General features: G+C 45.0%; 2 protein-coding genes across 30 annotated transcripts; one reads left to right on the forward strand and one right to left on the reverse strand.

The window, feature by feature from the left end:
* Positions 1-8692: 8692 nt before the first annotated feature.
* On the reverse strand, positions 8693-19611 carry IRF2BP2 (interferon regulatory factor 2 binding protein 2). 5 transcript variants are annotated; one of them, XR_016038723.1, is made up of 4 exons: positions 18472-19611; positions 16158-17823; positions 10691-10802; positions 8693-9011 (listed from the first exon to the last, which is right to left on the reverse strand). XR_016038723.1 is itself a non-coding variant. In XM_055425786.2 (2 exons), exons 1-2 carry the CDS (start codon positions 19475-19477, stop codon positions 17108-17110), a joined length of 1770 nt encoding a protein of 589 aa, XP_055281761.2. In that variant the 5' UTR covers positions 19478-19611; the 3' UTR covers positions 14232-17107. The 5 variants fall into 5 exon arrangements, 1 of the variants encoding a protein (XP_055281761.2); XR_016038722.1 differs by having other exon boundaries at positions 16930-17823; positions 18424-19611; XR_016038720.1 differs by having other exon boundaries at positions 18424-19611.
* A 1021-nt stretch (positions 19612-20632) lies between these two features.
* On the forward strand, positions 20633-35350 carry LOC129555865 (uncharacterized). Of its 25 annotated transcripts, none has more exons than XM_088841849.1 (6): positions 20633-24737; positions 25102-31301; positions 31389-31489; positions 31687-31786; positions 32277-32426; positions 34605-35350. In XM_088841849.1, exon 1 carries the CDS (start codon positions 20702-20704, stop codon positions 21161-21163), a length of 462 nt encoding a protein of 153 aa, XP_088697975.1. In that variant the 5' UTR covers positions 20633-20701; the 3' UTR covers positions 21164-24737; positions 25102-31301; positions 31389-31489; positions 31687-31786; positions 32277-32426; positions 34605-35350. The 25 variants fall into 25 exon arrangements, with proteins under 25 accessions (XP_088697975.1, XP_088697989.1, XP_088697985.1 ...); XM_088841863.1 differs by lacking the exon at positions 32277-32426 and having other exon boundaries at positions 25102-25184; positions 26707-26784; positions 27037-31301; positions 31389-31786; XM_088841859.1 differs by lacking the exon at positions 32277-32426 and having other exon boundaries at positions 25102-25184; positions 26710-26784; positions 27037-31301; positions 31389-31786.
* Positions 35351-71252: the final 35902 nt, after the last annotated feature.

The following is a 71252-nucleotide window of genomic DNA, read 5'->3' on the forward strand; positions in this document are numbered from 1 at the left end:
TTTTATTTAGCATAGCAATCACCCCAATTGACTTATAAAAGCAAAATTGCCTAATCAATGGACTAGAAATACAGTCACTGTGAATATAAATTCTTTCCTCTCCTAATGATCCCAGGCTAATCACTGCAGTTCTTCTGGCTCGTTTTCCTGATTAAACCAGGAGAATAAAGACAACAGGAACGTGTGACTCCGGCATTCGCAAGCTAAGCCATGAAGCACGAGAAGAAACCAGTGGGTGAAAGGGAGCTAGTGAGACTTGTGTAATCCATTCTGCAGTACACACCTTACCTAACATTTGCTATATTAATAGCCGCCCCCCAACCGCCAAAGTGTTACTCTTAAATATTGGGAAAACAGTGGTGGGGATTTAGAGTTAGCAGATCTAAATTTAAGGAGAGGCTTCTCTTAGTAACTATATACAGTAAGTACCCTACATATGAATGAATTCCATTCCGAGAGTGTGTTCATAAATCCAATTTGTTTGTAAGTCAACAAAGTTAGCCTAGGTACCCAACTAACACAATTAGTATAGTACTGTACTGTAATAGGTTTATAATACTTTTCACACAAATAATATATAAAAAAACCAACACAAAAAGTAAAGAAAACATTTTTAATCTGACAGTATAGTCCCTTGAAAAGTATAATAATATAGTACAGCAGCTGGCATACAGAGGCTGGCACTCACCGGCATCTTTGGAATTTTGCAACTTGAAGGTCCTGGTGGCTCAGTCTGTAAAGAATCCACCTGCAGTGCAGGAGACTTGAGTTCGATCCCTGGGTCAGAAAGATCCCCTGGAGTTCTGGCAACCCACGCTAGTACTCTTGCCTGGAGAATCCCATGAGATTGTGGAGTCGGACATGATTGAGCAACTAAACCATGCAGGGGACTTACTGTAACTTGAAGCAATTCTCTGGACTTCTCTGCCTCAGTTTTCTGTTCTGAGGGTTTCCAATGTTTTTGTTTTCTGGGCCATTATGAGAAGCCAGTGACATGAGAGAAGCCAAAGCCTTTGTCAGTCATAAGGTATTGTATTGGTATTCAGCAGAATAATTTTTTTTTCTTGCTCAGTTTAGAACGATGTGCCTGTTTACATGACAGCATCCTTGTTTAAATTCAGTGGTGTTTGGCCCCAATGCCTCTCTCTCTAACTGTATTCAGGCAATAGAAAAACTCTGCTGATTTTCCTCCTATAATCCCAGGTCCAGCGTGATGGTCTCTTCAACACAATGTTGATGCGTGTTGGCTCAGACAGTGGAAGATCCTCACTGTTCAGTGGTTGATAGGAAGGCTGAGGGTCCATGGTCGAGCTGAGCTGACCAGAGTGCACTCCCCCACCCCAGAATGGAAACAACTCTGTGCAAAGAACCTGAGCTTTTCAGCAAAGTGAAGCATCCCCCACCTGTGACATCCTGGGTGACAGGCCAGTACAAGTCACTGCAGCAGCAGCACATACAGAGGAAGGGGCAGAAGAGACGTTTACAGCTTGTTAAGATGTAAGTCCTGATACTTCACTTACCTTCCCCCCCTCTTTTTCTTTCTTTCTTTTTTTCATCAAAATCAGAATCTTTCTTTATGATTTCTGTTTTTGCCCAAAGTAGAATCTTTTAAAAAAATTGTATTGGCATATAGTTGATTTACAATGTTGTGTTACTGTCAGGTATACAGCAAAGCAAATCAGTTTTATATACATATACAATATATACATGGTTCAGTCCTGGGTCGGGAAGATCCCGTGGAGGAGGGCATGGCAACCTACTCCGGTATTTTTGCCTGGAGAATCCCATGGACAAAGGAGCCTGGAAGGCTGCAGTCCTCTGTGTCACACAGAGCTGGACACGACTGAAGCAACTTAGCACGCACGCATGCACATGTAATATATATATATGGGCTTCCCAGGTGGCGCTAGTGGTAAAGAACCCATCTGCCAGTGCAGGGAGACATAAGAGACACGGGTTCAACTCCTGGGTCAGGAAGATCCCCTGGAGGAGGGCATGGCAACCCACTCCAGTATTCTTGCCTGGAGAATCCTCATGGACAGAGAAGCCTAGTGGTCTACAGTCCATAGGGTTGCAAAGAGTTGGACACGACTGAAGTGAATTAGCATACATACATCATATATATATATAAGATTGGGGGCGGGAGGAGAAGGGGACGACAGAGAATGAGATGGCTGGATGGCATCACCGACTCTGTGGACATGAGTTTGAGTGAGCTCCGGGAGTTGGTGATGGACAGGGAGGCCTGGCATGCTGTGATTCATGGGGTCGCAAGGAGTCGGACATGACTGAGCGACTGAACTGAACTGAACTGATATATATTCCTGCAGAATGTTTATTATTTTTCCTCTTTTGCCAAAACTTAAAAAAAAATTAAAAAATTCCAGATGGGACTCTCAGAAACAATCCCCTCCCCAGGGTCTGCCCCCACAAGCTTTCCAGTCACCTTCCTCCTGCATGCTTTGTCCCGACAAAACCATCCCAATCAGAACAGCGTGACTCACTCCTCTTGGCGGCGTCACAGCCCTGCTCGTACAGTTGGCTGCTAGGAGCTCAGTCCTGACACTCCCTTAGCGGCAGGGAGGCAAACAGTTCAGAAACAAGGAAGTTGAAAGTGAGCACACAGCTGCCAGCCTGTTGGTCACCACCGACCCCTCCACATTGGACTCACTCTGCCCTGATATCCAAGGGAACACACCTCTCTTTCCGGGCAGCTGTCCTCTCTGCTGCCTATGACCCCACAGGCTGAGACCACTCAGCCCCAGTGGGCACAAGTCCTGTAGGCTGCAGCACTCCATGTGCCCTAGACTTGGGCATGGCAGCTGCAAGCTTCAGAGACTGATGCAGAGACCTAAGGTCATCGTCCACATCCAGACCACCCCTTGGCCACTGTGTAGCAGCTGCTTTTTTGGCTGGGATTGATCCTACCCCTGGCTCCAGGGAAGACCCCTAACTAGATGCCAGTCAGGGAAATCTCATCCCCTTGCTCTGGGATCGGTCAGGGTGTGGGCAGACCTAAGCCAATCAGAGCAGGCTATTCCCTTGGCCACATGATGTCAGGACCAAGCCAAGCAGAGACAAGCTTGGTGCTCTTTCTGCTCTGTTCTGGGAGGGATGCGCCTGCTCTCTTTCATCTTTGGTGTGAATAAGAAAGCACGTCAACAATCCTTGAAACTTGTGTGAAGCCTGCCTGAAGATAAAGTCAACACAGGGAAGGTGGAGCCAAGAGAACCAGGGAGAGATGAGGTACGAACCTGAAGTGAGTCAGACCTCAAGCTAGTCTGCTGTGGATTCTTCAGTTACAAGAGCCAGTAAGTTCCCCTTAGATTTGAATCCTGTTTGAATAGATTGTTTTTGTGACTTTGCATTTGAAAGCACCATCACTGATAGAAGCATCACAGCCTGGGGCAGCCAGAGGAGGCGAAGAAAACTCGGAAAGTGGCCGTAATGATCTCTTTACGTGTCAACTTGACTAGACCATGGCACCCAGTTATTTGGTCAAGTGAAGGGCAGTTCATCCACAGGCTCACCCAGTCCTGATGTTGCTGTGAAGGTACTTTTTGAATATGATTAGCACTGAAATCAGTAGACTATGGGTAAAGCAGATTGCTCTCCATAATGTGGGTGGGCCTCGTCCAATCAGGGGAAGGCCTTAAAAGCCAAGACTGGGGTTTCCTGAAGAAGGAGTTCTCAAGACAACAACAAAGATACTCTGTCTGAGTTTCAGCCTGCAGAGCTCAGCCACCATGGTGACTTATAAATACATTTATTATAGCTCAAGGAAAAGCAGCCAGGCAGCAGCTCCCATATGCATCATCCCACATGGGACTTTTAGCCCACGCTAAAATAAGACAGTGTACAGGCCTCCTTCACTGCACCTTCCATATTGTAGAACCAAGGGTGCTTCAAGTCTTGTCAGATCTGCCCAAAGTAGTCAGCCTCCTTAGGCATATAAACTCTGACATCTCTGTCCCTTGTGGCCTTCCAATGGGAACCAGAGGGAAGGAAGGCTCACCCACAACCCCCCTCTCCCATCAGCCTTGTAGGAAGGACTCTGCATTTCTCTGGGAACCTTTGACATCTTGGCCCTGATCATGTACCCCAAGGCACACACCTGACCATGGCAGTTCTTCAAGGCAGGGTTGAAATGTGACCCAGTGACATGTAACTGCACCAAAGCCAGGAGAACCTGCTCCTAGACAAGGCTGCATCCTGAGGATGAGCTTGAGATTTAGGGGAAAGTCTTGGATAAACACTTCATAGACAGTCAGAGAAAAGTTAATCAGTGATGTTGTCCAGAAACTAGTCTCAGTCTTGATATTTTTATAAATTAAGCGTAAGGGGAAGTAAGTTCCTGAATTCATGACTAAGGTAAATCTTCTATGGGTAGAGGGATCCCAAGTTAGGTAAAAGTCAGCATTTTTATGCTACTTTGGAGCTTACAGCACATGTTTGCGTACATAATGCTACGTTAATTAATTTAGGATAAAACTGGCCTTAACCCTTGCTGCTAGAGAGAACCAGAATCAGAACTGAAGCATCTATAGATGTCTCCAAGCCACCCTCTCTCTGGCCCCTGAAATACAGTGGCCTTCCTTTCCTTTCTCCCTCAGAGCCAAGGATGGATGGGACCAGTAGAAGCCAGGCAGAGGAGGGCCCTGAAGACGCAGCAGAAGCCTGATGGGCAGAGTTTGCAGGCACAAGAATGGACAAAAGGTTGGAAATCCATATTCTCATCGAGAGTGACAGGGGAGAGGTCCATGGAGTGGGGGCTTGGATAGAAAACTCTGGAGTTTGGGAGGGTTTCAATAGCCATTTAAAGAAGGACTATCAGGGACTTCCCTAGTGGCCCAGTGGATAAAAATTCACCTACCAATGCAGGGAACCTACATTCCATCCCCAGTCAGGGAAGATTCCACATGCTGATTAGCAACTAAGCCAGTATGGCATGACTACCGAAGCCTGCACGCTCTAGGGCCCATGAGCCTCAGCTGCTGAGCCTCCAAGATGCAACGACTGAAGCCCGTGCACCTGGAGCCCGCGCCACAACAAGAGAAGCCCCCATGACGAGAAGCCCGCACACCACAGTTAGAGAGCAGCCCCCGCGCTCTGCAACGAAAACCCAGCACAGCCCAAATAAAGGACAATCAGAGGGATTCCAGAGAGGACCCACGGGAAAGACCTGAGTGGTGAGGCCTCAGGTATTGGCCGAAGGATGAGGGGATGAAGTGATCACTCTCCCTGCCCTCTGATCCTCCCTGTTTTAGAAGAATTAGACAGTATGTTTATTATGTGACTATCCCAAGGAAACTTCACAAATCACTTAGCCCTCACAAGAGACTTATGAAATGGGCACTCTTTTTCTTGCCATTCTACAGATGAGGAGGCTGAGGTTTAGTGACATCTGGAAACTTGTCTGAGGACATAGCCAAGCTGGGGTGGAGCCAGGTTTGGAGTGAAGACAGTTATGCCTTTAACCACTTCGACCCGTTCTGAGTGGACTCTCTCAGCAAAAGTATTGCTGTTAGAACTGCCGCTAACCGGCTTCCAAGACCACCTGGGAGCTGTCAGGTGAGTCAGGCTGTCTTCCTCTCTCTTCCCCTGCCAGGAGGAGGTGGAAAGCCGGAGTGAGTGCAGCCAGCCCCCACTTTTGCCTTTGTTTAAACTTTTGGCCTCATCCCACAGCACATGGGACCTTAATTCCCAGACCAGGGCTTGAAACTGCAGCTTGTGTATTGGAAGCGCAGAGTCCTAACTGGGCTCAACAGTGTCTGTAGGATCCCTGTGCTTGCCCTTTGCCCCAGTCCCTGCTGGCGGGCCCTGCTCTGTGACTGGCTCCACTCAGTTTCCTCCTCGGTACAAATTTCCTGGGTAATTTCTCCTTATGTAGGCTAACCCTGTTTTCACTGTATCTTATAAACACATTTTTATGGTTCTTTTCTTATTTTTCCACACTTTCCTCATTAAGATTAGAGACTAAATGGATTCCTTTAACAACTATTTACTTCAATATGCCACTCGTCATTATGACACACTTATTATGTGCCAGACATCATAGCGTGCACCTTATATACCTGTCAATTCGTCCCCTCAACAACTCCACGAGGGAAGTAATATCCTTAACCCATTTCACAGATAATTAAATGGAGATTGGAGTCCTAAAGGTTAAAAAGAGTTGGAGCTGGAATTTTAGCTTAAGCAGTCTGTTTCCAGAGCCCATTACTTTACCATGAAGTTGATTTATGGAGAGAAAGAATAAGTGAACTGAGTGAATGAGTGAATGACTCTGACCAGCGCTGGTTCTTCTGTGACTCTTCCTCTCCAAGCTCTCATTCTTGCACACACCATCTCTTTCCCTTTACTGCTTGCAATTCAAGTCGTCCACCTAATTCCACTGAAGCCTTCAAACCCTCAGCAAACATGCAGACCAATGATGATCACTGCAGTCTGGTTCCGGGCTGACACTCAACTCAGGCAATGTTGGTCCCAGAGACCAACACTGAGTTCCTTCCAGGGCTACAAAAAGTTCATGATTACTGAAGGCTTACTTATGGACCTAAAGGTCCACATGCAGAAAAGTGTAATTCATAATACATGGACATAAATTTTTTTACAAATCCAACAATTTCACTAAAGTCAAAGTTCAATGTAGGTTTTCTTTTCTTTTTCATCATACATCATTTCTGCTGATTATCTTAAAAGAATACAATAGGTTCCATCACATCCTCACTCCCTCAGGTCTCCCCTCACCCACCTGCCACCAGCCACACAAATATCGTCTTTGCTTTTAAAGCCATACACAGACGGAGGGAGACCATTCTGGTGGATTTTAGGTAGGCTGACCCTTCAGTAAATAAATCTGAGCAGAGAATCTTTTAAGGAAAATATTTATTCCCTTTATTTGTGGTTTATAATTTTATTTCATTTTATTTTCAATAAAATGATATATCCCCCAAGGTGTTGATAACTTCACAAATCACCTGTTGCAAAGCTTTACACCCAATGGCTGTCCCAAGTACAGGACTCCTGGGATTCTGGCCTAGGAGAGAAGATGTATCTTCTAAGTGACAGCAGGGGCAGCCTCTTCTCACCAGTGTTTCAAATCTGCTGTGACCCCCTTTCATGATATAACCAGAAATCGACATTTTTAAAAAGTTATTTTTTGTGTGTGGACCATTTTTAAAGTCTCTATTGAATTCGTTATATTTTTTCTGTTTCATGTTTTGGTTTTTTGGCTTCGGGGCATGTGGAATCTTAGCTCCCCGACCAGGGATCAAACTTGCTTTGGAAAGGGAAATCTTAACCACTGGACACCAGGGGAGTTCCATTTTTAGTGGTATATACTCACTGCATCCAAGTCCCAATGCCTACCCCACATGCCCAGTGCTTTCTCATATCTGGCTGACATGAAAAATGCTAGCATAGGGATTGTCCAGTTTAATTCCTTAACCCCTTTTGAGGTAAGTACATGGTCATTTTGGGCTTCCCTGGTGGCTCAGAGGTTAAAGCGTCTGCCTCCAATGCGGGAGACCCGGGTTCGATCCCTGGGTCGGGAAGATCCCCTGGAGAAGGAAATGGTAACCCACTCCAGTATTCTTGCCTGGAGAATCCCATGGATGGAGAAGCCTGGTAGGCTACAGTCCACGGGGTCGCAAAGAGTCGGACACGACTGAGCGACGGAACGGAACGGACGGACATGGTCATTTTAAAAATTGCAAAATAGAAACACTAAACTGAACGTCAAGGTTGTATATTGTCACCTTGCTTATTTAACTTATATGCAGAGTACATCATGAGGAACACTGGGCTGGAATAAGCACAAGCTGGAATCAAGATTGCTGGGAGAAATATCAATAACCTCAGATATGCAGATGACACTACCCTTATGGCAGAAAGTGAAGAGGAACTCAAAGCCTCTTGATGAAAGTGAAAGAGGAGAGTGAAAAGGTTGGCTTGAAGCTCAACATTCAGAAAACAAAGATCATGGCATCTGGTCCCATCACTTCATGGGAAATAGATGGAAAAACAGTGGAAACAGTGTCAGACTTTATTTTTTCGGGCTCCAAAATCACTGCAGATGCTGATTGCAGCCATGACATTAAAAGACGCTTACTCCTTGGAAGGAAAGTTATGACCAACCTAGATAGCATATTAAAAAACAGAGACATTACTTTGCCAACCAAGGTCTGTCTAGTCAAGGCTATGGTTTTTCCCGTGGTCATGTATGGATGTGAGAGTTGGACTGTGAAGAAGGCTGATCGCCGAAGAATCGATGCTTTTGAAATGTGGTGTTGGAGAAGACTCTTGAGAGTCCCTTATACTGCAAGGAGATCCAACCAGTCCATTCTAAAGGAGATCAATCCTGGATGTTCATTGGAGGGACTGATGCTAAAGCTGAAGCTGCAATACTTTGGCCACCTCATGCGACGAGTTGACTCACTGGAAAAAGACTCTGATGCTGGGAAAGGTTGGGGGCGGGAGGAGAAGGGGACGACGGAGAATGAGATGGCTGGATGGTATCACCGACTCTGTGGACATGAATTTGAGTGTACTCCGGGAGTTGGTGTTGGACAGGGAGGCCTGGCGTGCTGTGATTCATGGGGTCGCGGAGAGTCGGACACGACTGAGCGACTGAACTGAACTGAACTGAACTGAAACTGAATTACCTGAAATGACCACACAAAGCCCAAGGTGTCTGGAGACTCTTTGACCTTTATTCACTGTTTTTGTGTATCTAGGATAGAACTGGACAATTCTGAGGTGTGTTTTCACAAAAACTTGAATTTGTATCTCTCAGCATAGTTTCCCCTCAAACAGCTTTGTGAAGGAGCAGAGTCGGCTGTGAGTACGGTGCTACTGTGTCAAGACAAACAGGCTCCAGCCAGAATAATTTCCTAGGAATCGAATTTCCACCGAAAAGGCTTCCAGGTTCCTCGATAAAATATATAAGGAGTGGACTGTTTTGTATGATTTCCATCTCAATCTTCTAAACTGGTTTTTGTGCCTGTTATCTAGAAAGAAAAATATGTTGATGAAGGAAGTCTTTTAGTAGGGTTGTGTCTAGGTATTCTTAAACCTGGAGCAAGAATTTTTTTTTTTTAGATTCCTGTCCATCTACAGCAATCCCTTTTAAAACAATGACCAAAAATGTTATACAACTCTTGGATCACAGTGAAGTTCCTAGGCCTCCGCTCCAAGACTAGTAATGAATGCAGTCATTTTGTTAAAAGGATGGGCTCATGCTTATTATTGTCATTTTGGAAGATACTGCTACAGAGTATTAAATTCAGTAATTAACAAAAATTAGAAGTGAATTAATTGGTGGCACCTCAAGGGCCCACTAGGAGAAAAAAATGTTTTTCTAAGGTATAAGTTTTTCTCTAAACAGACAACTCCATTTCAATGTTCAGTTGTTACAGCTTTTATCTGGCTTGGTAGTACCCACAGGAGCACACCCTGAGATTTACTTCATACATCTGTATTAACGTGCACCGTGCATCAGTGTTTTTTGCTAATACAATTGCCCCTTAAGCTTACTCCACCAGCATGGAACATTTGCCTTATTATAGCCACAGTCTTAAAAAAAAAAAAAAAAGGCAGCATCATGATTTCCAAAAAGGGAGTGACATTTGGGGCCGCTCTTGTCATGCACCATCTCCAACTTAAGACAAATCCACCCTGTACTGCTTGGCCCGCGCAAGGACCCTCGCAGGCGGCAGGCACGGCTGTTGCCGACGCGCGTTTGATCTTTTCTGGGCAGCCGAGGGCTCGCCACACCCCTGGGCTGGCTCCCGGGTCGCTTGCTCGGCCTCGCTCAGCAGGAGCCAGACCTTTTACTTTATTTGGTCCACCACGCGGTGACCGTCCAGGGAGCGCGCTGGCGGCGACGCACGGCCGCGCGCCCGCACATTCCTCCCAGGAACGCCGGCGGGGGGCGCGAGGGATCAAGCTCAGCAGGGCCGCGGCTCCCCTCTAATTATAGCCGCTGCAGCTGGCTCGCCCACGGGCCTGGCGCTCAGTGCGGGACGGGCGGCGCCTTGCGGGGCGGGCGCGCAGCCGCTGCTTCCGGGCCCAGGCCCGGCCCCGCCCCTCCACGACCACGCCCCGCCCCTCCCTGGCTCCGCCCCGGCCCCGCCCCGCCCGCCGCGGGGTCGCGCGGATCCACGTGCGCAGATAGCGGCGCGGGGAGCAGGCGCTGTGCCCGTCTGTGCTGCCCGGGAAAAAGTTCTAGAATAAATAAATACGGGTGCAGCACTGGAAACCACAGCAAGGTCTCCTCGTGGGCGAAGGCCTTACGCAGGCGGCTGGAGAGTCCGGGAGCCTCCGCCCCTTTCCTTCCCCTCGAGTAAACAGGGCTTGGCTGAACCGGCGGTTGTTTTCTTCCTTTTAAAAAACGCCATTCTGAGCAACCATAAAAAGTGAAAAAAGATCTACAGTTTGACAGTTACGACCTAGCTCCCATATTTTCAACCGGCCTCTTGATTTGTATGAAGAAAATGTTGTCCCGTGGCCCCTTTCGTGCGTGATGGTTGCCCGCTGGACCTAATTAAAGCGCTTTGAATATAGGCTTGTGTTCCCATGTCAAAATTCCACCAAAGTTCCGGATGTAAGCTCCGGAAGAGAGTCGGTTCGCTATAGAAGAATTTAGCTCTGACTGTACTTTACAACTCCTGGAAAGAAACCAACTCACCGTTAAGTCTTGTCGGTGCGTGCCCTTCATCCAGAAAACACGCACCGTACCTGCGGCATCGACACGAAGCTCCAAGGACGGTGGGGGCTATGGCCTCTCAGCTGTTCAAAGCCTAGAATGATGTGCCTCCTTAATAGGTGTTAAATAATAACAGCGACAGCCCATATGGTGCTTGTTAAGACAATAGTATTCCAAAACTTCCCTAATGACTGTGACCCTCCTGTGAAATTCTGATTTCAATTGTATGTGGGTTACAATAAATCTTTATCTTTTATCACCGAAAAAAAGCTAATCAAATTGCTGTTTGGAGGCTGGAATAACAACGTGAGTTAAGGCATGCAGCAGCCTCTACTTTGCAGATCTCTCGCGCTGTAGACAGCATGAAAAGCCCAAGGCCAAGGCTGTGTGTAAAGAAATGCTGATTTATTCAAGTCCTGGACAATCCTCACTCCTACGTTTCACTTCTCTGCACAACTCTTGCTGGTACTGTTTAATATTTTAAAATCCTACGATAAAGGAAAATAAAGCTCAGTGATTTTGAGCTTAAAAATAATTTGAGTTAAAAATAATAAAAGTAATTTGAGTTACAAAAACTCTTTCCATACATTAAAATAAATTTAGGCCCTTCGCTCCAGGGAAATGTTTCAGGATTTTTGTTTTCTTGGCGAGATAGCCACATTTACAGTGCAAAATATTCTGCTTGCACTGTCACAGGAAAACTGTTTTCTAAATGGCAGAGACATACACCACCCAAATATTTTTCTGAAAGCTAAAGTTGCTACCTGAGTAACTGCACAGCAAAACATGACTTGTGTGGGACAAGATGCCGCAGTCCCCTCATGGGCATCTGAACTTTACCAGATGGTAATGATACAAAGAATGAAATATCAATTGCTAAGTAATGAGACCTACAGATTATATAACAGTTCATTTCCCCCCAAATATAAACTATATTTAGAAATATTGAAATGTGACATATTACTCTATACAGGATGTATTATCTCAGTATCAAGGGCTTCTGTCGAATTGCTGGAGAAGGCTCTTTAGATTACACGATCTAGCTTCTAAAGTTTTATTCAAAGGATGACATCAACCAATACACTGATGCTTGCAATTCAAACTAGGAATCCTGTAGTCTAGTCTCCAGACCTTGTCTGATCTAGGATAAAAATCATCTCCTAAAAGGATTTTCAAGGATGACTTTCGTGATAAATTTTACTTGCACTGAAGAGTTCCTATACTATGGTTTTGAGTTTTAAAGGGCTATTCTACATTTTCTTTTTAAAGCAGTGTTTAAGTTTTTATTATAGTAGAAACTGTTCATACCATGCTAATAGGATTGTTCTATTAAGGAGAGTTTACTCCCATTGTTTTTCAGATTAAAAGAACAGCTTTTAGACCCAACATCCAGATGATCTGCCTACGGTATACTTTTGCCCTGAAGTACCTTTATTGTAATTTGCATGGATTGGTGCTGCTCAGCCCCACAGAGAAGTGCACAATATCCTGTGATAAAGACCAGTGAAATCTACATCTGTAGGTTTCATACTCTATAATCAAAAACATGAGTAATACTTCAACTTATTTTAAATCAAGCACTTTAAGTTGTATTGAAATGAGGAAGAACAAGTAACACTGGTGAGTTAAAACAAACTTCACCATTAAATTGAGTATAAATGATTTTGTTAATGGTAAATTGGGATAGTGTGGCTATCCCTAATTATGGTCTTATCTGAGGATTAATAAGAGAAATCCACAGATAATCCATAAATCCAGTCATTGCCTATCTTCCAACTTCTTAAGTAATTTACCAATTGATTGTGTCTTTTTGTGCCTTTTAAATGCCTGTGTGGGGTTCCTAACATTTGAGGAAAATGCATGCTATTAACAGAAACTGCAGCAAAACATCTAGACAGTTGACAATCTGAGAAGTTACACCCATAATTTTTATTGAATTGTAACCAGTTGTATTGTAATCAATACTATCGCTGTCAGAGGCCTAAGCAGTGGCACTGAAGGAGTTAAACAGCATCCCCACTCCCACCTCACCACCCCCGCACCCCCATTTCTAGAACCCCAGATGACGAAGTAGGTAAATCTGTATTCCATTCATTGGTGCCTCTGCCCTTGGTCTGTGACAGAGGAAAGGCGTGTCCTCTCACTGTTCCCTATGAAGAAAAGGCAAGCAAATAAGGGTGACTCAGTACTTCCACTGGCCTACACACAACTGAACATTTTTCTGAATGATTCCACGTATACACTTTGGAATCAGGAAGAGAAACATTCTACTCTTCACTAACCAAATAAAACGATCTATAAATCATATGCAAAACAACTTTGAGTAACGGGGCGGGGGGGGGGGGGGACTTAAAAAGTCTAAGAATTAAAAGGAGCTCCATGTTTTCCCTTCAATTTTTTTCCCAGCTTTGGGGAATAAAGACATCTGCCACATCAAGGGGTCAGATTGGTGTTTTCTTTTTTTAAACTGGAAACAATGCAATCATCAGTTTACTTTGGGAAGTGCTTCTCAAATTATAAAAATGACTTCTGCAAGCTGCACTATTTTCAGTTTCACTGAAAATAAAAATTTAGCACCTTTAAGAAGACTAATAGTTTAGCAGTTCTTTTAAGCTTATTAAATGGAACATCACATTGTGTATTATAATCTAGAAATAACTTATTAAGGATACGGTTTCTTAAAAATGCCCTTAAATAGGCTAATTAAAGTCATTAAAATGCATATATAGTCATGGACTCCCAAAGTTACTGGGCCACCTCTAACTATGCATTAACTGTTGCTGTTTAATTTAAAACATGTAGTAAGTCTGCGTGTACCTGATCTTAAAAACTGTAGTAAGTTTCACAAGTTCCTTTTGTAGAGGAGTCTGCCAAGCCATTAATCAATAAGAAGAGTAAAAGCTGCAAACACCTAGGAAATTTCTTACTATGTGATAGTAGACAGGAGTTTGTTAAAAATATCTTTATCTCAGTGCTTTCCACCTTTTATCTCCATTTATATATTTAGGTTTCAAGAGCATCAGTAAAGCTCACACATGGCTTTGGCTCGTGACTTTATTCTAAAGCTTTCCAAAAGGTAGGCTTTTTTCTTTCTCTTTTGTCTGCAGTGAGTTTTCTCTGGCCCAACATCGATGTTTTCTTCCACTGCTTTCCAGTGAGCAACTCCGTGTCTTGACAATCTTTTCAATGTCGTCACTGTCTTCTCTTTCCAATCTACTATTGCAGAATGGCTGGCTGAACTGCAAGTTGAAAAGTAAACAAGTGCTTTTCTGGCTGTACTTTGTTCAGCTCTTTTTTATCTGCTTCCCCTATCCAGTTGCCCTTTCCCCAGTCCCTAGCACTTTCTTCCGCCTTCCATCAGTTGCTTTTTTGTTCCATGTCTTTTATCTCTTGCCTTTCTCCTGCTGGTTCAGTCAAACCCCAACCCCAAACCCACACATCCTCTGGTCACATTGCCACTGGTGATTAAAACAAGAGCCCCTCTAATCTTACTTTAAACAATTAAAAAAGGCCTCAGAAAATATTCAGTGCTCCCAATTTTATTTTTATTTAATGCTAAAAGTTAAAGAAAAAAAAAGTACTGTAAATCTGACAAATGACAGAATGCAGGTGATATTTCCATAGCGTGATTTTAAAATAATGTTGATATCTGAGATTACACTCACTTTAGTTGACATGAGTTTCATCATATATAGAAAAAGTATCACCTTCAACTTAAAAAAAAAAGTAAAGGTTAAAAGGTGGCACACTTTTAAAATACTTGGTGGCCAAGGAAAGGTATCTAGTAATAAAGTTGTAAACCATGTGTACGTTCTTATAACTTTTAATGTGAGGCCACATGAAAGACAGTACATCTGTTAAATTCTATAAATTGTTAAAGCAAAAAAGGGGAAAGCTTCAACACCCCATCCCCTAATATTCTGAGTATTAAAAGCACAGCTGGAATATTAGGATTTGAAATCTGATACTGCCCATGTACAGTAAGTAGCTTTCTGACATCTTTATCCAGCTGTGGAGAGTCTCTGCACTGTCATCAGTACAACAAAGAATCAAACCCACGTCCCAGTGCTAACTTTTTAACTTCAGAGAATGCCAGAGAAACAACCCAGACCAACACTTTGCCAGCTGCAAGCCTTCTGTAAGGCCACCCAAGGGCCAGCTGGACACTTATTTTTTAATAGGAGTAAACTCAACATGCAGCCCTTTAGAGCTGTTTAAATTCTCCCTCTTGAACACCAGCGCAGAGAAACCATAGGTTGTCTTTTCCACAGCTGGAGAGACATATTCAAAACAGCAGGATGGTTCTTTATTAATCTTTTGGAAAGCTTATCTGTATAAAGATTGCAAAACATAATTGCTACCACAAATTAGGTCAAATGACTGATCAACTTGTAACGTCTATGAGGTCAAACTCCAGTTTATAGTAAAGTGCCTAGATACACATTTATACAACAGACCATGATAAGTTGAATTCTTTACAAATGTCTTTATGGGCATGTAAAATCGACTGTGTTTCTGCATGTGTGCATTTACATAAGAGAAACCAGTCTGATCTGAGTCATAGATATTCCAATTTTTTTAAAAAAAGTGTAACAACAAACTGGTTAATCATGCAAGTCTGTTTGTAATATAACAATGACCGGTAGCATGAATTTGCACAGCATTAATAATAGGTGCATTCATTAAAAACACCATGAAAAAAATACTGTATTTGGTGCAGTATCTGATTTTCAAGTGTTAATAACTCGACCATTAAAAAATATTTGAGCAATTTAAAAAAGAAAGACAAAAACACAACTGAAAAAGTTAATCCAAAGTGGGTAACAATCTGTATTTTCAAATTAAAAACTCGGTTGTGAACCATACACAGAAGTTGTAGACCTCGAAGCCATGATTCAGCCTAATTATAGGGCCAAGTTACAAACACCTGAACATAAAAGGATTTAAAGTAGTGTTCCTGTCAATGTTAAATCATAACAGCACAAAAGAAAAACCAGTATCACTGTGAGACAACTATTTCTAATAACTGATGATTTATTGGTTTAAAAAAATCATTTTACTGATGCAAAATAGTGATCAAAAGAAATTAGTTTACAAAAGGCTTTTAAAATAGTTTGAGAGGTGGGGCCTGTCTATAATGTAAAACTCTTTCTTTAATTTTCACTAGTTTATCATTTTTGTCCAGAAAAACAGTATTATTCACTTGGTATTTCAAACACATGTGAGAAAGAAATTACAGGTTTCCTCCACCCCCATCTGGGCTGTCACTGATATGCCCACGGGCAGTCCTGGCAGCACCCCACGCTGCTACTGTCATTGTACCATACTGTATTTAGCACTCACTAGAAACAGGGTGTAGGTGATCATATCAACAGCAATAGCGCTACAGGTAAATGATAAAACAAAACACAAAACGGAAACGAAACCAATCCCACAATCTCCAGTTCACCTGGACTGTAACTTCTCTTTCAATTCTTTTCGAAGGAAACGACCACAGCAACGACAGACAGAGCTCCAGGGGTTTCAAAAGATCAAGTGGCACTGCAGAGCCAGGCTCCATGCAAAGATGGCAGTGCCATCTTGTCCCCACCAACAACCGTTATCACTGTCTTGAGTCACTGGATTGTGTATTATGTAACCAACTAGCATGCAGCATTGTCATCTTACAACTGATCACATGGGCAGTGAACAGTGGTCAACTCTGCCTTAAAAAAAAAAATTCACCCCCCCCCCCAAAATAAAACCCCCACAGTCCTGAAAATCTCTCAGCAGCAACTCTCAGGCAGTCATCAATAACCTAACAACTGAACTTGAAGAACAAAATCGAGAAAGATTCACAATCGATTTCCTGTTACTCTAAAAGGGCAATGTTTGGGGGGAACTTGGTGACATTTCTCAGCCCACTTCACAACAGTGCCCCTTTTCTCATTTCCTTTCCTTCTCCACCAGTTGGCCTCTAGCCTGAGAAAGGGGCCAGCAGTAAAGAATAACAGACAGTAAGGCAATCTTACAATGTCAGAAAATGTATTTGGCTTTTTTTTTTTTCTTTTTAAAATAAGTGCATACAAATACAGCTAGAAGCGTTTCTGCTTTGCCAAGTGCTCTAAAAAAGCAGCGCAAGTCACAGCCTACATTGAACGGTAACTGTCACCAGGATAATAAAGCACAAAGATATGCTAATAACGTTAACAAAAGAAGAAAATGCTTTTTTAAGTACATACCTTTTGTCGTCAAAAAAAAAAAATAGAAACACATGTATTCAAAAAAATCAAAATTATACAGCCATGTTTATGAAGTCTACATTTCCCTTGTCTTGGATATATATATATGTGGAGATATATATACAATTCAAGCAGTTTTAGTTAAGATTAATCATTGGGTTTTTCTGAAACCGGAAAGTCACGAGTCTCTCTCTTTTTTCACTTTCACATCTCCAGCAAGGATGGTTGCAATCTCCCCTTGCATGAAGGCCCAGGGGACATTGGAGCCCACAAGAGGGCATTTTTCCCCACTGGGACAATAGACCTCTCCACTAGCTCCCTGCTGTTTGATGCTTTGTCTGGAGCAGGGGAAGCAGAACTTGTGCGAAGGAACAGAAGGGCACTGCACAAAATGGGTATCCTCCAGCCGCTCATGGCAGAGGGTGCAGCACAGTGGGGCGCTGGCGGCCAGAGAGGAGTCCGGGAGGCTGGCGGGGTGCACTGGCTCCAGTCCTCCGGCGCTGCCTGCCCCCTGGCCCCCCACCTCTCGGGGGCCCAGCCTTCTTTGGTTCATAGAGGACGGAGAGGGTGGACTGCTGCTGTTCCGTCTGGTGGTGGAGTGCACCTGGTTGGCATCTTTCGAGGCATGACTGCCCCCTGCATTGTCTGCTACTAAGATCAGGGCTGCCATGGGGGACTGGCCGTTCTGGGCCGCTTCAGGCGGTGTGGTCCGGTTGGAATGAGGTGAGGCAGTGGGTGGTGGTGGCGACACAAAAGAGGATGTAGGAGTAATGGGGATCTTGAGCCCTTCTGTGGATGTAGACAGCCACGGCTGGGCCTCTCCATTGATCTTAGGGGGCCCTACTTCACCTTCTGGCTCAGGAGAAGGCTTCCTTTTCCTTGCTGTTCTTGCAACTGGAAGAACAAAGACAGAAAAGGGGAAAAAAAGAAATAAATGAACGTGCACTATAAATGATCTTTCTTCCACTAACACGCAACACAACCCTCTGAAGAATCTATATTCTCCAAAAGCTGGTACAGAAAAAGCAAGTTTCAAGAGCACGTGCAACTTAAACCACTTAGACTGAGAAGGCTCTGAGGCAGTCTAGCAGTTAAAAAAAAAAAAATGGCACGGAAAATGGACCGGACAGCACTGCCTGTTTTTCCACAGGCCTGCATGTACCCAGGCTGCCCTGTGCACATGATAGTTAACGCCCCCACCCCGCCACCCTCAGGTTAAAAGGTGATTGGTGCCCTCATGCTCGCATCCAGGAATGTGCTGGGAAAGGAAAGCCCTGTGTCGCTGCCTATCGGTCCATCTGACTCATCTCTGTTATGCTGCTTCAGCAGAGGAACACGTTGCCACTAAGCACTGGTTCCGCCTAGAGCAGATCAGGAAGTTGGATGTTTGCTATCTCTGGGCCGGGGGAGAACGGCCAATAGGAAGAGCACCCCCTCCTCGGCTCTCAAGCCCCGCTTCGCCCCTAGACCCCCTCACTCCACAGCCGCCCCTACCTGCTTTAGACCCGTTGGCCCCGTTGGCCTCGAAACCCAACAACCTGCCTGCAGTCAGGGCCGGCTCCTTCTTAAACTTGCTCTCGAAGGGCGCCGAGTGGCCGTGCTGGTGCAGCGCCAGCAGCGTGTCTCGCACGGTCTTGGGCCGGTTGACCCAGTCCTGCTCGCCCGGCCCGCGGCCTTTGCCTGCGCCCTCGCCGCCCAGCTCGGCCGCCCCGGCCGCGGTGGACAAGCTGTCGGCCGGGCCGCGGTGCGAGGCCGCCGGCGGCTGCTTATCCTTGGCCGCCGCCTCGCGCTGCTCGTGCTCCGCGGCCGCGCTGCTCGACACGGACGCCGGCCGCTTGTGGGCGCCCATCTCGGCGGGCTGCGCCGAGCCCAGGCCGGCGGCCGCGGCCCCGGACACGGCGGCCAGCGAGGCGGCGGCACGGCCGCCCAGGCCGAGCGCGGCGGGCAGCGGTGTGGCCGAGCCGTTCATGAGCGGCACCAGGGTGGGTGGCACGGCGTGGCCGCGCCGCGGGTTCGGGCTCTGGCGGTTCAGCTCCGGCGGTTCCTCCAGCTTGGAGAAGCCGTTGGGCACCAGGATGCCGTTCACAGGCGGCGGCTGCGGCGTCGGCGGCTGCGCCAGGGCGGCGGCCGGGCGGCTGCCGCCGAAGTCGGAGCCCAGGCGCGGGGGCCGCTCGGCGGCGGCGGCGGCCGCCAGTGGGTAGCGCTCCAGGGCCTGAGGAGCGCGCGGGGTGGCCTCGGGGCCGCCGTGGCCGAGCTGCTGCTGCTGCTGCAGGAGAAGGTCCTTGGCCGAGAGCGGCGGCGGCTTGGCGGCGGCCGGGGCCGCGGCGCCGGGCGGGGAGCGGCCCTCCGGGAAGCAGCCGTGCGCCCGCTTGAGCTGCCGCGCCGTCTCGATGACGAACTCGACGCGGTCGGCGCCCTCGTAGTTGACGCAGCCGCGGCACACGGGCTCGGTGAAGTCCCAGATCATGGCCCAGGGCATGCGGGGCAGGTCACACAGGTAGCACGACTGCCGCCGGGACGCGGCGGCCACCGCCACCGCCGCGGCCATGTCCGAGGAGCCCGCGGCGCCGGAGGCGGCGGCGGCGGAGGAGGAGGGGGCGCCGCCGCTACCCGCCGGCACCACGCGCGCCCTCCTCCCCCCCCAACCGCGCGTCTCCCCCACCAGCGGCGGCGGCGGCCGCAGAGGCGGCGGCGGCGGCGGCAAAGCCCGCGAACGCTCGGCGCCCGCGCAGCGCCCCCGGTGCACGAGGGGCGGCGGGCGCGGGGCGAGGGGCTGCAGCCGCGGCAGCACGTCCCCCCGGCCGGCGCGGGCTCGGGCGGACGGCGGGGCGGCGCGGCGCGGCGGGCGCGGCGGCGGCGGCGGCGGCGGCGGGGGCTCGGCTGGAGCCGCGGCTGGCCTCCAGACCGGGGCGAAGACGGGCCGCGCGGACGCGGGGGAGCGCAGCAGGTCGCGGCGGCAGCTGGCGCGGAGTGCGGGGCGGGGGGCGGGGAGGCTGGGGGGGCGGGGGGCGGGGGGCGGCCGCCGGGGCAGGCTCAGCCCGAGCGGCGGGGCATGCCGCGCCGGGGCGGCGGCGGCGGCCGGGCGGCGCGGAGCTCGGGCGCGGCGCGGCCCCCGGGTCGCTCCGCTGCTCTCTCACAGCTCCTGGCGTCGCCGCTCTCCAGCGCCCGCGTCAGCGCCCAGCCCGCCTCAGCTCCGCCGCCGCCGTCGCTGCTGCTGCTGCCGCCGCGGCCGCTCCACTTCTACAGACTTGATTCTTCGACAGCCTCGCAAGGCGCCTGCGCGGGCCCCCTCCCCTCGCGCGCGCGCCCGCCCTCCCCCGCGCCCGCGCCCGCGCCCTCCCCCCGCCGCAGAACGGGCGCTGCCGGGAGAGCCGGCTCCTCTGCCCGCCCTGCCGGCCGCGCCGCGGCCTGTGTGTGTCCCCGACGTGAGCGCGTGGCTGGCGCAGCTTGCGTCCCTCCGCCCGCGCCGCTCCCTCGACCACTCGGGCCGAGTACTTCCCCTCCAGGTCCGTTTAAACCAAACCGTGTAAAACTCGTGTTTTGAAAAGCAGGGCCACTTTGTAACTTGGTTCTGTCCGTTTTTAAACATCTTTTAAGGAGCTTTATTTGAACTCTTCGGCAAGTGCTTTTACACTCGCCTGTGTCTTGGGGAGGACACAGGCGCCGCCGGCCCCCTGAAGTTTTACTAAAAGAGGGCGTGCTCTCAGGCTTAGGATCGAGTCCGCCCGCCGCTTCCCGCAGCCCTTCCGGGAGGGAGCGGCAGCGCGGCGCGATGCACCCCGCTCTCGCTGCCACGCGGGGGGCCCGGCCGCCGGGCGCAGGTTCGCGCGGCTGCCGCGTGACGTGGGCGCGGGGCCGCGGGCCGCGTGCGCCGCCGCCGCCGAGTGCGCACGCTCCGCGCAGACGTGACTCGGCGCCGCTGGCACTGGCGGCTCCATTGAACGAATGCACATTCCAGGGATCCGGGGTCAGCGGCCAGAGTGGCCGCGTCACCGCGCAGGCTCCGCCCCCCGCCGGCGACTCTAGGCCTCCGGGCCCGGTCCGCGGGGCCAAACTTGGACTCCAGGTGGCGCGGGGCACGGGCACGAGCGGCGGCGGGGTCCGCGCGCGCTTGGGGGTGAGCTGCTGGCTGGCCAGCGGGTCGCGCGGACCCGGCAGATCTCGGGCATTCCCGGCCCCGTGCCGCTGGCAGGGGCGACCTCGAGCCCACCACACGGCCCAAGGCTGGGCTTAGGTGGGTGCAAACCCGCCTGGCGCGAAGGCGGCATGTGGGTGCAGAGCCAGCGAGTCTCGCCGCGTTCTGCCACCGTTGGCAGCCACAGGCTGTGCCCAGACTGAATTGAGCACTTGAGTTTCACACTTTTATCGGGAGGAGGAGCTGGCGTGTGTTATGGTAAATCACTTTTGGCTGGTCGTTAGTCTTCCTGACTAATAGACGCGGGCTTAGTCACTCTCAGTTGGGACCTTTACACTTCAGCTCTGGAAGGGCGGCCTCCCGAGCTTCCTTTGTTGGAAAACAGGCCCACCTCTCTCCCTGAGACTGGAATGAGCTGGTTAAGTGTGGGAAGAACAGGGTACTAATTATATTATCTTTCCTACGACTGGATTGGTAGGTGGAGAGAGAAAAAAAAAAAATCCTGCTGACGTTTCTCTCTAGTTGTTGCTATTGAAAATGCCAGGTTGCCTCAAAGGATTAACCACAGGGAAGAGGAAAAACACCCTTAGAGAAACAGTGGAGGGAGCTGCTTAAAGCACATGAGAAAACCTGTTCGAAAATGGCACAGAAAATGTAATGCCAGACCTAAATATATTATTGCAGGCAAAGCCTGAATGTCTTGTGGGGATTTCCAGAGAAGGTGCGCCTCCATAAAGGTCTCCCCATCTGCTCCCGGATCTTGCCCTGCAATTACAATCCTAGCTGGGAGGATAGGACCCCGATCCCCAGCAACTGGTGCCAGTGGGTTTGGCCACACCTGGTCCCTGTTATCATGCACCGCTTTCAGGACCTGTTACACTCCTAGGAGACCCAGAGCCTCTCCTAGCATGTAACTTAAGCCACTAGGCGACTAACCAAAGGGAATGAGACCCAGGCTCTGTGCTGTAGAGAGATGAGCCATCTCAATACCTCCCAGGAAATGGCCTCAGTAGGCTGGGATGGAAATATTAAAAGAAAACAACTCGGGGTTACAGCCACGGCCTAATTTTACTCATTTACCTGCGAGCAGGCAGGCACTGTAATATCCTCGTGGGACAGCCTGTCGCTCTGTCCCAAAATAGAAACACTGAGCTCCAAATTCTGCCTTGAGGGGTACTAAGTCAGGGTTTTTATGGAACAGAGCTTTTCTTCTCCAAATGAAGAGCATTTCCTTTTTATTTTACACTGCCAGTTTAGTGTTGAAACCTCAAGTTGTTGTAACTTCCCTAACGAAATGCCCAGTGGAAGATGGAAAGGTTTGTTTTAGTTCTGGTTTCTCTTGCCATAAAAGGATCCGGAATGAAGGGGGTTAAGGCTGGCCGTGGATCCAGAGCAGCAATTCCTTATATTGTATCAAAAGTCTTTCATGCTGCCTGGCCTTTCATGTCTCTCCGAAGCAGCTTTATCGATGTATGCTAAGTAAACAGAGCTTTGTTTTCGTCTTCCACCCACCGCCCTCCCTCCCGGCACAGACTGGAATTGGAACCCTTCCAAAGCGGCTGCTGCAGCAGTTAGAGCCGCCTCCTCCACACACAGGAGCAGGGTTTCTAGGGTGAGGCAATGCGTCTGCAATTCGCAGAGACAAGGCAGGAATTGTAATTGTAGTTCATCATGTGATGACTTATGAAAGAGGAAGTTGGTATGTTTTAGTCACGTAGACTCTGCCCTCTTGCTTAAAAGGCTCCAGATCTTCTCAAAAGAAAACTATGATCATCTCTGCCACTCCAAGTCAAGGTTACCAGGTTGGCTGTGGTGTCCTCCTACACATTCCTATGTGGCCAGACAGGCTGATGCCGGGTGAAGTGTTGGTGGGGCAGTGGGTTGAAGCTGGCTTTTTAGCAGAATGCGGAAATGCTGCAATTTGTATTAAGAACTAAAGGAATATTCTATGGGGAGCACTCCTGCTGAGACAAGATGGAGCAACAGTCTTCCTTCCAGCTCTAATTTCTAACAACAACAAAACTGCAGATTAGAAGCAAAAGGAAAACCATTCAGTATGCCACTCTCCAAAACTGGCATAAGGGAACTGATTGAAAGGTAAACCAAACAGAGCAGTTCCAAGCAATAGCTCAGTGGGTGGAACAAATGCAACACCTGCACAGGTTTCCCCTGCATGAGCATTAAACATCTAAAATCTGAATCTGAACTCCGGAGCTCACTCCAGCTGAGATGCTCTTGTTAACACACCACAGCCCTGTACTGGCAGGTGACAGGGCAGTGTAAAGAAATGATTCTCACCAAACGACCCTGATGGAGCTCTTCCTGGAGGACACACAGCTGTGGGAGAGCGATGACCCCCTGCCCCCAGCAATGTGTGGGTGCTGACCAGGAGGTGGTATTTCTAGGGACTGCTGAGTTCATGTCACCCTGTATCCACGCATGGAATCATAGCGTTCATTCTTTAGAGTGCAGCTTCTATTAATAACATGATGTTTCAACCATACTAAAGCTTCTTAAACTCTGACCCTGGCATATTTGAAGGTAAAAAAAAAAATACTGCCATATGGTATCTGAATATTTGTGGCTACCATCCTAGGCTTCTTGTACTAGGCCAGAAGTATCCTAAGACTGGAAAAGCATGTGTGATATTCAAGGCTTTCCACTTTGAAAAAGTTATTAATACATATTTGAGCATATTTGTTTATATGACACATTCACATATACTATGGAGAGTCATGACATAAAAGAGCCTTCTGTAATAGATATGAGCACCTTCCTTCTAAGCAGTAGCATTTTATGAGACAATCCTACTGGTTTTCAAATTGCAAATTTGCTATTTTAGAAATACTTTCCCTCTGTTTGACCTCTCCCTACAGCCTATCTCTCCTGTGTGCAGAAAACGTTCAGATACTAAAGAGACTTCTGCATATGGAGCAGATGAGCTCTCTGTGGAAAGTCTAGGAAATCACAGAAACTCTCAGTCATCCACATATTACACACAGAAGCTGTTAGTCACCAGCCTGTGTGTAAACATAGGTACAGTCCCCACATACAGTAAAATTTGGGGCCTTGATGTAGATTAACTACTGACAGTGTCAGAATTTAAAGAGCTAAGTGAAAAATACAGATAAAGGAGAGATTGAGGTCACACACTCGCTCAGTCTGCAAGGAAATTTGGAGGAGAACTGGAAGGCATTCAACAGCCATTTGATGCCAGAACCCTCCTATTGACTTTTTGGAAAGAGCATGATGAAATGCACTTTTCTGGAATAATATCTGGATGTGGGTTTAACCTCTATTTAAGACATTCACTGGAATCCTTTAAAAGATACCGGGGGGAAGACACTGACAAAAGAGCAAGCCAACCTCAAAGATAATGTTTGAAAATAATAATACACTTTCTCTCATTTAGCCTGCCTACTTAAAAAGGTAACTTTCCTACATACATATTCAGGAATAAGGGGACTGAAAAAAATAGAAGATGTTACAATTCTGAAAGGTTAAGCATGATGTGATAGCTTTATGTTTATTATTGCTTTCATATGGGCATTCATAAAAGTTATTTTGAGTATAAATTTTATTCATGTCCTTTTTCAGAAGCTGAAAACCTCAGATAGTGAAAAGTGATTTTCTTGCAGTAACATTAAAGATGAGTGCCAGAACTGAAATGCAGGTATGAGTATTTTTGTCTAACAATATAGTCTAGAATGGGTGCCTCAAATGGTAAAGTATCTGCCTGCAATGCAAGAGATCTGGGTTCAATCCCTGGGTTGGGAAGATGGCACCCCACTCCAGTATTCTTGCCTGGAGAATTCCATGGACTGAGGAGCCTGGCAGGCTACAGTCCATGGGGTCACAAAGAGTCAGGTATGATTGAGCGATGAATACACATGCTTGTAGTCCAGAACATACTATATACGTTTTGCATTTAAAATAAAAAGTATGCACAGTTTACAGGCCTTGAAGAAGAATGTTAACATTTGTGAGTGTTAACAAAAAGAATGTTAAGATTTGCCTCTCTATACCCGTATTTATAGGAAACAAGATTCTAGTGTAGTTCATAGGACAGGCGATCCAAAGAAAAGTCAACAGTCACAGCAGATGGAGAGATACGGTAGAGGTGAGTCAGCTTGCCGCCTGCCGTGCCTAGTATGGAGCTCCTTAAACGATAGACCGTTTTATGCTGGTGAAACTTAGAATTTATAAACTATAGATAAAAATTGATATTGGTGTTTGGATTCAAAATTCATTTCTAGGATTTAGTTGAGCGAGGAAATGGTTTGGTTACTCACCAAACTGGAATACTGCACCTCTAACTCTTTATGCCCTATTTCCCTAAAAACAAAAAGAGAAGTCTCATGAAGTCATTTAATTCCTTGTATAGGACTACAATTCTGACTACTCTACATGCAGACAGGTAAATACAGTAGGGCTGCTGCTGCTGCTGCTAAGTCACTTCAGTCGTGTCCGACTCTGTGTGACCCCATAGACGGAAGCCCACCAGGCTCCCCCGTCCCCGGGATTCTCCAGGCAAGAACATTGGAGTGGGTCGCCATTTCCTTCTCCAATGTGTGAAAGTGAAAAGTGAAAGTGAAGTCGCTCAGTCGTGTCCGACAGTAGGGCTACAAGGCACTAAAGAGAAAAAACCATGAAGTCAGGTGTTTCATGGAATTTCATCATTATGAAGGGGCTCTCGGAAGCCAAGTGATTGTAACTTATTCAAATAAAGTTTTGTTTTTATTGTTTGTATTTCTTATGAAATGGAAGGGAGCCAGTATGAGCTAGATTGACTTTCTCTTGAGAAGATGAAAATATATCTCACAAAAGAATGCCAATCAACAAGAAAATTTGGTCTCTACCAATGGGGGTTTCTATAATCTGTTCTGGTGACTGACTTGCCCTGGTCTAATGTGTTTAGCAAACACACACAAAGTAATGTTATTTAAAGCAGTTATATATATGTGGGTGATAGCCCAGTGATATCCAGAGATGCAAATATTAACAATAAGCATTTGAAAACTTTTAACTTTTTTTTTGGGTCAGTTTTGTGTGTAAAGGAGACACAGAGAACTGACACTGACTCTGTAGAAGGAGAAAAGAAAGGGAAGTTCAAAAGCGTAATTGTGGGCTGTAATTTGTTAATTGGAGTGAATGCCAATCTGCGTTGGTACCACATCCATTCCTGGGCCCACATGGTGGTGATACCTCTTTGGCAAGAGGAGTGCAAAACTATGGAGAGAATTTAGATTCACACTCAGAACTGAAGTTCATACCGGGAAGAAGAAAACTAAATCCACGGAAGCAGATAGCCTGGGTTTGAGCCCTAGCAAAAACCACTGGTAGACAGAAAGAGAAATAGATTTCCTAGAAGTAACTGACTAAATATATCACGTTTACTAAAAAGCTTGTCATAGACAGCTAAAATGCAAATACAAATGAACTTTGATGGGCTAGTTGGCAAGCCTCCTCAGCCCTTTAAGCAAATTCCTGAGTGATAAAGTTGATTCCGAAACATACCTGGGAGCTAGCATTTATGAACATCCTAGGGGCTGTTATCTTTTAGCGTTTAAGAAGTAGCTAGATTGTGAACGTTTTTCAGACTGCTGTTATTCTTTCTTTCCATTTATCTGTATTTGCCTTAGCAGACCTGTTTGTTACCCTAAGGAGGACTGAGGCATCGGCATCTGCTCACTGAGTCGGTGAGCTGAGGCACCAGCACGGTAAGGGACTTGCCTGAGGCCAAGGGATATACAGTCGAACAACAGCTAGAATTCAGGTTTCCCAAACTGCAGTTCTTTCTTTAGCCCACTGGTGGGCTGCCTCCTATTTCTGTTTCTTTCACAGGTTCTTTTTTACATACATGTACATATCTGCATGGGAGATGTCTGTGGGACCATTGGTTCTCTTCACGCAGCTGGCCCGGGACCCGAGACAGATCACTGGAACACTCTGGGTCTGTGTTTTCTTGATAGGAAGAGGGAATTTTGAACTTGACACCATTTCTGCTCTGACCCTTCAAATGGTGGGTGAGGATAATGGAAACAAAGAGAATGTGGCAAACCCAAGCCCAACAGTCTTCTGACTCATATGGAATCACAAAACAATGCAGAAAAATGACTGTAAGTGCCTGTCCACTATCTGGGGGATTTGTGCCATCGGATAAAATTGTGAGGTTAAATGGCTACCAGATCATCATATCATCTGAGAATATGTCTGCTTGGTTTGGGCTCAGATCCCAGGCTAGGAGTGTCTAAACCACAGTCTATACTTAGTTTAAGTTAGCTAGGGGAAAAGCATCTGTATCAGCATTAATATGCCCGACTAAAGTGTCTCAAAGCTTATAGAAAATATTTCTTTCCACAAGAGAGTGATATATATGTATATATGTGGTAGGCAAAACTCAGTATACTAACCACAGGCCTTTCAGATTAGTCAGGAGGGCCACAGTTGAAGAAAAAGAGAAGGAAAAAACAAAACAAAACCTGACAACAATTCCATACACTGACCAGCATTTGGCTGAATAGGTCAGCAGGATGTGGAAACTTGTTTTGAGGTATTTTTGTATTCTCATCCAGGATCCCACTGCTTAATAGCTGTGTGGTTCTTTGCTGGCTATATACTAAATTTATAAAGGATGTTGTGAGAGTAAGTTCTAGGAATTCTGATGTTTTCGAAATTTGTTGTGCTTTTGTTAACCATAGTGAAATGTTACACTTGCGGCTTTCTATACAACCTTCATTTATTTGGTTCTGATTATGAAAAAAATTAATGAAGCTTCATCAGTTCTGTGTATTTCAGAAATCGTGGTGGGGACTTTCCTGGTGGTATAGTGGATAGGAATTCGCTTGCCAGTGCAGGGACCAAGGGCTTGATTCCTGATCTAGGAAGATCCCACGCGCCATGGAGCGGCTAAGCCCATGGACCACAGCTACGGAGCCCTGCGCACCTAGAGTCTGTGCTCCACAGCAAGAGAAGCCACCACCATGGGAAGTCCGTGCCCTGCAGCTGGAGAAAGCTGGAGAACAGCGATGGAGACCCAGTGCAACCAAAAAATTAAAAAACTGTGATGGTGGGAAGCATTTACATGTGGTGGTTGTTTCAACTGTTCTTCAAAAACGGGGGCGAAAAAAGCCAAGTTCTCTAGTTTTCATATAAAGATGACTCAATTTATTTGAAAATGAGTGTTCCAGAATCAGACTTCCAGATTCCATGAATTCAGAGGGTGGAAAAGGACAAGCAGCTCCCTTGAGCTGTAACAAGAGACATTCTTTTAAAAGCCTGGAATGCTGAATCTCTCTTACACTGAAAACATGTTAGGACATGCCTTTTTGGGATGCTATCAAGTGGTTTAGGCTCTGAATTCTACATTCTGTACTCTTGAAATTGTTTTCTGTTGGCAGACAACCTCTTGATTATTCTCATGTGATAAGTCTTCAGGCCAGCCTCTCCCATTCCAAGTAATTAAAAGACAACAACAAACTCATACTCTGTGAAGTATCCACACTTTAGCATAAAGTTGCGGGTTGTGTGAGTGCTGGGCTTATAGTGATCAATTCTATGAGCCTTGTTGTTTGTTCAGTCAGTAAGTTGTGTCCAGCTCTTTGCAAACCCATGGACTACAGCCCTCAGGCCCCCCTGTCTTTCAGTATCTCCTGAGTTTGCTCAAACTCGTTTCCATCGAGTCGGTGATACTGTCCCGCCATCTCATCCTTTGTCATCCCCTTCTCTTGCCTTCAATCTTTCCTAGCATCAGTTAAAAAATCATACACACACTACCTAGAATGCTTTATTCTCTAAAGCTCACTCCTGCGGTTTAAAAGTGTCACCATGTTAAGGAATGAAAAATTATAGCGACTGGGGAAAAGTTTTCACCTTTTATCATTTCCCTGGTAAAATTAAGCAATAATTTTCATTCCCCTCAGTTCCTTTTGGAATCAAGGCTAGCAATGGATTAAAGGGCAAATGAATGAACAAGTCTATGGTGTTTCTTTCTTCTGCCTCAGAAAGATGCAGTTTCCGCTGCTGGTAGGAGAAGCAGGTTAGATGCGAGGCAGTTCCCCCATTCCAGAGAGCCTCTGTTTTTTGGCCGTTCTGAGTCATGAATTGGAGAATTGCACTAAATTAGTGTACTGTGCAGCACGGGCCTGGTTCAGTTAAAGTAGACACTCTGACCCGCTCCAGCCCTCACTCTGACCACCAAGAGTTCATTTCCCAGGGGCATCTGTGGGTCCTGAACAAAGAGGCCCACTGAAAACCCCATCCACAGTTACCCTATCACAGGCCACGTGGTAACAGAAGTTTTCGTATTTCTTGAACACCAGCAGGATTCTTAACATGCCCCAGAACAGAGATGCATGGTCTTGGGTGATAATTTAAAAAAAAAAAAAGATGTCATCTCATTTCATTCTGTGGGAATTATTTTTTAATCGTCTGTTTTATTGGGAAATTTCCCAGAGATAATGCAGTGAGAAACTAGCCTGGAAGAAGACAGACAAGATAGGCACAACAGAGTCAGAGTTCTTTTTAAAATACTTCGTTCTGGAGACCAAGAATACAACTTGTAAATCTTTTTTATGCTTTTATTATGGTATATAAATTATGACGTTTTAGGAGAAGCCCATAAAGCCAGCAGAAGCAAGAATGTCAAGTTTCTTTTTCTGAGCTTTCCATAGGTAGTATAATTTAAATAATTCTATGGTAGAATTTCAACACCTCTGATGGAGCACGGTTGTTTACGAAGTAAGAACAGTAATCCTCATGTTAAAAGGTGGCATTGCTACCCTAGGCAGCAGATGGTGTTATTAAATACACAGGCAAAGTCTAAGGTCATAAGGAACTAACAATTAACCAGAAATACGATCTGTCACAGTCGTTTAATGGGTAACCTACCAGATATATGCCACTTGTGTTATTGTGAGTGTTGGGAGGTGTATTGTCAAGCTTCAGAGCAGTTGCACAATCCATTTAGAAATATTGTAATTATATTCTTATTTAAGCATTTTGTGAAACCAACAAACCAGAAAGAAAGTGAAAATCAGTGTGATTTCCTCATAATATTGCTTTCCCTTGCCTGCTCTGAAAAATACTGATTCAGATTGCACAATTTCATAGCAATCCCTGAATTTAATTGGTCTCCCCAAACTAGTATTATCAGGATTTTGGATTTTATACTGCTAGTGTAGGGTGTTCTAAGACCTCTTTATGTTATCTGAGACATCATTTTTGCCCCTGCACATATTGTAGTGTGAAGGTGATGTGAAAAGATTTAAACCTACACAAGTGCCAACAAGGGGATGGCTTGGAAAAAAACAGTTGTGCAGGGAAGGGGCAATGAATGGTGGGGAGGCAACGGGAAGTGTAGTCCGAGACTAACCAGCAAGTAATGAGGACACTATTAAAGTAAAGAAGTGGGGTTTCTATTGTAAATCAAATATAAATATGTCAATACAAGTAAGAGCTTTATACATAACAGCTCAGTTCCCTGTGGGTTTTTTCAAGGAGTTTTCCACAGGGAACGTGAGATCGATTTTCTTTCCAGTTAGGGCTCTTGAGGATGAGGAACTGAATCCTAAATTCACTCCAAGGAAAAAGGGCAGCAGCCAAGTCTGAATAGCAAAGACCCAGCGACTTGGTTAGAATTAGGAAAAGTGAACCTTGGCCCTTTGGCCAGAACTCCAAAGGGTATCAGAGAGTTGTAACTCCAACCATCGGATCAACCAATCTGAAAAACAACATCTGGAAAAGCAAAAACAACCCCAGTTCCCCAGGTGAATAGAAGATGAACAATGGAAAACAGGGTCCAGAGGTCACTGGCTAATCAGAGTAAATAAGTGAGTGGATTCTAGTTTTAGGATAAAAAGCTGTTCTTTCATTTTCCCACTGTTGGGTTTGATGAGGCAGTCTCAATCACAGAAGGGAAAAAAAAAGCATGCTAATACGAATGTTTTTCACATATTTCAATGTGTTTATTTACTTTTCTCCCAGTTTAAATTGAATAAGGAAAGCACAGCATCTGAAGACACAGACTGCCGAGTTGAGAGCTTTGTCTCCAAGCTCAGGTAGCTTGATTTCTCCCTGTGGCCAGGACTCCTGCTGACACTTCCAGCCGTACTCAGAAAAGCCATTGAGCTACCCTTGGGATGAGTGAATGAGAACTTTCTGGACAGCACAAGACTGGTGGAGGTCCAGCTGGAAAAACATATGGCCGCAGAGGCAGAAAGAGTGCTTCTTCTGGATTGTGAGTTGTATAAAAAATGTCTGCAGGCTCAAGGCAGCCGTTACAACCTAAGATCTTACTAAGCATAATGGATGTTCTTACTTCTAGGACTGCCTCCAATGCACCTGGACCGAAGCCAGTGCTGCATCCTCAGGCGCCCCTAGGGATTGTGTGTGCAGGACGGCACCACCTCACAGCCGCCCTCTGAGGTCAGGATTCCATGCCCGCTCCCTGCCTCCCTCCCACTCTCCCAGTCCCCTACCCTCAGTGGAGCCCAGTGGATGGCGGCCCATTGTGCCTTCTGAAAGAAAACGGTTTGCAAATCGCTGTAGACTGTCTTATAATAGGCAGGTCAGGAGGGAAAATGACTATGGTAAATTCTCGTCTTAACCACACATGACCTCAGCACGTTTCTGAGCTGCACAGTGACGCAGAATGAACTGAAGGAGGAAAACCAGGCAGTCTGGGTTCCAGACCAGGACACCACGAGGAGCTGACTTGTACAGGTAAAGGCACCGCCTTGAGGGTTACTGGTAGTGCCTCCCTGCCCAATATGATTTCCAAAACAGCGGGAGGCAATATGTGATTCTCCATGTTGATTCTCCACAGTAATTATCTCTTATTGCTAATAACCATTCATGCCTGTTACTGAGCTTTAAAAACGTTTTGTTTGGAATACTATATCCCTTCCATTCCGTTCAGTCGCTCAGTCATCTCCGACTCTTTGCAACCCCGTGGACTGTAGCCTACCAGGCTTTTCCATCCATGGGATTCTCCAGGCAAGAATACTGGAGTGGGTTACCATTTCCTTCTCCAGGGGATCTTCCCGACCCAGGGATCGAACCCGGGTCTCCCGCAATGGAGGCAGACGCTTTAACCTCTGAGCCACCAGGGAAGCCCTTACAAAGGATAAATTAGGGGCGATCATTCAAAATTATTTAGAAAAAAAAACTGTCTGAAGTTTGTAATTCGACTCTTCAACCCCATGGACTGTAGCCCACCAGGTTCTTCGGCCTATGAAATTCTCCAGGCAAGAATACTGGAGTGGGTTGCCATTCCCTTCTCCAGGGGAATCTTCCCAACCCAGGGATTGATTGCAGGCAGATTCTTTACCATCTGAACCACCAGGGAAGCCAAAAAAAAACAGTAAGTTCCTCTAGAATACTTGCATAGTATTAGGTCTTCAGCAATTTAACCTGCATATTTTAATTTTTTTGCCACACCACATAGTGGCAGTGGGATCTGTGTCCCAACCAAGGACTGAACCTACACCCCCTGCAGTGGAAGCATGAGTCTTAACCACTGGACTACAACATAACTCCCAACACATCCCTTTTAAAGATGCACAGCACAGATGGCATTGGGAAGGTAGACATGTACACCCCTTTTATCCTCAACTCTGGCCCTGATAGCATAGCCAAAGCTGATACCACAATTTTTCTTCAACAGACGATAAGGTCTCCTTTCAACTTCTCAATGGATGTCTCACCACCATTTTCCTTATGCTGTGACAGTTGTAGAAGCAGCAGTGACCATAGTCACAAAAATCAGAGCCTGATTTTCTTACCCCATCATTATGACAATTATCCTTCCAGTTTTCTCTTTGCCCAGCTACACACATTTTCAAAGCACATATATTCATTACTGGACAGAGAAAGGCCAATAGGTCAGTCACACACACTCCAAGCTGATAAAGCAAAGTCATTAACTTAGGATAAAAAGAAGCGAATTACAGCCCTTTATGCTTAGGCTGTGATTTTCCTTTTAAGAACTCAAAGCTAAACCCAAGATGACCAATGCATTTTGCATGGGTGTATATATATCTGTGTATGTATATATGTAATATATATGCATACATTATTAGTATAATACTGTATTATATATAATTATTATATATTATTAGTATATTATTAAAATATATATTAAAAATAATGTTAGGTAGTATGTTCAGCTCAGCTCAACTCAGCTCAGTCGCTCAGTCGTGTCCGACTCTCCGCGACCCCGTGAATTACAGGTAGTATGTTACTGGTTTCAAATGAACTTTCCATCCATCTGGGCCTGGGGAAAGGCTTTGAAGCCCCAGCATTTTCAAATATCCAGAGAGTGAAAACAAAGTCGTTTCTTCTCAAATATAGCTTTCCTTTTTGGGGGTCATCAGGAATGCAGAGGTGGGTATGGGCTGGAGACTAGCTAAATGATTGTTGTTGTTGTTTGACTGTGCTGCATGGCATGTGGGATCTTAGTTCCTCAACCAGAGATTGAACCCACAGCCCCTGCAGTAGAAGCAGAGTCTTAACCATTAGATCACCAGGGAAGTTCATAACAGTTTGCTCTTTCTAATGGATGCAGAGTCCCTGGTTCATCTTGGCTGTCTAGCTGTGTTTCACACAGTGCTAAAAGCTCAAAATCCCTGTGTCCAGCCACTTTAAGTCCTATGAGAGTAACTCGTACTCTGATGGGTGCCTCTCTCTCTTGCCATCTTTCTGTGTGAACACAGGCAAATTGCTCTCCTATACTTCACTTTCTTCTGAAAGTTGACATGAAAACAACAGCAAGACCAGGTGACAAATGAATTGAGATTTACTGATATGTCCAGAGACATATCAGTATGGGTAACTATCACCCAGCACTTAAGAGTACAGGACCTGGAGGAAGAGAACCGGGGCTCTCATTCCTGTTCTGCACTTTACCAGCTGTGTGATAGGTGAGTCACTTAAACTTTCTGTGCCTCAATTTCCTTACCTGTGAAATGGGTATAAAAACAGTACTTACTGCAGAGGTTGATAGAGGGATTCAATGACATGAAAAGTGTAAGGCATACAGCCTGTTCCCATTAACATTGGCTTTTGTCATCTAAAGTATTTCCAGACTAGGCTGAAGCAGGTGCTTGTTCTAAAACCAACCAGTTCTTGTACCTCCTGTAGCCAAACTTCAAGATCTTACTTGAGGAACCACCCCTGCTACTCAGCATCCCTCCACACCCGCCACTCCAGGAAGTAGTTATCACTCAAGCTGCCAATGACCTCATTCTGACCATCTCTATGAAACTCTTATCTTGAATCCTTTCTGAGTCATCCACCACTATCACTCCTTGAATTTTTTTTCTCACTTTGGCTCATAAAGTAATATCCTGGACCTGCTGAACTTAAAGAACTTAAGAAGTCCCTATGATGTGTCTTATCTGTTCTCTGCCTACACCACACTTTTCTCCAGGCTGGAGGTTTTAGTACTCAGCACACAGAAGATGCTCAGTAAACATAAAACTGCCTTGAACTGTGACGTTCAAGGACTTCCTCATTGCTGTCCTTTCATGTTGTTTTCCAGATATGGGAGCTGTTGCTGCTCTTCCTGGAATCTCTGCTACAGGGACATAAGCTCTTTAAGATTGCCTGACTTATCATCCATCCTTTTCTTCATTTGAAACTTGAAATGCGAACTATGGTGCTGGAGAAGACTCTTGAGAGTCCCTGGGACAGCAAGATCAGACCAGTCAGTCCTAAAGGAAATCAACCTTGAATATTCATTGGAAGGACTGATGTTGAAGCTGAAGCTCCAGTACATTGGCCACCTGATGCAAAGAGCAGACTCATTGAAAAAGACCCTGATGCTGGGCAAGATTGAAGGCAGGAGGAGAAGGGGACGACAGAGGATGAGATAGTTGGATGACATCATTGACTCAATGGACATGAGTTTGAGCAAACTCCGGGAGATACTGAAGGACAGGGAAGCCTGGTGTGCTGCAGTTCAGGGGGTCACAAAGAGTCAGATACAACTGAGTGACTGAACTATAACAGTAGTTAAACTGAATCTCCCAAATAAATAAGTAAATAGAACCTGTTTCAGGTTTCCAACTTGTGTATGTGTATATGTGTGTGTGTATGAGGGGCATTTTTAAAGTCTGAATTTCACTTTATTCAGAAAATATACTTAAGAATTAAGTCCCCCAAATATCAAAACCACACACAATTCATTTGAAAACAATTGCTCTTGGAATGTGTAAGATGCCTTTTCACAAGTGAATCATATTATCTGAGAGGTAGAACCCCAGGAAATGTATTTTAAAAATAAAGTTTCTGTCTCAAACACAGCAAAGTATGATAACTATTGGTTCAACCTCACCCTGAGTCCCCACAGCTGTGCAGGGCTACCTCAGTGGGGATAAAAAAAGGTCTATACCTAGGAGTGTGTGTGTGCTAAGTCACCAGTCGTGTCCGACTCTTTGTGACCCTATGGACTGTAGCCTGTCAAGCTCCTCTATCCACAGGATTCCCCTGGCAAGAATACTGGAGTGGGTTGCCGTGCTCTCCTCCAGGAGATCTTCCCAACTCAGGGATCTCACCCATGTCTCTTATGTCTCCTGCATTGGCAGGTGGGTTCTTTACCACTAGTGCCACCTGGGAAACCCGCACCTAGGAGAATCAAGGTTAGTTGAAATAATAGTTTATAACTTAAAAAGAGAGTCCAACTTCCCCTTAAATATACATATCCACACATTTTCTGAAGTCAACTGTGCATGATTTTTTTTAAAAAGAATTACCCATTACTTTGAATTATTCATACCATACCATTTTTTAAAACATCAGACTTAAATTCAAGTTTAGCTACTTAGCAACTATGGAAATTTCACCAAGTCACTTAATTTCTCTGAGTTTCAGTTTCCCCATCTCTAAAAAAAAAAAAGATGATAATATCAACCTCACAGAGGTAAGTGTGTACAAAGTGCCTACTTAACACCGTAAGTGTCTGGGTCAGAGAACAGAAAGCACTGAAATATAGTGATTACCCTGGAGGAGGGCATGGCAACCCACTCCAGTATTCTTGCCTGGAGAATCCCATGGACAGAGGAGCCTGGCAGGCTACAGTCCGTGGGGTCGCAGAGAGTCAGACTGGACTGAGGTGGCTTAGCACAGCACAGCACAGTGATTATTAATTAGTGGGTCAGCTCCCAAGTCCAGCCTTGCATTTGAAGTCAGGTGTAGGTTGAGTTTTGCTTTCACAAAACTCAAGACAAATAGCATGCACAACTTAATCAGGAAATCCCCTGCCACATACATAACTAAGAGCTAAATTATGGGACTCATCTACAAGCTCCGTGGGGGTTCAGAGGAAAGAGAGGCCGGTGATCACGTGTGGACCTGTGGCAAAGCGGATGGGCGCCTGGCCTGAGTGTTGCGAGTTGCATAGGGCCGGGACGGGAGGTGAGGGACAGCTAAGGTGGCCGTGCCTGGGGCAGGACTGCGTCCTCCCAGCCCCCAGACTACTGAATGAATGGAGTGTGTGAACAAAAGACAAAGACTGCACACCAGGGACTTCCCTGAAGGTCCAGTGGTTAAGACTCTGTGCTTCCAAAGCGGGGGTGTGGGTTCAGTCCCTGGTCAGGGAACTAAGAGTTCACGTGCTGTGATGCCAAATCAACCAGCCAACAGAAACAGCAACAACAAAAATCAAAGACCGCAAACCAGTTTGTGGGAGGAGTTCTTCATTGTTGCCTTTGATGGGTATTGATGTCAGAATGGAGAAGTCCCCCTGAGCAGGGGCTTAGAAGACAGTGAAAGCAGTGGTAAGATCAATTCAGGTAGGTTAGGAATCATTTAGTAGGAGGAAGAGGCCTGCAGAGAACTTGGCGAAGTGTCTGTGCCAGGAACTCTGATGAGAGGCCAGGAAAGCTGGGTTGGAGACGTGGGCAGCCAGGCTCAAGCAGAGGCAGCAGTGGGCATGGGACTTACAGCTCCACAAGATCGTTGGAGAATGGTATGAAAGAAGAGACGATCCCAAGCCTGGCTCTTAAATGTCTGCAAACTGGTAGTAACTCTACTACACAGGAGAACAGAGCGAGCTGACAAGCAGGGAAGATGCGCTCAGAGGGAAATGTATTGGTTAGTTTCCAGCCACTGATGATATCTGCAAGCAGAAAGGCCCAATGAGTATTTGGACATTCAAAGATTCTGAAGTCATTTACAGTGAACAAAAGCAATGAAATGGATGAGGACTGTGAGGGATCAGTGTAAATAGAAAAAACTAGAAAACTAAAGACTGTCTTGGCTAATGTATAAATTTAAAATATGAAAATACTCCAGGAATACCTATTATGAATACATGAATCTAAACAAAATCAGTTGTCATTGCCAGGGCTGTATTATGACTTTCGTGGCTCCAGAAATGCTGTGGGCATTTTTGCCTTTGTGGTCTCCTTCCTCCAATTAAAAATAAATTAAATCCTGCAACTGTAGTGGTATAAAGACAAATGTAATCTAGACTGAATTATTTTACAGCTACTGTTGTATTGTTGTTTTCTCTCTTCTGACTTTATTTTATTTTTTTCTCTTCTGATTTTCAAAGAAACTAAGATTATAGCACAGGGAACTCTGCTCAATATTCTGTAATAACCTATGTGGGGAAAGAATCTGAAAAAGAATGGATATATGTATACGTAAAACTGAATCACTTTGCTGTACGCCTGAAACTAACATAGCACTGTGAATCAACTAGTCTCTGACTTAAAATTAAAAAAAGAAATCAAGATTAAAATATTTTCATGGGTCCCTAAAAGTGTCATGAACATAAGGTTAAATTAACACTACTTGTGGCTGATTTGTAAAGATCAAACCTATTCATTCTTTTCCAAGTGTAAACTATGTTTTTCTTTCTCCCTTTACATTTTTAAAGATCCTTCAGCTCTCTACGTCTGTGTCAGAATCACTAGACCCTTCCAGAATCTCGTTGTAAATGTCCACAAGGGGTTGGTTATTTGGTGACATACGTATAATACATATAAGCGTTGAGCTCACATGTGGATTCACTCGTCTTTTTCTCTCTTGCAAAGCAGTATATTCTATAAATGGAAAAAAACGCAATATTAAAAACAAAGAAATCAATAAATGTATAATGAAAACAGAAATTTGGAACACAAAACTAGTATCTCAAAATGAACACATTGTATGTTCACAACCAGGAATTTTTCAGTTGGGTTTGCAGTAATATTTAGTCATTGATAGTGTATTTCTCTGTTGTTGTCTATATACCCCAACCTGGTTGAGTTTCTGAAAAGCCTTAACATCAGATTATGGAGCACGTGTAGATCATTAAAAAGCCTTCTATAATATTGAGAAGATAAAGTAATAAAATTAAAATGTTTAATTCCAAAATAGTAAGTTTATTTATTTGTTTATTTTTTAATATTTATTTTTTGTTTGGCTGTGCTGGGTCTCAGTTGCAGTATGTGGGATCTTGTTCCCTGCCCAGGGATCAAACCTGGGCCCCTGCATTGGGAGCACACCGGACCACCAGAGAAGTCCCCCAAAATAGTAAATTTATTTGAAGAACATTTTAGGGGCTGAAAACTTCTTGAGATATTTGTGGTGAGGCATCCTGAAACAAAATCTGTGGTACCGCTGTGTCAGCTTGGGGTTCTAGAGTATAGCATCTCATTGCTGGAAGATGACTGGTATTTGCTTACTAGCCCTTCAATGCAACTGGTGTTCTGGGCCCTACTCTTGCATGCAATGACAGAAACTGCTCCCTGCTTCCCAATGACCATCCTCTTTTCTTTCTTGGTAGTAGAGGCCTCATTTTCAGCTGGGCTCCTTGCCTTAGTCACTGATCACCAACCCATGCCTTCTTCTTGGGCACCATGTTCCAGTCTCCCTGCCAGTTATTTATAAAGCCGTGTGCTCGAGTTCTGGCCACTGGTGAGTAGAAATGGTATGTGTCACTTGTGGTTCTGACCTTCAGAAGCTTCCCTTGCCAGTTCTCCATGCTCTTCCCTGCTTCTAGAGCTTGATGCAAACATGTAAGAAGAATTTGGAAGGTAAGAGTTGAAGATGGCAGAGGCACAAGCCAGAAGAAACTTAGATCCCTCAATCACTGCCTGGGGGTGAACCACCTGCTAACAAGAGTGTCATTTTGGGCTTTCTCCTTTCTGAATGTTTGAGCCATTCATCATTTTGGGGTTGCAATAATAATCTACAAGTACCTTACTGAAGCAGACATCAGAAGCAGGAGACCCTACTTCCCAGCTCCACATACTGAGTGAAGCCAGGTTACTAAGTTCTGACCGATGAGATGTAAGCTGAATGGCTTTGCATGACTTTGCAGGAGGCTGCTTAAAGGAAGCTGATTTCAATGGGAGGGGAACATTTTGTCTTCCTTTGTTTTCCTTCTGTTGCTGTCTAGAACTCAGACACATGGCAGGAACTCCATTGGCCATCTTGTCACCTTGCAGGCAGAAATCATTCACCAAGAAAATGGAGCAGAGCGATTAGATTCCTGATGGACTTGGAGCTGCTCAGCCAGTTGTGGACCCCAACCCCTCTCACAACACTTTCATGTTAGAGAAATCTCTTTCTTGTTTAAACTGCTCTTTTATTTGAGGTCCAATGTATTAAGTTGTTTTTTTTTTTAATGGACCACGCTTTTGGTGTCAAATCTTTGCCTAACTTTAGCCCTCAAAATATTTTTCTATAAGTTTTAAGATTTATCTTTTATATTTGTTCATGATCCTTTTTGAGTCCGTTTTTGTCTAAAGTGTTGCAGTTAAGGTTGAGGTTCATTGTTTTTTTTTTTTTGGACAGCTTTTTTCTCAGTTGCTCCAGGACAATTTGTTGAAAAGTCTATCACCCCTTTATTGAACTGTTTTTGCACTGCTGTTGAAAATCATTTGGACATATTTGTGTGGATCCTCTCTGCTGGTTTACAGACCTAAGTGTCTATCTCTCCATTAATACTGCACTGATAAATAGTAGACATCAGGTAAAGTGATGTTTCACAATTTATTCTTCTTTTTCAAGGTTGTTTTAGGTATTCAAGGTCTTGGGCCTTTGTGTAAAAATTTAAGAATAAGCTTGTGTATGTTTACAAAAAACCTTACTGCAATTTTGATAGAAACTAAATTAACCCTCTAGATCAATTTAGGGAGAATTGAGGTCATTACTATATTGACTCTTTAAACCATGAGCACAATATGTCTAAGTCTTCTTTGGTTTATTCATCTCTTTTTGTAATCTTCAGCATACAGGTTCTGTACATATTTTGTTAAATTTATACCTAAGTATTTAATTTTCTTTGGAATGATTATAAAGGTGTATTGTAATTTTAATTTCCAAATCTTTATTATTAATACGTAGAAATGTGATTGGTTTTTGTATCCTGCAAATTTATGAAATTCACTTATTAGTTCTAGGAGTTTTATTGAAATGTTTCTTGGGATTTTCTACATCAACATGCATATCAACTTCAAATAACAGTTTTCTCTCTTCTTTTTCGATCTGCTCTCTATTCAAAAATAACTCAGTCAAATAGACTTTTTTCTGCTGAAACTATGATGTGAAAATAGAAAAATACTTCTTGTTTTGTTTATTTTTAATCTACACCTGTTTCTCACCTTTATTCCTGAAAGAAGGATTCAAGAGTTATAGGAACTGTTCCTGGGCAACTTTGTTTCATTTATTGCTAAGTTGGTTACTAGTGGCAAAGCACTCAGAAATTCTACAAAAGAAACTGCAAGGTGAACTCTTTTAAAGTTACTTTAAAAGCAGAGGTTAATTTTGTAGTTCTTTAGTCAGAATTTCACAGCAATTTACATCATTTTCATATAGTGTCATGGGCATCTTTTGCTTTTGCCTGCTCGACATCCATTTCTTCCTGCAATAGGAGAACCCAAGTATTCTTTTTGGAAACATCCTCCCTGACTCTCAGTCCTTGGTGGGGCTTAACCCCCTTCAGCCACAAGATGGGTGTGTGCTCCAAGTCTGACCGTTGAGAATGTTAACCAGGCTTTGTGCTTCAGGAATGAGGGTATGTTGTAAGTTAAGCTTATGGAAGCCAAGCCTGTTAGCCCCTGGAGCCGTACTAGAAGGGTTGGGAAAGAGAAACTCTCTTCTTGGGTAGTTAAATCAAGATAAGTTTAGCCTAGAGCGTCTGGTGAGAAAGATGGGAATGTGAATGAAAGCAAGAGAGGAAGGCAAAGTTGAAGCCCCGAGACATATTCCTGAAGACTGTGTGACGGTCTAGGACTGGTTACACCTGAAAGTCTACTCCTGCATTTTTCCATGGACATGAACTTTGCCCTTTATTTGAGTTGTAGTCCAGTCACTTGCAACTGAGAGTCTTGACCGTAGACTGAATTTCTTATTAAATTACTGGGATATAGAGTTTTTGTCTTGTTTTTGGTCACACAGTTGTGAGATCCCAGGTTTCTGACCGGGGGTTGAACCAGGGCCATGGCAGTGAAAGCACCTAATCCTAACCACTAGATCTCCAGGGAACTCCCAGTATATATAGAGATTTTTAAAAATCCCTTCATGAAACTTTTTCTAGTTGGTAGGAGGATGGCTATTGCTCCCCAAAGGCTCTTTTATGACCTATATTTGTTTACTTTCACCTGTATACAACCTAAAAATTTTTGAATGTACTTCTTGGGACTTCCCTGCTGGTCCACTGGCTAAGACTCCAAGCTTGCAATGCAGAGGGCCTGGGGTTTGATCCCTGGTCGGGGGAACTAGAGTCACATGCCACAGCTAAAGTTCTCATGCTGCAATTAGAGATCTTGCAATGGCTTAACTAAGACCCAGTGTAGCCAAATAAATAAATAAAAATAAATAGTAAAAAAAATAAAATGTACTTCTTGAGTTGCCAGAAAGTTCTTACACACTTGTCCTTGCAACTTATATTAAGTAGTAGGGACTGTGAGGAACATGTTTTTATAACACCCAGCAAAGTGTCACTTGATGTAAGAAACTTAGACACAACTTCCAATAGCAAGAAAAGACAGCCATTCTGCCTACAGTTTTGTGCAGAAACCTTCCTGCCTCTCCCCTTGGGGTAACCAGCCGCAGGAAAGCCTGTTTTGAAGAGCCGTCATTTTCCAGGAAGACTAGCTCCTTTTGGGACCAACACATTTTGCCTGGGGGAAGAAAGTGCTTTTCTTTTCTCATCCTTTCTGAAGTGGTTTTGTGCATGCATGCTAAATCGCTCCGGTCATCATCTGACTCTGTGACCCTACGGACCCTAGCCCGCCAGGCTTCTCTGCCCATAGGATTCTCCAACGTGAGTCCACCACAATTTCCACTTATGGTGATTCCAGCAGAACCTCACATAACATCAACAGAAAAACTCCTGGGTAAGAAAGAGCCATGCTGGAGTGAAGGAGCTCCTGTGTGTGTCACCGCCTCTGCAGAAGGGCTGCAGCGCAGATGAGAGCTGCAGAGGGCTGGCTATGTAGGGCTCTGCCAGCTGGGACTAGGATTTGCCAGCCTGCCTACAGATGCCAGGGGGCACAGCAGTACAGGCCAAGCGGGATTCTTTATGAGCGTGTGTTCATTAGGGGGAAACACTTCCAATGCCAGTGATTGAAATGGAACCTAGATGTGCACTCTGCTGCCTAAATAAAAGCTTTCACAGGTAGGCCATTCAGACTCAATTAAGAGAAGCAAAACAGGATCCATCAGGGCCATGCCCACAACCCCCGTCACCGAGAATGAGCAGTGAGTGGTCCAAATGGATGGGGGGGCGCCAAGTGACACCTAATTTACAGCAGGAGCTCAGCCCTTTTACCCTCTTTGCTGCTTCACTGGAACAAGGAGAAAAAGACATTAGGATGAAGGCTAATGTGCTGTGGACACATGCAGACGAAAGAGAGAGGGGCGCGTGACATGTCACTCACTTGAAGGTCTGCCTTAGGCTCTTCTGTCCTCTTACCCCGAACAGACATTGCACAGTGTTTTAACCATCTGTGGTCCACTCCAGAGCTCAAGACACCCAGACTTTTCTGGTTTCTTGTCGACCCCAGGCACAGGAAACTGCAGTCTGCCATTCAAAGGGAAATAACAAGTGTCTTATTACTGCCTCTGCTCAGAAAAGATATGGATGTAGCAAACTCCTGTGTTCTGGGTAGAATGGTGCCCTTTCAAAGGTATGTTGGGAACTTCCCTGTGCTCCCATACAACGGTTTTAGGCTCCATCCCTGGCCAGGGGACTAGTTCCTGCATTCCACAACTAAGACCTGGGACAGCCAAATAAATGTTTTAAAAATAAATTAATAAAAATAAATAAAATCCTTTAAAAAAAGATATGTTGAAGTTCTTAATCCCAGGCCTTGTGAAAGTCTCAGGTTCCTGGAGACACAATCAGCTAAAGGTGAGATGAGATGGAAACTGCATGGGCCTGATCCGGTGTGGCTGGTGTCTGCACGAGAAGGGAGGAGACATGAGGGGAGCACCATGTGATGTCGGAAACAGGGATTGGGGTGATGTGTCCACAAGGTAGAAAAACACCAAAGGTTGCCAGCAACACCAGAAGCTGAGAGAAGGGCATGGGGCAGGTTCTCCCCTAGAACTTTCAGAGAGAGCATAGCCCTGCTGACACCTTGATTTAGGACTTCCAGAATCCAGAACTGTGAGAATAAATTTCTGCTGCTTTGAGCACTCTGTCTGGTGGCAATTTGGTAATGGCAGCCCTAGGAACCTAATACACCTGACCAAAGAGTAAGTGCATGAAAAGCTCACCATAGATCTGTCCCAAGTTGTCATAATGAAAGATGCCACTTTCCCCAAAGGAAAGCTCCCTGAGGATTTGAGAGGCTCCCTAGATGTGGCTGCACGTGTGAGGCCCCACCCCTGAGACTGGGGGGGATTTAGGGCAGGAACAGTGTCTGTTCTCTTTTGCGTCCCTCAAGTGTGCTCCATACATGTTGAAAATATGACCAAACCAATGGGAGAATGTATGTCAGATGAGTGATTCACATTATTTCACACTATCACTTAAGTATCATCATCTTCCATTAATACGTGGGCTTCCCTGTTGACTCATATGGTAAAGAATCCACTGCAGTGCAGGAGCCCCGGGTTGTATCCCTAGGTTGGGAAGATTCCCATCTAGAAGCAAATGGCCACCCACTCCAGTATTCTTGCCTGGAGAATTCCATGGACAGAGGAGCCTGCTGGGCTCCACCATGAGGTCGCAAAGAGTCACGACCGAGCGGCTAACACTGACTGACTGACTGACTCCATTAACTGGCAGGTAGCTGGCAGGACTGAAGCGCCAATACTTGGGCCTCCTGATGCGAAGAGTGGACTCGTTGAAAAAGACCCTGATGCCGGGAAAGATTGAAAGCAGAAGGAGAACGAGGTGACAGAGGATGAGACGGTTGGATGGCATCACTCAATGGACATGAGTTTGAGCAAACTCCAGGAGATAATGAAGGACAGGGAAGACTGGGGTGGTCTCAAAGAGCTGGACGTGACTGAACAACTGAACAACAACAACAAACTCGCAGGACTTCCCCAGTGGTTCAGACTTACCTGCTAATTCAGGGGCTGTGGGCTCAATCCCTGGCTGGGGAGCTGAGATCCCGTATGCCTCAGGGTCAAAACCCAAAACATAAAATAGATACGATATAGTAACAAATTCAATAAAGTCTTAAAAACTGTCCACGTTAAAAAAAAAATCTTAAGAAAAGTATGTAACTGGCAAAGAAATCAGGTCCAGTGCCTTCATTGGGGGCATCCACTCTCAGACTCTGTAAGACATGACCTTGGGTTTCTAATTTGGTCCTTGGAGCCCCTCAGGGGCAAATGTGATCAGTCACATCTTTCTTTCAATCTGAAAATTTCCCTGATGCTGTTATTCTACTACACAGATGTGGCTACAGTTTTTAAACTTTCAGGGCAAAGTGTGTTATTCTCCATTTAAGATCATCCCACTTAAAATGATAACTCTTTTGTGCATGAGTTCATCTTAAATACCTCCTGAGGCTCTAGGGAAAGGGTACCCTCACCAGCGACAACCACTAGTGAAATAATACCAGATGTAAAATCAGCCACATGGGTCTCTTGGCGGGAAATAGAACCTGTGGGAGTTTTCATTTGCTGAAACCCTGGAACTGAGGCACCTTTTAGTGCTGAGTGTGAAAGTATTTTATAAACTGTATAGGGCTGTAAAGAAGTTAGTTATCATGCTTACTATTTTTTTCTATTTCATATCCTTGATTGAATAACAAACCCAAAGACTTAGTAAGCAACTTTTTACTTCTTTGGATTGCAATTTCTTCATCCAAATGAGGCATTTATTGTTACTATCCCAAGGCCCCAGTTAAATTCATTGTTCCCTTTGATTTTATGATTTATCAGCAGGAATATGTATATGCCTAAGTTCCTGAAATGTGTGGGAATATATTTGGTGACTTGATTGGTATATCATATTAAATTGTTTTGCATATGTTTTTCAGAAGAGATTTGGTATAATGTAGAAGACAAAGTTTTTATTTTTTTAATTTATCTTATTTTTTTTATTATTTTTTTTCCTACCACACGCCACAGCATGTGGAATCTCAGTTCCCTGACCAAGGGTTGAATTCGTGCTCCCTGCAGTGGAAGTGCCAAATCTTAACCACTGGACTACCAGGGAAGTTTGACAAGGTTTTTGAAAAAAGTAGAAAAGTAGGAAATAAGAAAGTATAATGAGAACGACTTAAGAAAATATATCCATTATAATAATTAAATCTCAACTTTCCTAAAAAGGAGAAGAGCATATTCATGATTAACATGGGTATATTTCATGCTATGGCAAAGATAATTTTTGGGAAAAAGGAAAAGCAAAAGCTGCCTTTAGATACAATTAGAAATTCTACATGCCTTTGAAATGGAAACAGCAAACAATTTTTCACTGAGTAAAAGTAAAAGCTGAAATAACCCTAACTTCAAGTTACAATTGCACAAAGCAAACACCATATTAAAAGATGACCATTATTGTGTTTCTTGGAATCAACAACTTTTTCTGTAACTAAAATGTCCTTTGTTATTTCTGAAGACTGCTAGAAGGCTGGGATGAGTGGGTAGAAGTACAGAGTCAGGAAGTAATCTACAATTTTTAATCTAATGTAATCAATGTTTCTTGCGTATATTTATTTGCTTTTGAGACAATAGGCTTTTGATTTTAGTGTGTGTCAAGCCTTGAAATCCCCTCTCTACAGAGAAATTCCTACGTAGGATGCCCTTAAAGGATCAGAGTGCCCTTAAAGCATAGGTCACTGTTCCTCAAATGTGGGCCAGGCAACACAGGCCCTAGATAATAGAAGAGTCTCTCAGATGAGGGCACCTGAGACACAGGGCAAATATGATAAGCAGGATGGATTTTAGAATCCATCTCTAAAAGATAAATATGCTTTTCTCCTTTTTAGGTAATCTGAGATTTAATTTTTATAATGGATGTATTTTGTTAAGTCTTTCTCATTATACTTCCTTATTTCCTACTTTCCTACCTTTCTAAAGATGACCAATAGGCTGGTCTGACCTAAAGGAAATGAGGCAATAAGGCAAAAACAAACTAAAAACCAAAAGCCTGTCATTTCTTTCCATAACTTCCTTTAGGTCTTAGTCCTATGTTTTAAAAAGAGTTTTAAAAAATATTTTTAAAAATATGTAACAAGAGCTGTAAAAGTGCTTATATCTCTTGCACTAGTAATTCTGCTTCTGGATATTTATCTCAATAATCATAACTGTGTAATCAGAAGTGATGGATGAATAAGCCTGATTACTGAAGCCTTACTTATAGGAAAAGTGGAAAACAAACTCAGTGTACAAAAATAAGAAAATCGTTAAATAAGTCATAGTCCAGTCATACGATGGAATGATATGTAGATGTTTGAAAGTCACATGTTTAGAAATGGTTGTTGAGAAAGGAAAATGCTCAATCTGTTGAGTGAGATAGGCAGATTCACAATCAAATATTTCACATAGTTATAATTTTAAATATATATTATGTCTCTCTATACACAAATACACATGTATATGCCTACACAGAAAAAAAAATCAGAAAGAACTACACCAAAGTGTTAATTCACAATCTCTAAGCAGCAGGATTATAAGATTACAAGTGATTTTTTCCAGTTATTTATATTTGGCAGTATTTTAAGAATTTTCTGCAACAAACCTGTATTGCTTTTAATGTCAGAAATATTAAGGTTCTGTTATTCATGTACATTCCTTTAAAATAACAAAAGTCCTCCTGCCAAATCAAAAATGTGGACACCATGTTTGGCTTTTAAGTAATGAGGTGCAGAGTTATGACTAAACACTATTTTCACACATTAATGACTCAGTCAATGAACAGATATTTACAGTGAGTCCCTTAAGTACCAGCTTGCAAGCTGGGAATTTTCAAAGATGGGAACATGAGTTGTTATATCCAATTACATAAGTTAGTTCAAGTTTCTGGCGTACATTGTCACATGCATGCATCCTCTACAAGTGGCTGTGCTTGTGTACTGTTCTGTACAGTGCTGTATAGAATACAGTAGTATCTTTATTTCAAGCCCAGGATGTGTAGTACTAAGTTGTTTCAGTTGTGTCCGACTCTGTGTGACCCCATCCATGGACTGTAGTCTGCCAGGATCCTCCATCCATGGAATTCTCCAGGCAAGAACACTGGAGTGTTCCCTTCTCCAGGGGATCTTCCCAACCCAGGGATCAAACCCAGGTCTCCTGCATCGCAGGCAGATTCTTTACCATAGGAGCCACCAGGGAATAACAAGATGTTCCTAAAGTTGGGGCAAATTTACCCAAGCAAACTGCAAGGAGACTAACTAAGCCTTGCCCAAGCATCCAAGACCCAGGCTCAGCTTCTCAGCTCAGTCTCCACAAAGCGTGGAGGCAAAGTTTCTACAGTTTCCCATCCTGATCTCACGGGTATCTTGTCTTCGGCTGCTTTGTCTCAGAAGGAAGTTGTGTTGGTCCATGAAGCTTGGCTTGTTATATAGTTGTACAGCTCGGGACTTTCTTAGCATCCTGTTTCAGCACTGACTGCTTGATAGGTTGATCAGTGGTTGCTGTATTTCTCCATATGTTAGCTTGACAGGCTGATAATTTCCAGTCAATCCCCTGTCCTTTCCCTTTCTCTCTCTCTCCTCATCTCTCTCCAGTTTACACATTTCTATTTTCCAGTTGCATTTTCTAAGTACCTCAGACTAGAGGAAGCAGGGCCTCTGGGCTCCGTCAGTCCAATCCCTGCACAGTCGACCCTTCGGGGCTTCCTTCTTCCTTACATCGTGGAGGATGGAGCCAGGGCTTGCTGCTGCGTGAAGGGTGACCTGTGTTTGAGACCCACTGACAAGGTCACGTATAGTTTGTTTACAGAGTGCCCCCACTGCAAAGGGTGGGCCTAACTGTAAACTTTTTTTTTTTTAATTTTTGGTTGCTCCACGTTACATGTGGGATCTTAGTTCCCTGACCAAGGATTGAAACTATGCCCCCTTCCTTAGGAGCATAGAGTCTTAACCATTGGATTGCCAGGGAAATCCCCTGACTGTAAACCTTTTTTACTCCCTGCTGTAGAGAGCCTCTTGGTGAACAGAGAAGCATCTAAGCAGGTGGTTTTCTGATGCAGAAGCCTCCGGGGGTGTATGTTCTTCCCACATCCTTTCCCAGGCCCTGATGTGTGGATTTCACCGAGTCACTCAGGGAAGATGGGTACCAGTCAGCAAATAGCAACAGTGTGCCCTGGGATTCCACTGCACATCCCAGGTCTTGAGTCATTGACCAAGATAACCATTTAAACCTCGCTGGGAGATAGCACAACCCAGTGGTTATTAAGCGCCCTTGGTTCAAATCCCAAGTCTGTTGTTTGCAAGTTTCTTGTTTTTCAGAAAGTTAAGCCTCAGTTTCCTCGTGGGGGTGTGGACAAGTGATAGCAAAGTGTTGCCCTTTGACCCATGGCCCTGCTTATCGAATGTGCTCAAGTAGAGGACAGCTCTTACAGTTTTATACATTCCATAGACGACAGTGTTCCTCATCCAAGGTGCGTGCTTTTGTGAACATATCTATATTGTGCGTGGAAGAAAGAAGGGTGCAACTGATAAGGCTTGCTTTCAGAGTTGCTGTAGTTGAACATTTTTCCCTCAGGAAAATATGAATGTGTCAACAGTTCTTATATATCATATGAGGCGGAGACTTGGATTTTTCTTTCAGTTTTTCATCAGTTGAAAGAAAACGTTTCATGGTCTGTCTGTGAGTGGGGTTAAAAGTAAAAATCAATGGAACAGTGAAATTCGGTTTATTCCTTAAGTTAACCCTCTCTTCTCCTCCTGCTGCCCTGGCAATGTAATGTTCATTCTGCTGTGTGCCCGCTATCTGTACTTTTTGTTGCTTGGGTTTGTTTCTTCTCCTTTGGAGTATCAGTATCTTTAACAGTATTTCAACTGTCCAGAGATGGAAAAAAACTACAACTCTTAAAGGATATGAACTAATGCTAATCACATAATATGTAATAAAATCCGAGCTTTCTTTGAGAAAGTAGCCATTCTGGAGAATGGAGTTCTAGGCCATTGAAAATTTGTACTTTGAAGCACCAAAAAAAGAAAAAGAGAAGAAAAAAGAAAGGGAGGGAGGTAGGAAAGAAGAAAAGACACTTTGGGGAAGAAAGTTCCTAAACTGTAATTCAACCTCTCTCGTTTTCTGAAAAAGTCTGGGAGACTGTGTTCAACATCTTTTTTTTCTTTCCGTGGTCTTGATGTCATCATGTACATGTGTGTGCTCAGTTGCTGTCGCATCTGACTCTTTGCGACCCCATGGACTGTAGCCCACCAGGCTCCTCTGTCCATGGGATTCTCCAGGCAAGAGTACTGGAGTGGTTTGCCATACTCTCCTCCAGGGGATATTCCCCACCCAGGGATTGAACCCATGTCTCCTGGGTTTCCTGCATTGCAGACGGATTCTTCACCCACTGAGTCACCTGGGAAACCCCTTAATGTCATCATAATAAGAACCAATTCTGACGTTATTGTATAATAAAATCATGTGCTCAGGCAATTGAGAGAGATGGGGATATTTATGGGCACACCACGAGTCTCCATATCCCTGGGCCTTTTTGAATTCTTCAGTCTGCTTTTTCACTTTTCCACTTCCCCCTTTAGGGTGTCAGCAGTTCCTTCCCATTAGCATGCATGTCTATAGTAAGGCCTCTCCCTACATCTAATTTTCTATTTCTAAAGTGCACTGGGCAAGAAAGTGAGAAGATCACAATTACGGCTGTGTGTACAATAAACTTTACTTTTTGAGTCTGAGCCTAAGAATTATTTCTCCTATGAGCAAATATATGTATAAGAAAAATATTTTTCAAGTTTTGTTCTAATTTTTGAAAATTCCTTGTTTCTAAACTATTTTCTGCATAATTGAGGTGATGCAATGACTCAGTCCTATGTAAAAACATGTAAAGTAGTATTGATCTACCTACTTCCAGCCCTGTCAGTTGTATGAGACTGAAGTGAAGTGAAAGTTGCTCACTCTCTGCAACTCTCTGTATAGTCCATTGAATTCTTCAGGCCAGAATACTGTAGTGGGTGGCCTTTCCCTTCTCCAGAGGATCTTCCCAACCCAGGGATCGAACCCAGGTCTTCCCCATTGCAGGCAGATTTTTTTACCAGCTGAGCCATTAGGGAAGCCCAAGAATACTGGAGTGGGTAGCCTATCCCTTCTCCAGCGGATCTTTCCAACCCAGGAATCCAGGAGGGTCTTCTGCATTGCAGGCAGATTCTTTACCAACTGAGCTATCAGGGAAGCCCTGTATGAGACTGGTTAGCAGTTATTCAAATGCTTCTATTCAGATAATATATTTCTTCAATGCCCTGAAATTGTGAAAATTTTAATAGCTCTGTGGATTGAACTGACATGAGAGGAAAATATTTCAAGACTCCTTCAGTAATCTTTATGCTCATAAAACTCAATATATCAAAGGTGGTGTTTGATCATAGATAATTAATATCGTCAAAAATCTGTCTCAGGCTCTATTGCCTGATTGGAAACACTTTCTTTTTTCTCAGTTGGTTTATAAGATGCGTGTCCATGACCAGCTGTTTCTGTTTACGTTCTCTTGGTTCAAAAGTGTAATCAAGACAATTGCCAGTCCTTCAAGATTTCCTGGAAGAAGCTGGAATGAGTATGAAAAGTTCCAAAAGTGGGTTGGGAGCAGTTGGTCACCAAACACTGTCACATTCAACTGTGCGATGCTTCTGATTTTCCACTTTGGCCTGTTTCCTCTAGTGCACTTTGGGACCTAGAGCAGATGGTGAATGACTGGCTTTCCAGAAAGATCCACACTGGTCCCTGGACCCTGGAAGGCCCCCACAGCCCCCACTGTTTATATTAGCTATCACGCACAGCACAGTCTCGTGATACCCTTTGCAGTCAGCAAGTTTATCTTGAGTTAAAGTTTTACCAATAGAAATGAAGCCGTGTTTACAGCAGTTTTGTGGCAAGTCATGTGCAAATAGCACCTGCGAACATTTTCAGCACACATGTTTGACTCTCTCTTTCGTAGTTCCCATTGCAATGAATGTTGGTGGGAAAGCCAGACATTTTCCAATCTTTGGCAAATGTTAAAATGTTAAAATACCAGAAATGATTCACCACCACTGCTGTGAAGATGACTGGGAGTTACTCTTGTCATCCTCAGAGCATGTTCATTGATGTTAGATGTTCATCCTAACAAAAACCCAAGCTCAGCACACAGTTGAAAACTCAGAATGCTGCTAACAGCTATTTCCTCCTTGTATCAAGAAGCTTCTGTAGGAACTTCCCGGGTGGTCCAGTGGCTAAGACTCTGTGCTCCCAACACAGAGGGCCCAGCTTTGACCACTGGTCGGGGAACTAGATCCCACATGCGGTAACTAAGACCAGGTACAGCCAAAACAATAAAAAAAATGCATTTAAAAAAATCCTCTATCTTTAGAATTTTAAAAAATATGTTAAAATTTAAAAGGATTTAATAAACTTGATTTCATCATGCTCTTCAACCTCTTTATTTCATATTATGTATCAGACACAATGTGTTAAGTGCTCTTCAAAGTGCTTAAAACACAAATTCATTTAATTTTCATAGCAATTTTGTGACGTTGTTGTTGTTCAGTCGCTCAGTCATGTCCGACTCTTTGGGACCCCATGGACTGCAGCATGCCAGGATTCCCTGTCCTTCACTATCTCCCTGAGCTTGCTCAAATTCATGTCCATTGAGTTGGTGATGCCATCCAACCATCTCCTGTCATCACCTTCTCCTCCTGCTCAATCTCTCCCAGCATCAGGATCTTTTCCTGTGAGTCAGCTCTTCGCTTCAGGTAGCCAAAGTATTAGAGCTTTCAGCATCAGTCTTTCCAATGAATATTCAGGATTGATTTCCTTTAGAATTGACTGATTTGATCTTGCTGCTCAAGGGAATCTCAAGAGTCTTCTCCAGCACCACAATTTGAAAGCATCAATTCTTCTGTGCTCAGACTTTTCTATGGTCTAACTCTCACATCCATACATGACTACTGGAAAAGCCATAGCTTTGACTATATGGACCTTTGTCAGCAAAGTGATGTCTCTGCTTTTTAATATGCTGTCTAGGTTTGTCATAGGTTTTCTTCCAAGGAGCAAGCATCTTTTAATTTCATGGCTGCAGTCACCATCTACAGTGATTTTGGAGCCCAAGAAAATAAAATCTGCCACTGTTTGTACTTCTTCCCATCTATTTGTCATGAAGTGATGGGACCGTATACCATGATCTTAGTTTTTTTAATGCTGAGTTTTAAGCCAGCTTTTCCACTCTCTTCTTTCATCCTCATAAAGAGGCTCTTTAGTTCCTCTTCGTTTTCTGTCATTAGAGTAGTATCATCTGCGTATCTGAGGTTGTTGATATTTCTCCCAGCAATCTTGAGTCCAGCTTGTGATTCATCCAGCCTGGCACTTTGCGTGATGTACTCTGCATATAACTTATTAAATTGTTATTATATTAACTTAGCTTACATGTATGTGAACAGAGGCACAAAAAGATTAGATCACTTGTCCAAGGCCACATTGCTAGCAAGTGATGGACAAATTGAACCCAGGCCTAGACCAGGTAAGCGTAAAACACCACACTGTGTTACCTACCTATGTTAATGTAAATATTGCTGACTCTGTCCTTGTTTTTAGACAAACTGAACCAAAGTTGATTTTTAAAAAATATCTACCGTATTAGCTTGTTAAGGCTGTCATAAAAAAAATACCACAGACTAAGCAACTTGAACAGAAGAAATTTACTCACAATTCTAGAGGCTAGAAGTTTAAGATCAAGGTGTCAGTAGAGTTGGTTCCTCCTGAAGCTTCTCTTCCTCGTTTGTAGACAGCCATCTCCACTCTGTGTCCACATGGCTTCCACTGTATAGGTCTGGGTCTCAATTTCTTCTTCTTATGAGTACTTTAATCATATTAGATTAGGGCCCACCCAGATGAACTCATTTTAACTTAACTACCTCCTTTAAAACTTCATCTCCAAACACAGTCACATTCTAGGGTTCAGTTCAGTTCAGTCGCTCAGTCGTATCCGACTCTCCACCACCCCATGAATCATAGCACGCCAGGTCTCCCTGTCCATCACCAACTCCCAGAGTTCACTCAAACTCATGTCCATAGAGTCGGTGATGCCATCCAGCCATCTCATTCTCTGTTGCCCCCTTCTCCTCCCTCCCCCAATCCTTCCCAGCATTAGAGTCTTTTCCAATGAGTCAACTAGTCACATGAGGTGGCCAAAGTATTGGAGTTTCAGCTTTAGCATCAGTCCTTCCAATGAACACCATTTAGGACTTCATAAATTTGAGGAGGGGCGGGGGGACACAGTTTGGCCTATAACATCTCCTACATAGACATAGTATGCTAGCCATTATGCAAAACTTCCAAATGAGCTCCATGTTCTTTAAAAAGAGGCAGTACTCAAAATGGACATTTATTTGAATGACAAGGTTGAGATAGCTCTTGTTTTCTTCTGGATGATTGGTTTGACAAGTCTCTCCAGTTTGAAGTGAATACTATGACAATCAGACATAGCGCTGAAACCACTATTTTATCCTGACTACTTCCCTTCCTCCTCTTACACAGTGTGTGAATGTGGGGGAACTATTCATCTATTACCTATCTGTCCATCCACCCATCATCCTTTCATCCATCCATCAATCCAGCCAGCCATCTACCTGTCTATCATCTCAATGGACCACAGATTGAAGAGTGAATAGTCATCTTGTTAGTTAACTGTATTTTGGGCAGGTATTTAGAAAGACTTCATTTTAGCTTTCTCATAATAAAACATGAATCTAAGCTTACTGTAGAACATATGAAGTCTTATAAAGAGAAAGAGATATATGGCAAGAAATCTAAGGTAAGCCATCTTTTATGACTAGAAGTAAATCCCTGGTTACAGTAAAAAATCAGAGAGATGTGGAAATAATAGGTGTGTACATTAAATGTAAGGTACTCATCTTACAGAGTCTGGCATGTAGCAGGGGGTTAAAAATATCAAGAGAAGGTAGGAAGAAGAGATAGAAAGAAGGGAGGGGAGAAGGAAAGAGAGGGAGGGAAGAAGGGAGGAGAGCTGGGGAAAGAAGACATCAAGTCCCAGTTTTTTCCAACAAATGGCATAAATGGATACTGGCAATGATGTAAGTCCATGCAATGATTAATCACATGGAACACTATGATTTTACTGCTTGTACAACAGCAAATATTATCCAGCCTTTCCTGGTTCTAATTCTAATTCTCCAAGTACAGCATGTCTGTCTGTGCTGTGTTCATCACTTCTGCAACTACTATTCATAGCAGCGGAAGTGCTGTCTAAACAAAGTCTAAAGCTCCACACAAGTATCAACATCAGTGTTGGCCTTTCCTTTCCCTTTTCTTGGTTTTGCATCCCAGAAAACTAAAAACAAATCAGGCACTAGTGTTTTATCATCTAGACCCAGAATCCCATATTGTCATTTCTGCCATACCCTGGTGGCCAAAACAAGGGCAAAGGTCTGCCCCATTTGAAGGGAACAGGGCATAGATCACACAAACCAATGGAAGGTGTGTCAAAGAATTTGCAGATATATTTTAAAATTGCCAGGTGACAAACTGACGTCACTCATGTGGCATAAGTGCATACATGTAAGGGAAGGTCCTTAAAACAATTCAGCGTAGTCGAAAAAATTTTAGATCTTATGCTTTGCTTGAATTCACTTTTTAATGCTATTTTTGGATCAGTTCACATATGCATAAATTGATCAACAAATATGTTAGTGAATGTGTTCAAAAGTTTTGTCTAGTAAGGTACACAATTTGAAAACAGATATTCCTAAATATCTTGCCCAGAGCCTTGCTTTCCTTTCCTACTCATTAAAAAATCAAAGGTCTTCTGTATCCAGCTCTACCAATCGCCTTTCAACCTTTTTAAAAACTGCTTCTTGGACTTCTCTGGTGATCCAGCGGTTCAGACTCTGCACTACTAATTCGGGGGGCATGGGTTTGATTCTTGGTTGGGGAACTAAGATCCCACATGCTGTGCAGACAAAAATAAAAAATAAACTCACATATCCTTGGTCTCATGACCTGAAGATCCTGTTAATATTTTTTAAAATAAAGACACAAAAACTGTTTCTCAGGGTTCCAGTCTCATTGATAGACCTTTAACTGGATTCCAGCTTTCTGCTGTTCCAAACAACGCTGTCATGGGCATCCTTGTCCTATGTATCTTGGCATAATTTGGCCAGTGTAACTTGAGAGTCCCTTGGACTGCAAGGAGATCCAACCAGTTCATTCTAAAGGAGATCAATCCTGGGTGTTCATTGGAGGGACTGATGCTAAAGCTGAAACTGCAATACTTTGGCCACCTCATGCAAAGAGTTGACTCACTGGAAAAGACTCTGATGCTGGGAAAGATTGGGGATGGGAGGAGAAGGGGACGACAGAGAGTGAGATGGCTGGATGGCATCACCGACTCGATGGACATGAGTTTGAGTGAACTCCGGGAGTTGGTGATGGACAAGGAGGCCTGGCGTGCTGTGATTCATGGGGTCTCAAAGAATCGGACACGACTGAGCAACTGAACTGAACTGAACTGAACTGTAGGCTAAATTCAGGCAGTGAAGTTCTTGGATCAAAGGTTATAGACATTAAAAATCATGATTGATATTACTCAATTGCTCTTAGAAGAATCTTCAGTTCAGTTCAGTCACTCAGTCGTGTCTGACTCTTTGCATCTTAATATTGGGCAAATGACCACCAGTTGGCAATTCTTACATTTATATTTGCAAATGCCTACTTGTCCACATATCTTCTTCCCAGGCACTAATTATAATAAAACTTTACAATTTCTGACATTAGGTGAAAAATGGTATCCTGTAGTTTCCAGTGAAATTTTTTATTAGACATTTGCATCACTTTTTAACTGTCCATTCATATCCTTTGCCTTTTTTTCTATTGTCTTATTCTGCTTTTTCTTTATTGATTTGTGTGAGCTTTTTGTAATTTAAATAAATTAAATTATGTTTCTCATATATGTTGCAAATATTTTGTTTTGTCATTTCTAAGGTAATTTTTGTCACACAAAATTATGTTTTCTTTTATGATATGAAATTTATGATTTTTTAATCTATGGCTTCTTTGCTAAAAAGGACTTCTCCAAACAGAGATGAGCAATAAATGCACCCATGGTTTTTAAATTTGTGGTTTCAAATTTTATCTTTGAAGTTTTTATCCACATATAGTTTACTGGGAGTGATGAGTAAGGTAAGAATCAGTTTAAATTTATATGTATTTATTTATTTTATTTCTTGGCTACACGAGTGGCACACAGGATCTTAGTTCCTCGACCAGGGGTCAAACCTGTACTCCCTTCATTGGGAGCTCGGACTCTTAACCACTGGACCACCAGGGAAGTTCTAAACATTTTTTTTCCAAATGGCTAGTCAATGGTTCCAACACCATTTGTTAAATAATTCCTCTTTTCACTTTCAAGCAAATCTTGAACTGATCCATACTGATTGAGTATCTAATGCCCATGATGCTGGTAGCTAATGACTGTGACCTGGATTTAACGTAAGTAGGTAGGTAATGTCGCTCAGTCGTGCCCGACACTTTGCGACCCCGTGGACTGTAGCCTACCAGGCTTCTCCATCCATGGGATTCTCCAGGCAAGAATACTGGAGTGGGTTACCGTTTCCTTCTCCAGGGGATCTTCCCGACCCAGGGATCGAACCCAGGTCTCCCGCATTGGGGGCAGATGCTTTAACCTCTGAGCCACCAGAGAAACCCACGTAGAAGCTACTATTTAGCTGTGGGCAGATAGTTGAGATTGCCTTGGAAACGAACAGAAATCATTCCAAGGGAACATTTCAGGCAAAGATGGGCTCGATAAAGGACAGAAATGGTATGGACAGAAGCAGAAGATATTAAGAAGAGGTGGCAAGAATACACAGAAGAACTGTACCAAAAAGATCTTCATGACCAAGATAGTCACGATAACGTGATCACTGACCTAGAGCCAGACATCTTGGAATGTGAAGTCAAGTGGGCCTTAGAAAGCATCACTATGAACAAAGCTAGTGGAGGTGATGGAATTCCAGTTGAGCTATTTCAAATCTTGAAAGATGATGCTGTGAAAGTGCTGCACTCAATATGCCAGCAAATTTGGAAAACTCAGCAGTGGCCAGTTCAGTTCAGTTCAGTTCAGTCGCTCAGTCGTGTCCGACTCTCCGCGACCCCATGAATCACAGCACGCCAGGCCTCCCTGTCCATCACCAACTCCCGGAGTACACTCAAACTCATGTCCACAGAGTCGGTGATGCCATCCAGCCATCTCATTCTCCGTCGTCCCCTTCTCCTCCCGCCCCCAACCTTTCCTAGCATCAGAGTCTTTTCCAGTGAGTCAACTCGTCGCATGAGGTGGCCAAAGTATTGGAGTTTCAGCTTTAGCATCAGTCCCTCCAATGAACATCCAGGATTGATCTCCTTTAGAATGGACTGGCTGGATCTCCTTGCAGTATAAGGGACTCTCAAGAGTCTTCTCCAACACCACAGTTCAAAAGCATTGATTCTTCGGCGATCAGCTTTCTTCACAGTCCAACTCTCACATCCATACATGACCACGGGAAAAACCATTGCCTTGACTAGATGGACCTTGGTTGGCAAAGTAATGTCTCTGCTTTTTAATATACTATCAAGGTTGGTCATAACTTTCCTTCCAAGGAGCAAGCGTCTTTTAATTTCATGGCTGCAATCAGCATCTGCAGTGATTTTGGAGCCCAAAAAAACAAAGTCTGACACTGTTTCCACTGTTTTTCCATCTATTTCCCATGAAGTGATGGGACCAGATGCCATGATCTTTGTTTTCTGAATGTTGAGCTTCAAGCCAACATTTTCACTCTCCTCTTTCACTTTCATCAAGAGGCTTTTGAGTTCCTCTTCACTTTCTGCCATAAGGGTAGTGTCATCTGCATATCTGAGGTTATTGATATTTCTCCCAGCAATCTTGATTCCAGCTTGTGCTTCTTCCAGCCCAGCGTTCCTCATGATGTACTCTGCATATAAGTTAAATAAGCAAGGTGACAATATACAACCTTGACGTACACCTTTTCCTATTTGGAACCAGTCTGTTGTTCCATGTCCAGTTCTAACTGTTGCTTCCTGACCTGCATACAGGTTTCTCAAGAGGCAGGTCAGGTGGTCTGGGATTCCCATCTCTTTCAGAATGTTCCACAGTTTATTGTGATCCACACAGTCAAAGGCTTTGGCATAGTCAATGAAGCCGAAATAGATGTTTTTCTGAAACTCTCTTGCTTTCTCCATGATCCAGCGGATGTTGGCAATTTGATCTCTGGTGCCTCTGCCTTTTCTAAAACCTGCTTGAACATCTGGGAGTTCACGGTTTACATACTGCTGAAGCCTGGCTTGGAGAATTTTGAGCATGACTTTACTAGCGTGTGAGATGAGTGCAATTGTGCGGTAGTTTGAGCATTCTTTGGCATTCCCTTTCTTTGGGATTGGAATGAAGACTGACCTCTTCCAGTCCTGTGGCCACTGCTGAGTTTTCCAAATCTGCTGGCATATTGAGTGCAGCACTTTCACAGCATCATCTTTCAAGACTTGAAATAGCTCAACTGGAATTCCATCACCTCCACTAGCTTTGTTAGTAGTGATGCTTTCTAAGGCCCACTTGACTTCACATTCCAAGATGTCTGGCTCTAGGTCAGTGATCACATTATCGTGACTATCTTGGTCGTGAAGATCTTTTTTGTGCAGTTCTTCTGTGTATTCCTGCCACCTCTTCTTAATATCTTCTGCTTCTGTTAGGTCCATACCATTTCTGTCCTTTATCGAGCCCATCTTTGCATGAAATGTTCCCTTGGAATCTCTAATTTTCTTGAAGAGGTCTCTTGTTTTTCCTATTCTGTTGTTTTCCCTCTATTTCTTTGCATTGATCACTGAGGAAGGCTTTCTTATCTCTCCTTGCTATTCTTTGGAACTCTGCATTCAGATGCTTATATCTTTCCTTTTCTCCTTTGCTTTTCACCTCTCTTCTTTTCACAGCTATTTGTAAGGCCTCCTCAGATAGCCATTTCGCTCTTTTGCATTTCTTTTCCATGGGGATGGTCTTGGTCCCTGTCTCCTGTACAATGTCACGAACCTCAGTCCAGAGTTCATCAGGCACTCTATCAATCAGATCTAGTCCCTTAAATCTATTTCTCACTTCCACTGTATAATCATAAGGGATTTGATTGAGGTCATATCTGAATGGTCTAGTGGTTTTCCCTACTTTCTTCAATTTAAGTCTGAACTTCGCAATAAGAACTGGAAAAAGTCAGTCTTCATTCCAATCCCAAAGAAAGGCAATGCCAAAGAATGCTCAAACTACCACACAATTGCACTCATCTCACACACTAGTAAAGTCATGCTCAAAATTCTCCAAGCCAGACTTCAGCAATATGTGAACCGTGAACTCCCAGATGTTCAAGCAGGTTTTAGAAAAGGCAGAGGCACCAGAGATCAAATTGCCAACATCCGCTGTATCATGGAGAAAGCAAGAGAGTTCCAGAAAAACATCTATTTCTGCCTCATTGACTATGCCAAAGCCTTTGACTGTGTGGATCACAATAAACTGTGGAACATTCTGAAAGAGATGGGAATCCCAGACCACCTGACCTGCCTCTTGAGAAACCTGTATGCAGGTCAGGAAGCAACAGTCAGAACTGTACATGGAACAACAGACTGGTTCCAAATAGGAAAAGGAGTACGTCAATCATGAGGAACGCTGGGCTGGAAGAAGCACAAGCTGGAATCAAGATTGCCGGGAGAAATGTCAACCACCTCAGATATGCAGATGACACCACCCTTATGGCAGAAAGTGAAGAGGAACTCAAAAGCCTCTTGATGAAAGTGAAAGAGGAGAGTGAAAAGGTTGGCTTTAAGCTCAGCATTCAGAAAACGAAGATCATGGCATCTGGTCCCATCACTTCATGGCAAATAGATGGAAAAACAGTGGAAACCGTGTCAGACTTTATTTTTTTGGGCTCCAAAATCACTGCAGATGCTGATTGAAGCCATGAAATTAAAAGACACTTACTCCTTGAAAGGAATGTTATGATCAACCTAGATAGCATATTAAAAAGCAGAGACATTACTTTGCCAACCAAGGTCCGTCTAGTCAAGGCTATGGTTTTTCCCATGGTCATGTATGGATGTGAGAGTTGGACTGTGAAGAAAGCTGATCACCAAAGAATGATGCTTTTGAACTGTGGTGCTGGAGAAGACTCTTGAGAGTCCCTTGGACTGCAAGGAGATCCAACCAGTCCATTCTAAAGGAGATCAATCCTGGGTTTTCATTGGAAGGACTGATGCTAAAGCTGAAACTCCAATACTTTGGCCACCTCATGCGACGAGTTGACTCACTGGAAAGACTCTGATGCTGGGAAAGGTTGTGGGCAGGAGGAGAAGGGGACGACAGAGAATGAGATGGCTGGATGGCATCACCGACTCTGTGGACATGAGTTTGAGTGAACTCCGGGAGTTGGTGATGGACAAGGAGGCCTGGCGCACTGTGATTCATGGGGTTGCAGAGAGTCGGACACGACTGAGCGACTGAACTGAACTGAACTGAGATAGTTGAGAAGATTCTTCATGCAAGAACCTTCTCGCTACAAGTAGCTGTGTGCCCCCCAAATCCTGGTCCCTAACCCCGGTAACTGTGCACCTCTTGCCTCGCTGATAACATGTCTCTTCTGTCTGCTTGGCAGTTCTTAGCTACATGATCCTTCCTTCAGTGTGTGGACCAGCTCACTGGTCAACCACTCTGTAAATCGCTTTTGCAGAGAGATTTTGGAGACCATTCAGGAAAAGCTATCAATGAATATACTAGAATTTGAAATAAACCATTGGTCTCTGTGAAGGTAAATAACTGAAGGACTTTATACAGACTTGACCCTGGTCTTTAAGAAGCTCAAGGCTTCTTTTAAATTGAAGTGGCCTGGTTTCTGTGTCTTACCTGTGCAGTTAGAAGCCCTGGGAGTGAGATTTAAAAGAAGCTGCCGATGTCATTGGTCCATGCGGCTTGGTGGCGCAGGGTGGGTGGGAGGGATCCTCTGGTGGGATGGTCACATGTGTGTGTGTTAAGTCGCTTTAGTCACATCTGACTCTTCGACCCCATGAACTGTAGAGCTTCTCCGTCCATAGGATTCTCCAGACAAGAATACTGGAGTGGGTTGCCATGCCCTCCTCTATTGAGATGACAGAAGCTAGGATTGAGTGGACATTCTCTTTACCTCTCTGGTTTTTCTAATTGTCTCATCCAGGCTGAGAGGAAAAAGCTGCACTGGCGGGTGCCAGGATTCAGCCTTCACCCAGCAGAGAGGCTGGACATCTGTGCCAGGACTGGCCAAGCCAGGATCCAGATCTGGGCATCTCCTCCCCACACTTGAAGGGTTCAAGCCCTGTAGGCAGTCCCTGACCCTTGCGTGAGATAGCGAAGCCCTCCCACTGAGGATGGAACCCATCCCCACCATGCACAGCCAGCACAAGGCGGGTGTGGGGGGATGTGCCACCCACCCTGTGGCAACTTGCAAGTCCCAGAGAAGGGTGCTTGACATCACCTGGCACCCCCTAACCTGTGCCAGCCTCCCAGGTCCTGAACTCTGGACCCAGGTTTCCACGGGAGGTTTTGATGCTCAGTCTCCAGCCAGGGTGTGGAAGAGAGGGGTCCGGGGAGAGCCCCAGATAAAATCTCACCCCCGGGGCCTCTAACTGCACAGATAAGACATATAAACCAGGCCACTTCAATTTAAAAACAATCTAGGATATCATGCTAATTACAGGGGTTTGCAAGCACAAGACCTGACAAGATTTAGATTCAGTAGTTAACAAAAATTGGATGATAGAGAGCAAATATTTCACATCAATAAAAATATGACCCCACAACGTGCAATGGAGCTGTTGCGGTAAATTTTTTCCCCAGGCTGCAGGTATTTTCCATCATAGATTCTTCATTCCTGACAGAGGAGGTTGTGGGTGGGGCTGCTTTCTGTATTCACTTAAAAATCACTTCAATCTGCTGAAAAAGGTTGAATGACTCCTACCTTTTTGTTTAAAAAAAAAAAAGAGGCAGCTCTGAAATGAATGGCTTCATTGAATCAAATCACCCAAGAATTCATCTCAGCAAGGCCATCTAGGTCTCCAGCAGCCATTTTTCCTCCTGTTCTGTTTTGAAGGCAGAGTTCAGTCTTGTCATTCTGGGATCCCTACGTTTCTTTAATGATGTTACAGCTCTGTCATCCCAGTGCGTGCCTCCTAAGTCACTTCACTTGTGTCCGACTCTTTGCGACCCCATGGACTGTAGCCTGCCAGGCTCTTCTGTCCATGGGATTCTCCAGGCAAGAATACTGGAGTGGGTTGCCATTTCATTCTCCAGGGGATCTTCCCAGCCCAGGGATTGAATCCGTGCTCTTATGTCTCTTGCATTGCAGGCAGGTTCTTTACCACTAGTGTCACCCAAGAAGCCCTGTCATCCCAGGGAAGTCACCTTTCAGGTCACACAGCAGCCCCCACCCCAAGGGCACTGAATACAAGGACATCAGTGCCATCCCTGGGTCTCAGGAGGAGTCCATCCCAGGGCAGGTAAGGCACTCACTTGGGCTGCCAAGGCCACAATCGGGGCTACCACAAAGGACTCAAGTGTATCACAGGACAAAAAGCATTTTACCAAAAGGGAACGATAACTCTTAGATCTTGAAAAGTCAAAGTGTCCCCTCTCTCCCCTGGCCGGTCTGAGCATCTGAGGCCGGCGCCTGCGGGCAGGCGGGTCATGGCCGAACCAGGCCCCCATGGTACCATGTTGCATTTCTCAATCTAACTTTGTTTAGTTTGCGGAGAACATTTTTTCGATCCTGAAAAAAAAAGAAAGAAAGAAATCACTGTGGTTTCTCTCCTACCCCCACCCTCTATAATGGCCACTTTTAAGAAAGAGTTTCACCATGCTTCCCATAAAACCAAAAAATAATGAGGATGCTGGCCAGACATTCTTTGTTTCTTTTCTTCCATGTCTGTTGGTAACCCCTACCCCAAGTTCTTTGCCCCAGGCCTGCCTGTCTGCCCGCTGTCCCCACACACCCCTCATTCACGCTGGGCCCCAGCCAGGCCAAGTCCCGCCTTTCTCCTGAACAGACTTCCCCTTCCAGAACCTAGCTCAGCACTTTCTCACTAAGTCACCCCGGGCTAGGGCTGGAGGCAACCCAGTGACTCCCCACATCACCCGGCTTGTCCTGCCATCACTCCTTCTCCCTCCCCTCAGTCTCGTGGGTGCTCATAACCCATCATCGCCATCAACCACGGGCACCCAGCTCCGTGGGGCCTGCAGCATCTGACAGTATTCTGCACCCTCCCCTTGTAAGTCTTTGGAAGTGACTTCACATGTGTGGGCATGCGGGCGCTCGCCCCTCAACCCACATACTTTTAGGGATTCCTTGTGTCTTCCAGTCATTTTCTGTCACCGGTCTCCCCCACAGTGAGTTCACGATTTGGCACCTGAGTGCTGTTGACTGACCAATTCCCGTCCTTTCTACTTCCTTCAACGGGGCAGGGTCATGGCTGAGTAGCTGGTTAGTCAAAGCTCCTGGATGCTCTTAAATTGTCCTGCTACTGAGTCACCACGAGAGCGTAGACAAGCCACTTCCCTTCCTCATCCCCCACGTCTGCAGCCTTGCCAGGCTCTGTGGGCATCCTCAAACAACATGGCTAGAAGGAACCTAATGTGCTACTCATTGTGGTGGGTTTGTCCCTGGCTTGTTCTAGAATTCCAGGTAAACCCTGGGGCTAGCACAGGTTTTCCTTAGCTTCCTCACTTCCTAGCCCACAAGAGAACCACAGCAGCTTGCTGTGCCATTGATTGTGCTTAGAGAAGGGGGCGAGAAATTCACACTCATGTGCAAAAGTAATTGGGTACAACTCTCAGGGAGTGATCTGAGAAATGAGGGGTGAAGCTAAGCAAAGCTGTCACCATGACAAAGAAGGCTCTTGTCTGCTCATGAGAGGTTCTGGCCTCAAACCTTAAGCCATGCCTTGGCCCACTGACACTTAGACTACCCTGACGTCAAGCACTGGCCGTTTTTGTTGTTCAGTTGCTAAGTTGTATCCAACTCTTAGCGACCTCATGGACTGCAGCATGCCAGGTTTCCCCATCCATCCTTCACTATCTCCCGGAGTTTGCTCAAATTCATGTCCATTGAGTCGGTGATTCTATCTAACCATCTCATTCTCTGCTGCTCTCTTCTCCTTTTCCCTTCAGTGTTTCCCAGCATCTGAGTCTTTTCCAATGTCAGCTGTTTGCATCAGGTGGCCAAAATATTGGTGCTTCAGCTTCAGCATCAGTCCTTCCAGTGAATATTCAGGACTGATTTCCTTTAGGATTGACTGGTTTGATCTTCCTGTCCAAGGGACTCTCAAGAGTCTTCTCCAGCACCACAGTTCTTTGGCACTTAGCTTTCTTTATGGTCCATCTCTCACATCTGTACATAACTACTGGAAAAACCATAGCTTTGACTATACGGACCACTGTCAGCAAAGTGACATCTCTGCTCTGTAATACACGGTCTAGGTTTGTTATAGCTTTCCTTCCAAGGAGCAAATGTCTTTTAATTTCATGGCTGCAGTCACCATCCGCAGTGATTTGGGAGCCCATGAAAATAAAATCTGTCACTGCTTCCACGTTTGCCCCTTCTATTTGACATGAAATCATGTCACATCAAGGGACTAGATGCCACGATCTTAGTTTTTTTCAATGTTGAATTTCAAGCCAGCTTTTTCACTCTCTTCTTTCACCAACATCAAGGGGTTAGCGTGGCATCATCTGCATATCTGAGGTTGTTGATATTTCTCCCGGCAATCTTGATTCCAGCACTTGCCCGTTTGAGGTATTAAACAAGCTCTGGCCAAGACGACTAAGCTGAGTCCAGAGGAAATGCTAACAGGGCTCTGGCTTGGCTCTAAAAGGCCTTACTATCTTCTGAGAGTTGGAGTATTTGCATATGAGACCTACCTCTAGGCCGGCAACTCTCAGGCCCCTTGACTGCCCTCCCTCTTCTGGGAAGGAATACGTAGGTAAGCCAAGAGAAGCAGTAAGCAGTGTGCAGTCACCCTCAGAGATCAGCAGAAACAGAGCCGCCCATGCTTGGCTCAGAACCCAGATACCAGGCACTGGACAGGAATTTGCCCTTGGGAAGCTGTTGCTTAACCTTCTGGTTCCTCAGGCTCCCTGCCTCCTCGACAGAGGCCAAGCCCAACCAGGAGGCTGGCTGAGGCCAGGCTGGTCAACCAAGGCCAGCTCACCCAGAGTTAGGCCAGGCTGGGAGGGGTCTAGCCTAACCTGCAGGAGGCCAGACACTGTGCAGGATCCTAGTGGACAGGCAGGTCTGTGCAGCTTCCGTTTCCCAGTGTTTCCCCAAAGCTGTTTAGGGAAAGACTCAACTTGTCTTCAGCCTGGATCTGATGGAGCTGGAAGCACCAAGGACCCAGGAGGAAGCTAGAGCCCATTACACGCCTTGCCTGGAAGTGAAGAGGGGTCTGTCTGCAATGGGATCTCCAGTTGACACAGTTTCAAGGACAAGCCCAGCCCCATGGGATAACTTGTGGTCTGTGGCCTTTGTCCCCAAGTGGCCCTACCGACATCTTCCATTATCAAAGAGAGAGAAAGGAAGAGAAGAACAGAAGACAGTTGTCTGGGGATATGTATTTTCCCTTATGATGTAAACTGAGTTGGAAATGTCCTAGGGACACCAAAGGCTGTTTCGACTGTATGGCCTTTGGGTGGGCATATATCCAGTCTCCAATCTGCCCTGCAGGTTGTTGGTTCTAGACAAATGGGTGACAGCACCATCACTGTGGGGCTTCCCTGGTGGCTCAGCATCTGCCTGCAATGCGGGAGACTCGGGTTCAATCCCTGGGTCGGGAAGATCCCCTGGAGAAGGAAATGGCAACCCATCCCAGTATTCTTGCCTGGGGAATCCCATGGACAGAGCAGCCTGGTAGGCTGCGGTCCACAGGGTGGCAAAGAGTCAGACATGACTGAGTGACTTCACTTTTTCACCATCACTGTGGTCACCTTCACACGAGTATCTGGGTGGCACCCAGGGCCTCATGGCATTCACTGGAGCTTCCTGCTCATTCAAATGGTTGTGGTAGTTTAGTTGCTAAGTCATATCCAACTCTTGCATTGCGACCCCATGGACTATAGCCTATGAGGCTCCTCTGTCCATGGGATCTCCCAGGCAAGAACACTAGAGTAGGTTGCCATTTCATCCTCCAGGGCAGCAGAATTTTGGAAGGATACCACATGGATTAAGTTTCAAACATCTCTTCCTTCTCTGGAAACCCAAACACAATACAGATCTTGGGGGATGTGGAGGAGAGAGTGGGCTGAAGGTCAGGGCAGAGAGGACTGGCCCCAGATTAGGTGTCTCTGATGAAAGATACCCCAGCTGGGGCATTTCCTCCTGGAGTGATTCTGCTCTTATCAATTATGATGATAAATAACTGAGTCTGCGCATCCCGTTCATACACATATGTAGACATTGTGTCTCTGTGCAGGGAAGTAAGATTAGGAACCTGGCCCTTTTAATCTCTCTGATTTCCTATCATTTAGCCCCTAGTCCAGGAGCTCTGTGGACAAGGTTTTCCCAGGGACTGACAGCTTGGACATGAGATTACAGTTGGTGACTGTGGGTGTGAGGGGTCAGTGGGGGCAGAAGAGCCCGTTCTGAGAAGGCTCATTTTTACCACTGTCCAGTTGGTGTTGGTGTTGTTTTAATATTTCTTTGTTTATCCATTTGGCTGTGCAGGGTCTTAGTCGTGGAATGTGGCATCTAGTTCCCTGATCAGGGATTGAACCCAGGCCCCCGTGAGCTGGGCTCATGGAGTCTTAGATATGGGACAATCAGGAAAGTCCTCACTGTTGAGTTTTAAAATCTCAAGTTTGCTCTCTTAGCTCCCTTGACTTAAAGGCTGTCCCAATAGATACAGGAAGGCCCAGCACCTGGGAGACAGGCGGCCTGGGCTGGAGCAAAAGAGCTGTAGCTTCTCAGATGAGTTAGAATGAGTCACAGCCCAGGCCTCTGTCTGGTTAAGCAGAGGCCATGCCCCAGTTTTGTAACACCCGAAGGTGGAGGGTGAGGAGCACTTCCTGATCTTTATACAGTGGGGATGATTTCAGGCCCAGGTTCGAGAACTAAGACCCCACTGCCTTCCAAGTAGCTCCGAGGCCCTGGGGTCCTCGCCCCACAAGCCCACCCTGCTTCCTTCTCCTCCAAGCCATGCAAGCTCAGCTTCCCTCAATTCACTCCAAGAAGTCTTATTTACCTGTCCTCAGCCAACTCCCTTCCATACAACCAGTCCTGTCTTCCAGGCTGGGAAGGGCCACTGCTGACGTCACCTCCATGGAGGGAGGAGAAACACCAAGAAGGGGTCGGTCAGGGGTGTCGCCATTTGTCTGGAGGCCAGAGGAGGCTTGTTCTCTTGCCAGGCTCTCTGCGCTCTTTGGAACTGGCTCAAGCCAGCCCCTCCCCTGCCCCCGGGGACACCAACCAGGATGTGGTAAAATCGCTCTGGGCTGCCCACCACCTCACTGACTAGTAAATCCATAGAACACATAAGATGAAATGTACAACCATCACAAGTGGATGAATTAGTTTATTTATGCATTTAGTGAGGAATTTCCCATTGCTTTCTAAATGAGTGAAAGGTGCAGGCTGGGTTTGGATGGTATCTGGTTAATGAGAGGCAGATTTGGATAAAAACATGGTAAAGGTCTCAAATGCCTTGGATGGTATTCCGAGTGGAGTGGCCTGGAAGTTTACAGCAAAAAGGAAAACAAACACAATCTTCTCATTTTGGACGCTTTCTGGTGGATGTTAAGAGTTTGCCTACAGTTTCAGCAGATGCTGGAGTTTCTCGACACGTGTGGCGAGTGGTTCTGAGGAGCAGGATGCAGGATGTAGGGGGCTTTCCTCCTGGCTGAGATGTGGCAGGGCCTCTGGCCATCCCCTCATCTGTATCCTGTGGCAGGAAGTAAGGACACAGGACAGGGCATCTGGGAGAGGCCTCGGGTGACCTAAGCTCTCCCTTGTAGGTCCAGGGGACTCCTTCAAAGCAGCCTGTGAGAGAACTGGATCCACAGCTGCCCCAGATGGGGACACCCAGCATACTCACCTCACCCCACCCAGCATCTTCATTCAGCAGCTTTCACCGAGAGGGTCCATCTGTGTATAAGACACTGGGAGGGGGCTGAGGGCCTGCGATCCGTGGCTTGCGGCTGGTGTTTCAGTTGAATTACAGAATTAAGACAAGTGCACAGGAGAAGTTCCAGAAACATTGAAAGACTGTGGCCCTGACTGAGTGTGGTGGTGGACAGGCTTTGAAATCAACTGGGGCTGGAGCTGGGACTTGAAAGAGAATCAGAATTACATTAGGACACTGGATATGGGAGGGTACCTTGGGCAGGGCCAGAAAAGGGGTGGGTAAACCATGTGTCAAGTACACTTGAGTACTCAGCACAGCATCCCTGGGCCCAGGTGCGGGGCACGAGAAACAAAGTGACCAAGGCAGGTTCTAATCAGACTTTGTATATTCTTGAAACTCAGGCGAGGTGGTTGGACTGATTCGGAGGGACCCACAACAAAGTGTTATAAGGAAGGTCTGTTTCAATGAGGCAGTATTGATGGAGAACTGACTCTTTTCCGCGGACTGTGATAGATCCCGGAGGTTGAATCATGAATAAGACATGGTTGTTACTCTCGCATGTTTCTACTTTGCGAGACAGATGGTTAAGAAACAGATACTTTCTGTAAAATGTGGTGAGTGCAGCAGTAGAAATATAACTTAAGGATGAGGCTGGACGTCTGGTGGTCTTGAGGTAGGGAAGCCACGGATGGATTTTGGGTTGCAGTAGGAGTTTGAACTTTGTCCTGAGGACAGTAGAGGGAGGCAGGGGAGAGATCGACCTGGGACAAGGGAGGGGCAGGCAGGACGTGAGAAATGGAGGAGGTAGATGAACAGGTGAGGGCGGAGGCTGGGAAGAGCTCATTAATTGAGGCGGATAAGGCCAGTGGCACTGGGGAAGGACAGGGTAGGAGGTGCTCAGAGGTCAAAACATCCACCGGAAGCTCTTGAACTTGCCTTGGTGAGAGGGGATAGAAGCTGGAGCTGCAAAGGAGAGACTTCTAGGCACATCCCAGCTCTTAGATGGTGGAACTTCATCCTGAGTGCAGGTGGAAGGCAATTGTGGAACCAGTTATCTCTTTGAAATCAGTCTGTTAATTCTTTATGTCCTGTAAAAAGAATGGACTCCCGCCCCACAACCTCTCAAACATGATTCTGCTGACTCTTGGGAAATCATTTCTGTCAAGTCATTTTTTTCCTGCTTCAGTTTTCATTTGGTTTTCCCATTGCTGTAATGATACCAGGTTTGCAATGTGCTGTCCTATTGCACTGAATATCCTTGGATGTCTGTTTGTCTGCTATTAAAATTATCCTGGTTCTTATGAATGTTCGTTTTTTTACATCTGTTTCGTGAAAAGTCTCACTTGCCTGTTTTTTCTTCTTCCTTAGCAGCAGACTTTGAAACTGTATCTTCTCTTTCCACCTCTCTTTCCCTCTCTCTCCCCAACTTTTTTCCTTCCTTCCCTTGCTTCCTTATATTGAGTTGGCCAAGGACTTTGTTTGGATTATCCATAGGATGTGACAGAAAATCCTGAATTTTGGGCCAATACTTTCTCCCTCCCTCCCTCCTGCCTACCTTCATCTCAAGCCTCTCTTTCCTAAGACAGAAAGGGACCTCTTTTTTGACTCTGCCAAGTATTGTTGTAAGATGCACACCAGAGTATTTCACAAACACCCAACATCCAAGAAGTTTCAAGGCCACTACTTGGCAGAAGACAGATTTCTGGTACTAGCAAGTCTCACTGGGAGGGGCTGGGGCTGGTGACTGGTTTATTCTAAGCCTGGGACAGTGGTTCTAAGACGGAGAGGAAGAGGAAAGCAAGACAACCGAGGCATGGGAAGGGTTTCCTGGATTTTTCGAGACCTGAGAGTCTTCCCCTGTGGTTCGGCGGGTGAGGAATCTGCCTGCACTGCAGGAGACACAGAAGACATGGTTTGATCCATGGGTTGGAAAGATCCCCTGGAGGAGGAAAATGGCAACCCACTCCTGTATTCTTGCCTGGACAGAGGAACCTGGTGGGCTACAGTCCAAAGGGTTGCAAAGAGTCAGACATGATTGAGCAACTCAGCAAGCACAGAGTCTCAGAGCAAGGGATGTTTTGAGTTGGCCAAAAGTTTCAGTTTGGGTATCTCAGAGCATCTTATGGAAAAACCTGAATGAATTTTTGGCCAACCAAATAGAATATATTCTATTTAGAGAGGAAAACAACGTGCTGTCAACTGCGCCACAGGCCCACACTTGGAAGGAGATGTTCAACATCATGTAGTGTTTACAGCAATGTTTCATCAGAACCGGTTTGCCTGTCCATTGCTAGATCCCATTTCAAAGTGGGTGTCAACAGCCTGGCTCTCTCTCCCTCCCTCTCGCCCCTCCCTCTTCCTCTCCCCTCACCCAGTGAAGCTTCCAAAAGAACCTTTGTTCAGCCATCATACTCACAAGCTCTCTTTGTCCCAAGTGGCTGTCACTGTC

The sequence above is a fragment of the Moschus berezovskii genome, chromosome 12 (assembly GCF_049115385.1).
Source record: "Moschus berezovskii isolate FMDL1 chromosome 12, NW_MosBer_1.0, whole genome shotgun sequence".
Lineage (NCBI taxonomy): Eukaryota > Metazoa > Chordata > Mammalia > Artiodactyla > Moschidae > Moschus > Moschus berezovskii.

Bases quoted from the DNA above. Each gene is read 5' to 3' on its own strand.
- LOC129555865 (XM_088841845.1), top strand. From the start codon at position 20,702: ATGCACCCCGCTCTCGCTGCCACGCGGGGGGCCCGGCCGCCGGGCGCA.
- IRF2BP2 (XM_055425786.2), bottom strand. From the start codon at position 19,477: ATGGCCGCGGCGGTGGCGGTGGCCGCCGCGTCCCGGCGGCAGTCGTGC. The intron at 17,824-18,423 runs GTAGGGGCGGCT...TTGTTCTTCCAG, and splicing joins GGCCAACGGGTCTAAAGCAG to TTGCAAGAACAGCAAGGAAA.